The sequence below is a fragment of the Tympanuchus pallidicinctus genome, unplaced genomic scaffold (assembly GCF_026119805.1).
Source record: "Tympanuchus pallidicinctus isolate F22 unplaced genomic scaffold, pur_lepc_1.0 scaffold1, whole genome shotgun sequence".
NCBI classification, from domain to species: domain Eukaryota; kingdom Metazoa; phylum Chordata; class Aves; order Galliformes; family Phasianidae; genus Tympanuchus; species Tympanuchus pallidicinctus.
In genome coordinates this window covers 56465153-56537241 of record NW_026294618.1, presented here as the reverse complement: position 1 = coordinate 56537241, position 72089 = coordinate 56465153, and the positions used below count along the sequence as shown (strand labels likewise).

Below are 72089 nucleotides of genomic sequence, written 5' to 3'. Positions count from 1 at the left end.
AACTTCCTTTAACCTTACACTTTCAAAGTACACACCAAGTGTTCTAAGAATCAGTGTGGTAGATAAAGCCTGATCCATTAGTATTTATACCTAGTTTTGTATCAAATGCTATTAAGCTCAGTGGCAAATAAGTAGATTTACTCCTAAGCAGCAGGATAAAGCTGAGGGTGACTGCTGCAGAGGAAGCAGAAAAGGAAAGAGAAATGTGATTTCAAAGAGCATCTGTAGTCAGGAATTGAGCAACCAGATTTCTTAATGGAGTTTAAATCATCTTTCACTGTCATATATTCTCAAAGAGATACAACAGGAGGGTAAAGAGCCTATAAGTCTCTGCTGATATGTAGGGGAATTTAAGAAATAAAAATGTTAACAACAGTGGGCTGAGGAAACACCTTACTATGAATGGTAACATTCTTCTCATTTATTGGGAAGATTTCAGTCAGGCAAGAAAGATATATCATACTCAGACCAAAGAAAATCCCAAAGCGCTCAAATCCTAGATATTTAGATATGCAGAATCCAAGTCTAGCAGCCAGTAGAGATTACCAGAGCCACAGCAGTAAGCACTGACAGTACTGAGCCAATATGTAAAAGAAAGAGAAAAACCACATGCTGACTCACAAAATATGGATCACTGGATTTATTTTCAGAGAATAACTGAAAACATGTATCTTTCACTTACATTCCAATTTACACTTCATGCTCCTACATTTCCAAGCTATGTGCACATATCAGATTTTTATTTTACTTAACACCACTCTTCTGTGATTTTGAAGACTTCCTGCCTGATCTGTCATATTTCTTCAATCTAGATTGCTTACGCTGTGACTTTGGTCTGTCGTGAGCTTATGGGCTTGGCCATTTTGCAGAGAAACAAGAAAGTGTGCAGAAAGACAGAGACAAAAAAAAGAAGGTGGATCAGTTGCTCTGTACTGCTTAGTTTCAATCAAAACTAAGGCTTCCAGGTACAGAGAACAGCACAAAAGATGCATTCTAGTTCTCATGTAAAATGTATACTTCTCAAAGATATCTAGTTAAATTTTTGGAGAAAAGAACTTTTGATGTAACTGTAATTTTTCGACTTCATTTTCAGCTAAACATCGTGGAGTGTAAATCAAACATATCATTTAGATCAAAAGGATAATTTTCTTCTGAGAACTTAGTATTAATCTTCTTACCTGCTATATTTGAATTGCTTTTGTTCATGGTGATGGTAGTGGTGATAAGGTTTGAGGTTTGTTTGTTTAGGATTTTTGGTGTGAAAAGAATTGATATTAAAATAGGAGTTATTACACATTAACAGTACACATTTTTTCACAATATGTTTGTAAATCAACTTGCTGAATCAATGCGGGCTACAGTTTTCTTTTTCACTTCAGTATTGAAAGAAGCAGCATTAGCTTATGAGCTTGAAATCAATTCAGAATTGATATGAGGAATATCAACATAGTTGTTGAAATTAATAGTACCATTTTAAAGAATATGACCTGCTAACAAACCAACATATAAATAATCACTCTTGGTCTCGATATAAAAGTTCCATGGTTTTAAACATTAGTTTGAGGAAATCTTTATTCGCTTAGCAGGTCAGAGTTGTTAGATATGATTTATTGATTTGCAAATCAGTGAAAAATGGATTTGAAAATGCATTAATTTATCAAAAGCTCTAATTTAAACTCACAGAAAAACTTACCAAGGTAGTTAAAGATAAGATCTCTAGTATCTTATATATCTTATATATAACATCTAGATCTGTAAAGAAGGCCAAAATTTTTGCAAGTGCATTGTGCTTTTCTTCACTGATCTGCACTTCCTGCTCTGAACAAGACTTCATAAAGGGCTATATGAGAACCTACTGACAGATTTAGACAAGATTGATTCAAAAAATCTTTAAAGACAAGAGCAAAGGATTAAACTGTAGAAATCTGGTCAAACTAATGAGAAAAAATAAAAAGTTCAAGAAAAGCACACTTAAAGCATATATTTCAGAACAGTTCATCACCCCTCAAACTTAAAAAGATTTATATTTATTATTCTTCTCAAAATTCTTTTTTGTAATATCAGTTCTAGATCATAGCAAGGAGTTCCACTCCATTTATTACAAATGGATTTCCCATCGTGTTCACCTGCTCAGCAACCCATTTATTTCTGCCGCATATGTGGAAGTGAATTTCAAGTAAGAATATTCAATTCACCCATGCAAATATTCACCCTGGCAGAGAATCATAGAATCATAGAATCACAAGGTTGGAAATGACCTACAAGATCATCTAGTCCAACCGTCTCCTCATCACCATTGCCACCACAAGCACTAAACCATATCACACAGCACGTCATCCAGACGCCTCTTGAACACTGCCAGGGACGGCGACTCCACCACCTCCCTGGGCAGCCATTTCAGTGCCTGACCACTTTCTGAGAGAAAAAGTTCCTCCTTATGTCCAATCTAAACCTCCTCTGATACAATTTGCAGCCATTTCCCTGTGTCCTGCTCGTTGCCTGGGAGAAGAGGCCAAATCCCTCTTCACCACAACCTCCCTTCAGGAAGTTGTAGAATTCAATGAGGTCTCCCCTGAGCCTCCTCTTCTCCAGACTGAACAATCCCAGTTCCCTCAGCCGCCCCTCTTAAGACTTGTGCTCCAGACCACTCACCAATTTCATTGCCCTTCTCTGGACATGCTCCAGGACCTCAACATCTTTCCTGTAGTGAGGGGCCCAGAGTGGTCATTCAGTTCACAAATGAAAATGCCATCATGTGGGTTTCTGACCAGTTGCAACTAAGTAACACATTATAAACTTTGACATGGCATATCAGCTACTCAGAGGAAATGGGTTACGATTAATACCTTCAGGCAATAAATATTGAAAAACTGTAAATGGAGTCTACTCAAGGAAACAAGGAATCCTGACCTACCACTGCTATTTCAGGGAACACAGAAGAAAGAGCTATTTATATAAATGATTGACTTCAAATTATTTCTGCAAGGAAGACAACTTGCTTATATTTCAGATAAGGCAATTCCCAATACAAAATTAATTTTTACCATTATCCAAAAAATAAAACCAAGTTAGCTTTATCATCATTGACTGTTCATTTACTTATTAAACCATACATAAAAATTTTTTCCAGTACTTAACTGCAGCATAATAAGCTGACAGAAGCCACAGTGCATGTGTATCTGGAAATATGTAAGTTTTAAGTGTTATCCTTTCTGTAAGATATCTTTGACCATTCTTTTGCATTTAATCAACAGTGATTTTTTGCATATATAGATAATCTATTGTGAGATGACAATCATATGCATTTTTTTTTCTTTCAATATTAAAATAAAAAGAAAAGTGTAGCCCATGTTGATTTAAAGAAGATTGTCTTTACTGCCTATCAGGAAGTCAGACAATACAGATACTATCAGCAGGTTATTTTCTGCTGTTTGACAGTAGCAACCACATTGTGGGATTTTATTTTTTTCTCTTTTTATTCAGGCATTTGGATTGTTTGTTTCTGTTGGTAATGACTCAGTGTTCCTAACTCATAAGTGCTTGAAATTTTCCTGTTTCAGAAAAAAATGACAGAATAACATGAAAGATGCTTTCACTTGCTGTATTTTTCTGCAACCTCTGTGACATATCTCAAGTAAAGTAAAGAAACAGAACATTTACTTTTCCTCCATCACTCTGAATAGAGACTGCATTTGATTCAAACAGTTTTAACACTTTGGTATCTGCAGGTGGAAGGGAGCAAACATTCAAAGGCTACAAAAAGAAATATGGGAGGATGAGTCAGCCAAGCAGGAAGAACAAATGAGAGACCCGCTACCCTTTCTTTGACTGTAAGGGAGATGGACTTAATAAAGTTGTGCAGGCTGTCTGCAAAGGATGCTCTGTTAGACCCAGACCACACCATCGTGCTCTGCAAACACAGCAGGGCAGCTCACTAAACTGATTACACTGGATTTCCTTTTCAGCAAATAAAATCCTGGAAAAAATGCCTCTCTCTCAGTACTAAGCCAAAGAGAAGTGTTTTAGCTGCTCTATGAGCCCCAGCTACAGGACCGCAGACCTTCAGCTTAGTTGCTTATTACCAAAACACTCCTTCAATGAATATAAAACCAGTTTAACAAGCTTCAAGTCGACAAAACTGGGACCACAATAGCTAATACTGACTGTTTCATCTCAGGAGTGAGTGGCACAATGGCAGAGATCTTACGTGATTGACTGAGCATGAATGTTATTTTCCCCAGTGTGGACTAATACGCCCTGTCAGACTTGCAGGGGGTAAACTAACATCAGTGGGAAACCTTCAGTTAAATCCCTGAGAACCCTTCTTTAAATATCTCCCCATGTCACATTTTAGAAAGGCATTAGTGCTGCATGCAACACTCTCTGGGGCTCTGGCATCTTATTGCCAGAGGAGGAAGATTGTTTCAAAATGCCAGGACATGTAAGAAAGATACAGCCCATCCTTGTTAAGAAAATCCCCCTTAAATTGCACAAGGTACAGATATGGAATTCTACTGATAAAAAGGACACGCTAACAGCAAGAAAGCATACCTTGTTTGTGGCATTGTAGCTGCTGCTTAAGCTATTAATACTGACCTCTGCACTCAGAAAAGGTGTCTAGATTTGGCCCACATACTGAGGAAGACAGTATCTGAGAATTTGAGGACCAGGTCTTCACATAGACAGGACTAGTGGACTTTTGGCTCCATTTACTTCTGGAGTTTTATTCCCTTTTTCCTTAGAAATTCCCTTCATGACCACACGTGTCACGCCTACTATCCTAATCAGTTACAGCAATCATAACTACTGCCAGCTCTGATTCTTTCCTTCAAATCACATTGTGTTATGAATGTACTGAATGTACTTCAGAGTAACAAAATCTTAATCCAGATATCATTTCTCCTTTTAGCTGCCAACATATGTGGTAAACTAGATGTTGATAGCAGCATATACCTCTGTTTTCTGTCCACTGTTGTGTTCTCTAACCTTCAAAGGGAGTCCAGGCTTTGGGTCTGCAAAATCAACTGTTCTGCCTTCTATATTATTTACTTCTTGTCTAATTTTTTGCTAACTATTTTGCTCACTAGCTATTATGGCTTTACAGCTGTTTTGCAACAGAGAAAACTTCAGAAGGCAGAATTCATTTCTTCCTCTTTTTTAGAGCTTGATTATGCCAATAGTGACAAGTCTTTGCACTTCCCATATGTAGATTTGTGTTCAAAGATATTTAATACCACATTTTTAAAGGGACATGGAAAAATAAAAACTTCTTTCTCCACTACAACTTTTTGTATGCTCCAATTCTCCCTATTTCTTTATACAAATTGATGTAAATTTTAATCAATTCTCTTTCAAGACAGACTAAGAAGATGCAAAGTAAATTAAGTTTAGGCAATTTTATTATTTTTTTTTTTGGTTCCCCACCTACTTGTGACATGTTTTTCAACGGCTTTTCTTGAAACTTCCCCATTAACTTCTCCCATTCCAGGCTGCACACGCTATTTTCTTTATAAACAATCTTTGAATGCAGACTTTAATTAGTAAAGAGTATTCACTGAGGGAGGATTTCATGGAAAACCCTCCCAGGCCCTCCAGATCTCTTCAACTTTAAGTGAAGTTGAAAAGTACTGATGGAAAGAAAGTGGGAGGCTAAATTTCTTGAAGTGTCTCAAATCACATTATTTACAACAGAGGAGTATATGTATTAGGTCCAAGTAGAGTGGCGTGCAGAACATCTCAGTTGTTATAGCACTTATTCACTAGTATGGGACTCGTCAAGTTCAGCCCCTCTGGACATCTTGTGATATGAAAAGTGTAAAAGTAATTTTACTTGAAAATGTGAAGCACAGTATACCAAAACTTGGATACACTCATTACTTTTGGCATAAATGGCACAGTATGTGAAAAAGTAAAGGAATTAAGATTCCCTGCTGGGGACCATTCACTGGCCTGAAACTTTAGCTCACCGTGCTATGTTTACTCACATTATAATGAAGTATTCCCCAGTATGCTATTTGGAGTTTCAATTCATTTGCTTTAGTACTAAGTATTGTCTTGTACTTTGTGTTTCATGTATTGCATTTGCATTTGCATTGTACAGATCCAGTGCAATCCTCCTCAGAATGTAAAAGAAAACATGGCACGTGGAAATAAGGACTATACATGAGCTTCCCAGTGAAAGAAAAAAAAAAAGAAAAAAAAGAAAAGAAAAGCTTATCCTTAGCACAGTGCACAGTGGATTTAGGAAAGACAACATATTGAATTATTGCATCATCAGTTTCCCTCAGTTTCTCTTATGCCAAATGAAAAGTCCAAACTTGAAGACTGACAGCCATGTAGCCATTATCTATACTGCTTTGTGATCATAGAATCATAGAATGGTCTGGGTTGAGAAGGACCATAATGATCATCTAGTTTCAACCCCCCTGCCATGGGCAGGGTTGCCAACCACTAGACCAGGCTGCCCAGAGGCACATCCAGCCTGGCCTTGAATGCCTCCAGGGATGGGACATCCACAACCTCCTTGGGTTCCAGTGCTTCACCACCTTCTGTGTGAAATACTTCCTCCTAATATCTAACCCAAACCTTTCCCCTTGTCCTATCACTATCCATCCTTGTAAACAGCTGTTCCCCCTACTGTTTATATACTCCCTTCAAGTATTGGAAGGCCACAATGAGATCTCCCCAGAGACTTCTCTTCCTCCTAAACAAGCCCAGTTCCCTCAACCTTTCCTTGTAGGAGAGGTGCTCCAGCCCTCTGATCATCTTAGTTGTCCTTCTCTGGACTCATTCCAATAGCTCTGCATCTTTCTTGTTCTGGGGGCCCCAGACCTAGATGCAATGCTCCAGTTGAGGCCTCACAAGAGCTGAGTAGAGGGGGACAATCACCTGCCTCTCTCTGATGGCCACTCTGTTCTTAATGCAGCCCAGAATATAGTCGGCCTTCTTGGTTGCAAGTGCATGCTGCTGGCTCATGTCCAGTTTCTCGTCCACCAGAACCTCCAAGTTCTTTTTCACAGGGCTACTCTCAAGGAGTTCTTTACCCAGTCTGTATAAACACCTGGGATTATCCTGGCCCAAGTGCAACACCTTGTGCTTGGCCTTACTGAACCTGATCAGGTTTTCATGGGCCCATTTCTCCAGCCTGTCCAGGCCCCTCTGGATGGCTTCCCTTCCCTCCAATGTATCGACTCCTCCACTCAGCTTGGTGCGATCTGCAAACTTGCTGAGGGTGCACTTGATGCCACTCTCTATGTCATTGATAAAGATGTTCAAGAGCACCCGTCCCAAGACTGACCCCTGAGGGACACCGCTTGTGACAGGCCTCCACCCTGACATAGAACCATTGATCATAGCCCTTTGGCTGCATCCAGCCAACCAATTCTTAATTCATTGAACAGTCCATCCTGGTGCTTATTGCCTGCATAGTTTCTGAGGAGAAATGAACAAATGTATTGAGGTAAATAACAGAGGTAATACAGGTAATCAAATCTTTATCTTTCCATTCACCTGCAGACATTTGCCCTTTTTATTCTCCCTCTGTAATGTTACAGCTTTTCAGAGTGGAAACACTGCTAGTAGGTGAGAACAACCCACTTTCTTCAAACATCAAAGAAATGTAATTATTACATTCATCTTTCAGGCTGGGAGCCACTCTTTGTTTTAGTACCCCCAACACCTTCTGACGTCACAACTAAGATACATTTTTCTGTGCAAAAAATATCTACCCTCCGTGCCAGCACAGAATTTCTTATATAGACAACTCTATACATACTAATGAAGATGCCTACCTAGAAGTAAGGTTATAAAACTCAGAATCTCCCATAGCTGCTCTCCGCTTCCCCTCCCTCTCACCCCCCCACACACAGAAAAAGAAAAAAGAAAAAAAAAGAAAAAACATCAGATCAGAACATATTCCTTGGGCAGCAAGAACGGTTTATATTACCAAAGAAAGCAACATGAATGCCCTGTGCATTATTTCACAGAGAAAGCTAATTTGTTAAAAGTGATGGATACAAAATAAAGTCTAAAACAATGCAGAACCTGTTTTAGTATTTTCAGATGTAGTTTGCATTGAAGTACAGCACAGTGTTATTCTCTTACTAAGGGATTAATTTATGTGTGACATTAATTATGCCTTACAATAATTTTTGTCCAGCCCAGCTCTTGCTTTTATGTCTCAGACTATCTTGTGAGGTCTTTCAATGAGGCTGGACACTTGGTAAAAATGGATGAAAAACACCACAATGTTGACTTAGGCAAACAAATGGTGAGCTTAGTGATGGAATAACTGCTAGAACTCAAGAGCATCTAAGTTACATTTGTGTTCTATTTCAATGTTCTTATCGCAAACATTGCCAGCACCAGGAAGCTGACAGAGAACTACATCAGAAGACTTCCCCCTGACAGCAGGTAGCCAGCTTTTTTTTCTTTTATTCTTTTTCATGGATGATTTTATTAAAGTGAATGTTTGAATTGGGAACTTTTAAGTATTCATAAGTTAAGGTTGTTTCTTTGAAGCAAGGAAGATCTTCTCCCTGGTACTACTCATGACTGAATAGCGTGGCAAGATAAGCAGCAGATCTTTCATTTCTATACTCTTTGCCGTAGTGATTCTCAAATGAAAAGTCAAGTTAGTTGAGAGAAAATACAGTTTGTCTTTTGTAAAAGCAATGTACGTCAGGAAACAGAAAGGAAGATGGTGGTGGGAGCTGTTTTTGAGACATATATAAACCAAATGCCCAGTCAAACTTAATCCTCATCTCTAACCTCTGTCCCCTTCAATAAAATAAAATGTAATTCTAATTATAATAACGAATAAATAAAGATGTAAAGATAACCAAGAAAAAATCTCATTGTATTTTTTGTAATACCAGATGAATATAATCCTATATAAAACATAAAAAATAAAATATGAAACATAATAAATAAAAAATAAAAAGTGCATTACAATTGGAATATCTTGTATTGCTATACAATTATTCTGTTGTATCTTTTACTGTTTCTTAATGTTATTTTAACACTGAAAATAAAAACACTGGCTTCTTTTTCTTTTAAGAATTTAAGAATAATATTGTAAAGTTCTGTAAGAAAACTCATTCTAGATACAGTTCCCCCATCAATTCACTAGTTAGAAGTTTTCTTGCAAAAATTCCTATGAGAGGAATGGGTTCATTGTAACCAGATAGCAAACCCTCCTATCACATCAGCTTAGCTTTTGTTCCTATTCATGGATGCAAGGAGAGAGCTCAAGGAGTCTGGCTGGCTAGATGCCCTGGAGAGATGGTACTGCTCAGCACTGAGTTTTTAAAGGTAATTTGTGGATGAGAGGTGAATCAGAGAGAAACATCATCACAGAACAGAGTAACACACAAAAAAGTCCTTGTATTATATGCATTTAGATCTCAAAAGACAGCTGAGCACAGTACATGAGAAGAGCTTATGTGCTTAAACATCTCTGCTTTTTCAACTTCATGGGTTGTTCTAATAGAAAATAGTTCCTCTCCTGCAAACCTGGCTGGTGAACAGAAGACTACTTTCACTGAATCAGCAAAAACAGAGAAGGCAAAATAAAGGAAAAAAAAAACTTCAGCAAACATACTGCAAAGGCTTTTGTCAGATTAGTAGATTGCCTAGTTTAGTTTAGATTCCAGCATACACAGATTAATTTCCTTGTTCCTGTAAAGACAAAGGAAAGGATTGATTTCACTGTCAATCAATAGCCTCATTTTCTTTTTGGAGACCAGGATACAACAATTTCTTGAAGGCAGTTTCAATCACGGTGCAAAATAAGTTTATCAGAAGAAAGAAATATTCTAGTATTTCTGTCATTATGGAGGGTCTTTTTGTAAAGTATGGACAACTAAGTTATCATTTAGATTTATTCTACTAGTCTGAAACTTAGATGACACTTAAATCATTATTTTTGCTTGCCAACTCACTTGAAATATTGTCTTTGGTTTCTTATGGGTCTGTTCTTCAAGAGAACAAAGCAGATTTTGAAAATCTGGTCATATTTTACTTGGAGGCAGAAAGATACTTATTGTATAAGGGAAAGCATTTGCTTTTTTTCTTTTTTGTTGATACCAAACATTAATTATCACTAGGCAATGTAGCTAGAACCTTTGGCATCAAATCATTAAGGAATATCAAGATGACTTCTGACTTTATGTAGAAGTAGTCACTTGGGAGGAACAACTTGTAAATAATGATCACCTATTTGGTATTTACGTGAACTTAAAATTCCTAAAATCTAGATAACCTGCTCTTTCGACAGCCAAAACTGAGAACAGTGTGCACAGACAAGTGGGTCACAGCCAACTTTCCTTTCTGAAAATCACAGTCAACACTCTGAAAATACCAGTTGAGATTCCAATTCCTTTAGGATCCTCGGATTGGACTTCCTACATCATTTGGTATCTCTACTTGCTTTAGAAAACCTTGTCCTCAATCAGTATGAAGTGCTTCTTATCCACTCCACCTTTCTTTAGCTTTCATGCAGAGATAGTGTAGATCCCTGCTTAGATTCCTACATGTTTTCATTTTGGAACACAGCATAATGTCTTTCCATTTCACAAGAACTATTCTTTTTCATCACAGCTGTACTCCCCAGTATAGGATAGAGAAAATCTGTTTTAGAATCAACAAGAAACATCACAGCCTCAGAAACCAGCTACTCTCAAATGAAGACACTGTCCTGCATCATCAGGTAACAGCTGCCTTGTGAGTGGACCGCTGAACTATCTAGGCTGACCTTGGAGTGATATTAAGAAACAGAGTGGCAGTGATATTAAGAAACAGAGAGGACAACAGTTTCTGGATAATATAGCATCATGTTGCAGTAACGAACAGTCTGTTCCTCCAAAAAATCAGTTTCCAGCTGAGGGTAATATTAGTACTGTGAGATAGAAACTGAAATAGAGAATAAATATGCTTTAGTTATATGTTCCCATGTGTTGGAAAGAAACCAGTTTTCCTGAAAGTACAGGATTTCATTCAGCTCTATCTTTCAGAGACTCCTAAGCATTCAAAATTCGTATGATATGATACCTTTCTGATTAAAAGCAGAATGAACATAGCTCTCCTTCAGTACTGCAAGGCCAAGAAAACTTATTTAAACATGGAAGTTACCATTCATTGATTAGACAAGGAAGTACTGGATGATTCAGTGTGAAATGAAAGAAGAAATGAAATAGGGCTTCATAAATATTGACCAAATAGCATGCCTCTATATATGCCTCCAGGAAAAAAAAAAAAAAGAAAGAAAGACAAAGAAAAATGAAAAAAAAAAAAAAAAATTGAAAAAAAAAAAAAAAAAAAAAAAAAAAGGAAGGTTTTACACTTGAACATCTTTATTGCAACAGATTTGCCAGAATGCAGAATGGACTTGTATGGGGTACCTGTTCAGCCTTACAGAAATTAATAGGTAAGGGCAATATCGATTGCAGAGTAAGAGAGTCTGCTGATAGCATCCAAATTACCTAAAACTAAAGTAGAATAATTACCATTTGCATAGAAAACGCGGCAGAGCATGAAAATTTACCTTCATTTTGTAGGAAAATATGCCACTATCCAGCTTCACAAAAACAAACTGTCAGTAGGGTTTGCCAATCACAGAGAAAGTCTTGGATTGATGCGCTACTCTGCAACAGCAAAAATAACCTCCTCATAAAATTCCACTTCATGTTAAACACTAGGACCCTGGAAGTCCTATATTGACTTAAATGCTGCTATCTCCACGTTCTTCTTGAGAAACATTTGCTGCTCAAGAATTATTTATTGAAAAAACATGGAGAATGACACACATTTTCATGGGAATGCAATATATCCCCTTCCCCATCATAATTTCTCAAGGTCAGTTACCATTCTTGACATAAAATATGCATGTTATCATCACAATAGTCTGAAAATAAATGCTAACCCATGGAAATTCAGTAAATCATTTCTTAAAGAAATAATATAGCATATTGTTCATATGGTACAAATCTTTTAATAGAATTCTAACCTCGTCCATATGTATTTTAGCATAGTATTTGTGTTATTCCGTAATCCTAAGTGTGACATTCTGTATCGTGTTTACTTTTTGACTTACTGGGTTCTCAATCTAATATCAAACACCTTTTGGGTCCAATTATCCTCTAAAATAAAACAATGTTATTTGCTAGAGGAAAGCATTCCATATTTGCAGGAGGATCTTAACAGCTTCATGGCTTAAACCCAAAATCAAAATGAACAAAGAAAATATCTTTTTTTTTCAGTGATCATTTTATTTCTAAGGGGACTAGCATTGTAGGGGACAGTTTCTAGTATAGAAAACAAACACATTGTACAGAGTTACCCACAAAATCCCAGGCACATGATTCACAGTTCTTTACAGAATGCAAGAGACTGACTAAATCCCTGATTTGACATCTAAATCATCAATTTCCCCAGATCATCTTGGCAACAAGAAACTATGATTACAAAAAATTTCAAAGTTCTCAAGGAACAGTCTGATACCTCCACCCCAGCTTCTGCCACATCCAAAAAATATTTGAAAATCATTTCAATGAACAAGCAGAAAATTTCTATAAATTAATAAAAATCTTTCCCTACGATTTTTTTTTTCCATATCTCAGACATGGCAGACAGGCTCGGACTGCATCTGCAGACATAGGGGAAGCAGAACACATTTCTGTACAAAAGTGCTTGTTTTAATATGGCTATGAAAGTAGCAGAGCACATTCATATAAACATTACTGAAAGACGGGCATAATTGATTATTTGGTCTTGCAAAGCACTTAAAAAAGCATGACTAATGATTTTGAAGATCTCTTGAATGAACCTGCAACTTCAATGAACACTCAAGATGTGACAAAAGAAATCTGTGGTTTGCTGTCCTTTCCAGCTTTTGGCAGCTTGTCTGTTTCTGCCTGCCTTGAATACAACATAACAGGCAAAGACAAATATTTTGAGAAGTGCTCATAGTAATCTGGCTTGCATGATTACAGTGACTGGATACTTCTTTTCATCTCTTGGTCACAAAGAAGAGGATAACACCTTCCATTAGAAGTACAATATGTTAGGTAAAAGGTACATCCAGCCAAGTGTCTTGTGCCACAAAGCAGCACATCTACTTTCTTGATACTTCCCATTCCAATATCTTTATAAACCCACTCATGTTTCCTCCTTTCCTCCCAGAGGATCCTCAGACAGTTTAGAGGAGCCATTTCATGCCTTTAATCATCTTAGGCTGCCATGTTCTTATCACTTTTATTACTATATATTTCTTGAGATGATGAGAACTGTACAGCTCATGTGAGATGCTGTCACATTTTAAACTTTATCATAGTAGTGTCTTTGATTATATTTTTCATTATCGCCTTTTTTATCTATTTTTTTTTTTATTACTGTGTGAAGAATTGAAGTTTCCAAGGAAGTTTTATTGGAGTGATAAAGGCTATATTGATATCTACAAATCTCATTTGTGTAACTTTACATTCATTTAGATGTGCTTATTTGAGTTGTTTGGTTTTTTTTAATTTTTAACTTCATCTCCTTCTTTGTTCATTTCCTTTCCTTATTTTGTCTTTCTGAAAACTTTTTTTGCGAAGAATTCCATATCATCGAAAAATGTCACCATGGTGTAAGATTGGCCTTTCTAGATTTTTGACGCGGTTATTTGTCCATAATCCCACACATGGATTCTTGTAACTTGCAATGAAAATGTGTTTATTATGCAATGAAAAAAGTGTTTATTATTTTATTTTATATATTTTAATTTTTAGTCCATAACAAGGTATTGGTTTTTTTGAGGACCCTTCCTCTTACAACATGTTTACCTTCTTAGAGAGCTTTTGGTGAGAGGTATTCCCCTTTTGGAAACTCAGCCAAATTATATCAGCTGGATGTTATTTTGTCTTCATGCTGGTTGATTCCTGCGGTATCAGATAGCTAAATCTTTTGTTCTCATGTTTGTTAATTCCTTCTAAGAATTGTATTGTACTGTACTGGCTTTGTGAAGAATGGCCTCTATTCACACTAACAATGTTGATTGTTCCCTGGTAAAACTGTATTTATCAATTTGCCTAGTAATTCTATCCTTTAGTATGCTTTTTATCACTCTCATATATCATTCTAATGTCTGAACATCAGGCTTAAGATAATTTTAAGCATCTTGTTACACAGTACATTACTTATTCATTTATTTCTTTCTAGCACACATGGATAAATAACACCAGATCCTGATGACATTGAACAGTTTATTTTGTCTATCTTGCTCTGCAGTGTCTTCTGCTAGCTCTGTTTTGAGACAGAGCAGCAAATATGTCTCCTATAAAGACTGCAAATATGAACACACAGGAAAAAAGAAGAATCATAATAAAAAATTAGCCTTTCTGATACAGCCTCATCTCCTATAAGTATTTTATTATTCTAATAGACAATGTCCTACAGATTCCTTAGGAGGCTTCCTGCCGATGATGATGCATTTGAACTGAGATTTATTTTTAATTTCTGTGCATTTTTTCAAGTGCTTCCTGAAAGTGTTGTCTATTTTGTATTGTCTCTGTATTTATTTATTTTTTACATACCTAAGACTACATTGTTTTTATTTCCTTTGCTTGCTCTTTTTTTTTTTTCATTTGAACTCAATTTGGCCTTCTTGAAGTCATTTTCTTACTTATGGTAGCGTGCTGTATATTTTTCTTATGCTTCTCCCTCAAGTTTTGTACGAAGCTGCTTACCCTGTAAGGCATCAGTGTTATATGTTCAAAATTTCACCATCATCTCTTCCTTATTACTGTTCCTTGCAACTTACTTCCAGTATGACTTCTCATTTTCAAGTTTTCTTTTTTTGTTTGTTTTCATAGCTAAGTATTGTGGTAATTAATTTTTTGGTTACATGTGTGCTATATCTGTGGATATATGATGTTAATGCTATGTTACATACGTGGTATGTATCTATAGCACGTATAATGTGTCATGTAATCATTAAACGGACTTTCAGCTTTTATTTTATAATGTTATATTGAGCTTACTACTTAGTGGAAAAAAAAACTACACTACAGACAACTCAGAGATATAAAAGCCTGTCTTACCAGAAGGTGAAAATCAGTATGTTACTTCATTACTACCACATGGAACATGAGCAGCTGCGACCAAATCTTGACACAAAGTAGTCTGTGCTTCAAGGATTGGGCTGTCTCTGCATACATTCTTAGTTGTATAGTTATTAGGAGAAGATACTTTAAGACTTGGGAAATGAAATAAGTACTGAGGTTCAGAAATGAGATCTGGGGAAATGGCTATTTTCAAAGAAGAGAAGGCAGGGAGTTGCAAAGCTAGTGCAACTCCCTGAAATCTGAAACAAAGAGAAAGGGTGGTGTATAGAAAGATCTGTAAACAAGTTTGGAAATGGATATTCTGTAAATCAAATTACCAGAAAATGTTTTTGGTAAAGGAACTAGGACTCATATGCGCAAAGGTCACGGAAGACAATACAGTGGTAAACCTGAGAAGTGGGTACACATGTCTGTGGGAAGCCCCTAGGGCTTGGAAGACTGCAGAGGAAAAACAAAAGAAATATCTATTCTGTTTTGGGAGATGAGGATTGCTCAAGGATCCACCCATAAGGAAATGGCATGAGTGCTTCATACATATAGATCGATAGCTTGACATATGTTTTTTATATATAACGTACGGTATGTGTGTGGACTGTAATTAAAGGAAACCACTCTTATGAGCCAATATATGATCTCACATAAGTTCAATATGTAAAACATATGCTATTTAGGTATATATAACACTTGCATATAACTTACATTTTTGTGGTGCATCATGGGCAAGCATAACAGGAGCCATTTGGATGATTGTGGATGCAAGGGGAAGGGATTTTTAAAGCAAGAGAAGACAATATTCTGTTGGGATACACATCAACAGTGATGAAAATGGCAGAAGAAAAATCAGTGAAAAAGATCAGTCATAATAAAACCATGGAGTAAGAGAAGAAGGAGGAGGTTTAGGGGGTACCGCTGTTTCTTAGCTTGGAGAACAAAAGCCTATAGTGAGAAAAAAGACATCATATAGAAAAATTTTCTATGACAGTTGGAGGAAAAGTAGCATAGAGCAAATACAAGAAAATATGCGCAAAATAAAAGAATTTTATAAAAAGTAGAAAAAAATGTAAAAAATGAAAGTAAAAGAAATTTTGAAAATGGAAAAAAAAAAACCAAAAATAATAAATAAGGAATATAGAAAAAAAAAACAAAAGACATTTGATTATTTTATTGATGGCAATTGAATACATCAATACAGCCTGAAAAATATGGCATCATTTTCTATGTAGTAACAAAGTAATACTAGACTTTTTTTCCTCAGCTTTTGTCACATTGAGCCTCCTCCGGATGTTGAGATTATACATCATTAGGATCCATTTGGATGAAAGGCACTATGTAAATTTAAACTTATTAGCACAGTAATTGTGACATTTTCTCAAATGCATCAAGATTCAGTCTAATTTATTTGTTATTTGAAATGATTTGCCAACTAATTTCTGTAATTCTTGGTCTGCAGCTCATTTATATTTTATTGTGTAGAACTGAAATTCATAATCCATGCTATTTTGGCTAAAGAAATAATCACATATGATTTTCAGCTTTCTCACTGGAAAACTGTGACTCTTAGAATATACATTTTGTTCCATATATTTTCTTGATTATCAACTTAAAATTTGTTTGTAACTAGTAGTCTATAGTTTAAAAATAAAACTAGAAAATATTTTACAAATAAATCTAGAAAATATTCTTAGCAGGAAAATCTGTAAGAGTAGATACTAATGGAAAGTGAATAAAATCGATATACATACAGTGTAAAAAAACATCATTTGAAATTGCAAATGAGCATTCACAGTACGTTTCTTCAAGCATTTTTTAGTTCTGGAAACAATCATGGCCTAAGTCACTCCCAGAAACATGTGTGTGCATTCTATTTAAGCTAGATCTAAAATTCTTACCAATTTATGGGTGAAAAATGGAGTTGCTAACACTCCTAATGAGCTTGTTTTACAAAAAAATAGCAACACCTTATTGTTCTTCTAAAGAGAACAAATGAATAGGTCCTAAAACACTACAACAAATGAACTTGGGTTAGTGATTACATGCAATTTTTGAAACTGTTTATTTGTTTGGATAAATTCTGATATGAGAGATGACTCATATATCTAAGTTCTCAGCATTCCCAAAATAATGTCTTTATTCTTACTGAAATGTTTTGTCAAATGCTGGGATAAAACATTGCTCATTATTTCATCTAGCCTCAAAATATTGTGTATATTTAAATTTCTATTGAATATAGAATTTGAGCATATAATATTGGCTAATCTCTAGTTCATATGGTACTGCCACATCAACTCATGTTTCACCTGGAGGGAGATGAATCACAGAGTGGATACAGAAAATCCATCCAGATGCAGATTCAGTTGGGATTTTCAATGATATTCATGTAATGAATTATTGGTACTGTACATCACATGTCAAATTTTTGGTCCCTGTACTTATGCTCTAATGTTCATTTGAAGATGCAAATCGTTTTAACATACTTTATAGCTTTTATCAATGAGTATAGTTTTTTTTAGGGAATTTTTGTAGAGTCAAAGATCTGAGATAGTCACATATTGCTGAGAATTTGAAATTAGACAAGCTGCCTGTGTTAACAGTTACTTATTTAAGTGAAATATATGCACTACTTGTATGTTTGCTGTCGTTCTCCTTCAGAAACCCTATGAATGTGTCAGGCCTTCTTGAAAGTAGAACCTTGTGTTTTGCAGAGGTGTGGCAGGATGTAGCTAATTCTGCTCTGAGAATAATGAAGATCGAAAATTTTCTAATTCCATGATTTCTTTTCCTGTTTACTTGGTACTTGCAAAAAGTGATAGAATAATTGTTTAGTTTTCATCAGCAGTAAATTTGGAGCAGCAGAATGTTTCTAACATTTTGTCTGAAAAATACCTCCGTCTTCATTTTGAAGAATAACAATAAAACTCATTTGTCCAGTTGTATATTTCTGTTGAATTCATAACACTGACTGTCATGATTTTATGTAGGTAATAGACTATGGGTTTATATACACAGCCAGTCGATCTAGATGGGTAAGATAGTGTTCAGATTATGAAAGTTCTGAAAGAAGTTCTAGATTATTATATAGGATAAGTGCTACATATTTCTGTATTCCTGTATTCTGTAGCAAATGGAAACATTTTTCTACCATCTTCTGCCCATTAGATTACATTCCAGTGGAAAGGTAATCAATTAAGTGAGCATGAAAATTCATGCAACGTACACTGTATACTGGAAGCTCAATAACAAAATGATTAAAACTAGAAAGAGCTAAGGTTGTGAATGTAATTATGCTCTGCCTAAATCAATGTTATTAATTCTTACTGGAAATTGAAGTTATAATAAGGCATCTTAAACAAAACTGCTTAATTTGAGATGAGAGTATGTCTGGACTCCAAGATATATAAAAAGTATTTTTTTCCCCAGTTATTATCTCTAATAATGTATAATCTTCTAGGGGAATAAGCTAAGTGGTTTGAAATACTTGATATTCTGAGGGATATTCTGAACATGATATTTTGAGGGAAAAGGCAGAAGAAACAGTTGTAGTTTACTACTACAAAAGCTTTTTTCATTGTTTGTCTTTCAAAGCTATCTATCACTTGCTCTAAGACTTAATTGGCTAGATATATATATTAAAAAAACGTTGAACATCTATTATAGAACTCAACATGGCACTTAAGCTTATATATTTAGATCTTCGCATCTGTTCCTAAGCCCCCACACATTCTTAGATGCAAAGAGAATTTAAAATCTGGTGGAAAGCTTTGAGTGTCAGCTCATGTGACTAATTCAAAACATGTTCAAAATAGAAAAAGAGTAGGCAGAAATAAGACTCTAAATACACAAAAGAGTACAAAGAAAATATGTGGGCTTATTCTCCCCGTGGTGGATTCTGAAAGGTTATGCTTAATATACAGAAAATTACTTAATAAATTAAAAAATACGCTCATATCTCTTATGTAGAAAATGTAAAATGCAACATTAAGAATGTGCCATCTTACAGAGATGACAATTGCATACAAAACATGGTTATTACTACCCTTTGAACGAGGAGTATACCTCTTTGTGGGCCATGTGCATTTTATTAAAGGACGTATTATACAAAATGTACTTATTAAAGAAATAGATAATATATTTTCTCAGTATAAAAGCGTGATACCACTAACAATCTATTCCAACAGAAGAAAAGAATTATGCATACAACTTAAATTATTCAAGTGGGTGGTAATCGTTTTTCCCTCTTCTGTCACCTGAAATTCTTTTCTTTGCCACTAGAGCGGGGAAATCCTTTTTGAAAGATCAACATCATAACATATCCCTGTTCTTTTTTCAGCTGCAGCGTTCCTGAAACTCTGATTATACATGCTTAGCACTCAGCTGGGGTAGTTTTCATTATGAGATTTGGTAGTAGTTCAGGTGAGTATCATCTCAGCCACACAATAAGAGGCAACAAATAGTTCAGTATTTGTGCAAGGCACTCTATGCACAAAATCATAGCATTGAGAGTATTAGCCACTTGAATGAACAGACCGGCTGAACATTGCTAAGTGCTCTTCAGTAAGTGTTCTCTTTATTTCTTCCAGTGTAAAAGGCTTGGCTACAAATCTAACAGGCTTTGTAGGTAGGAGCTGGCAATTAAGGTCTTTTTCACAAATGCAAACACCTCTTAACAGAATAGTTCTTCAGTGGGGCATTTTGTCTATTGAATTTTACTTTAGTTGTTTTGGACTTTAACTCTGGTGTTAAATTGTTTTCTTCTGCTATTTATTGATGAGATTTATATGCAGAACTCCCACACACATCTAATACAATATACCTCACAATGCACTGTGATTTTCTGTTCAGTTACAATTTTTATTCACTTTTATGGCTAGAAATCAAGATTCCATACAATTATTGGGCTCCTGAAAGCTAGTTAACTACAGAAATGGGAAGAACATTTCCACTTGGAGGCAGTACATATGCACCATTCTATCACAGAATCATTATAGAATATTTTGAGTTGGAAGGTACATTTAAAGGCCACCTAGTCCATCCCCCTACAATGAACAAGGATATCTACAGATAGATCAAGTTGCTTAGAGCCCATCTAGCCTGTCCTTGAATGTCTCCAAAGATGGGACATTCACCACCTCTCTGGGCAACCCATTCCTGTGCCTCATCACACTTATAGTTAAAAAAATAAAACAAAACAAACAACAGAAAAAACCCCACCTTATTCCTTATATCCAATCTAAATCTCCTCTCTTTTAGTTTGAAACCATTTCCCTTTGCCCTAACACAACAAATCCTGCCAAAAAACCTGTCCCCTTCATTCTTGTAGCCCCCCTTTAGATACTGAAAGACCACTGTCACATCTGCATGGAGCATTTTCTTCTCCAGGCTGAACAGTCCCAGCATCCCAGCACTCTCAGCCACTTATCATAAGGGGGGTGTTCCATCCTTTGGATCATTTTTGTTGCTCTCTGATGGATGCACTCTAACAGTTCCACATTTCTCCTGTACTGAGAACTAGAGACTAAGTCTCTCTGAATAGCATGTAGTCCCTCAGTTGTGTCATCCTCAAATTTGCTGAGAGTGCACTCAATCCCACTGTTGATGCCACTGATGAAGCAAAAGGGGCATTGCTCCCACAGTTGCCACCTTCTGAACCACTCACAATGACGGATGTGTGTAGAGCAGTTGCTAGTGAAGACTGAGGCAACTAAGTTGTTAATACTAACCCTTCTCCTTATTGGTTTTTACTGGCCTGCCTGTATTGATCACTAGGGAGACTATGCCCTCCTGGACTTTCCTTTTCTGATTAATATGTCTATAGAAATTTAGTGGGCTCATCACTGCATCTTTCACATTAGCCTGCAACATTTTCAGATGAGGCCTATATCTCCACAGGTTTTCCCAAATATGGGTAATTTGTTCACTGCTCCTGAACCCAGCAAATATCTACCAGGAGTGAAAAGAGTTTACAAACAGAATTCAGTTGATCAACTCTCAACTCAGGTGCAAAACTCTTCTACTTCAATTTAGGGAGCTATCATGAAAATATATATGCCTGAGATAGTCATGTTGGCTTGTCTTTACAACTAATTGAGAGAATAAAGTAACTTTAAGATTCATCAGATCCATCTGAAGTGTTCACAGTATGATAACTTAAAGCAGAAAGTGCCAACTAGACATATAAGAGAAAGAAGTTCAAGTAGCATGGAAGAAATATTGGGAAAGTTTTTCTGGAGGAGGGGGAGTTTTCAGTTGTCAACATATGAGAAAGCAGAAGCTTTCTCTGGATTTTTTGTCCAGCTAATTAAAATCCAGTTTTCTTGGCAGAACTGGTAGGCCTGACTGTTTTCACAACCAAATGTCACAGAAACTGTGAGGCAGAGCTGTGAGAGGGTGAATCTTATGGCAGTTTTCTTGGGAACTTTTAGATAGTAGCTAGTCTTGGGAGAGCTATAGCTTTGCATTCCCATTTCAATAAACCAGAAAGCAGAACTTGCCTATAAAATGTGACGAAGTTCCTAGAATTTTCTCAGAAGATAAAAACTCATGAATCCAGAAATAAATGTTCAAATCCTGTTCTAGAACTTCAGAGCACTCAGCTGAAGTGCTTGGCCTGCATGTACTTCACAGTGTGCTGATCTGATGCCAAATTAGCCCTCATCATGTTACAAGCACTCCTTCACAAATTTCATTTTGTAGAAAAGGATTTAGAATATGGTGGTAGTGCACTTAAAATACAAAACAACTTGATTTGATTACCAAACATTCCCATTCCTAGCAGCATCATAGTGTTTCTCTTCATCAAAACATTAATCTTAATTTTTGCTGGTCAGACCTCAAATGTAGTCACCAGATCATTCAATGGGAAATAACTGTTGATTGAATAAGAAACTAAAAAGAACTCTGTGCATGAAGGAAATAGTTTGTAATTGTGAGCATAAATAATATCTGGAATTAAGAGTTGGGGTTTTTTAATTATGGAACAAATGCTTACACCTCCACTTGCATAAAATATCAACATATTTCTTATGCAGCACTTCAACTCTTCGCTGCAAAAATATTCGAAGTCGGTCATAATTTGGTTCTGAAGTTCTAACAGCTTTGTTACAAACTCTAATAGTTATTGACTTCTCAGCCTGTAATGAATTGGAATGTATGCTCTTTACACTCTGCAGCTTCACGACTACACATATATGTATGTAGTCAGAATAAATGATTCTGAGTATTTGCAGTGCAATGTAGTGAATAAAAACAAAAAAAAAAAAAAAGGAGAATATTTTACCTCTATAACAATAATATAATAATTTACCTTTCAGATACTGAGTTTGTGTTGGTAAGTACATTTGATCTTTTCCTAATTGTCATGGAGTTGACCAGATCAATCTATGTCCGTGACAGGGGCGACAGGCCTCTGCCCTCCCCCCCCCACCCTAGTCCCACAAAAAATGGGAAGGAAGGAAGGGAGGAAAAAAACAGCGGCAACAATCCATGGAGAAAAACTTATTTTACTATAATATCAGAATACAAAATAACACAATATATACAATTTAGTTGAAATTGAGATTAATAAATCAGACAAGATAAGAGAGAGAGAGTTCCCGGGACCGATTCAAACCTGGAAAGCTTGGAACGGCTAGGAAAGCACCTCCATCACCCACTGCCAGGCAGTAAGAGAGCGCCCCCCCACCTGGAAGGGCCAGATCCCGTGACTTCTGTAATGTACAGGGATAGGTAGCTGGGATTGGGGCAGTGACACTTTAATGCCCCGTACACTACATGATGTTTTGATGTGGAATACTGAAACCATAAAAAAAACAAAAAACAAAAACATAGAACCATGACACTAACGCTCAAGGTTACCAAACAACAAAATAGAACCTAGTCAAAAATCTGAGCAAGCGTGTAATTTTGACAAAGCAAGTTAAACATGTTTAATAGAATAACAACTTCAGAGGAATTTAACCAAAATATATGATTAAATATTAAAGAATATGCGTGAAGAAAAATTCTTTTTCCATGTAAATTGCTCTATAAAGTTACAGGGCTTGAGATAAGGAAAAGAGGAGGAGCATAAAAGCCTTGAGATGCATTTAACACCAAAGTGGAAAAATTGCTTAAAAGGCAAGGAAATAACCTTTATATAATTCTATAATTCAATAGATATCAATGTTTAATTTAATTTTTTTAAGAAAGTTCTTAGCATTCCCTTGTCTGAACATACTAATCGCAAATGTAGTTATCAGCTGATCATGAAGACTGGAAATTTGTTAACAATTTCTCAAGGATTAGTTACATTCCCCCCACTTCTGGCCGTTGCCCTTGACTAGAAGAGAAATAGCTATTTTAGGGACATTTGACCATTAGAAACTATTTCTGATCTTCTAGGTTCAACAAGTTCCCTGGCTCTGAGCTGTTTTGATCAACCAAAGCTTACTCTTCCGAAAAGGTGTGGTACACACCAAACCGTTAAGAAGAACCATTAATAATGCATCCTTTGCATGTTCTGATCTCTTTTTTTTTAAATGAAAATATTTAAATATCACATTGATTTTCAATAGTGGAAAAACTGCAGAGTACATTTTTATATTGTAGATGTCGGTCATATTGCTTAAAGCAGATACAGAAAGTGCTTATTTAATACCAAAGTGGCAGCATAACTTGATTAAGGCAACTTATTTGGGTGTGATTAACTAGACCCATATGTCAGATTGGCTCCATGATGATCGCCTACCCATATTACATTTACTACATGGCTAGTATGGGAACTCTGTATCAAGGCTGGAACAGCACATAACACAAATGCCATATGTTCAGAGATTAGTTTCCCTTTTTATTCTTTTGTTCAAGTCAATCACAACTAGAAGGGAGTTCTGACAATATGTCAGGCTAAATGGGTAATGTGGGGACTGATATATCTAGTTTTCATTAGCTCAACTTCATTGCTGCTTGCCCAATTTAGCTTCAAACTTGTTTAAAGAAATTGATCCTTTTTGCCTCCCTGCATAGATTTCTGGTTGAATACAACATGCAGGAGCTATATCATGGGTTAAGGGAGTACTACATTGTGGATAAAAGAGGGTGAATATTCTCTTTCTTTTCTTTCTTATGGTATGGCTTAGTTTCCATGCAAGGACATCTGTGTCTGAGCAGGAAGGAAGACATAGTATACTTCATTTGTACATTAGATAACATGGGGAGCAGAATTCAAAAGACACTGCGTATAAACACACAGGATAAACACACCTGACCCATGACTTTGCAAATTGATTAAATTAATCTAATAAGTAGAATACATTAATCTTAAAGGAAAGTAGTGTGGATGCAGTATTGCACTGAAAAATCCTGCAGTTGATTCACAGCAGTTTGTGTATATGTTCTGCTCTTCATCTTTTAAAACGTAGTTTCCTTGGTCGTAATGGAGAGGTACACAGTATTCATGCAAGTGCATACAACTTAAGCTGTGCTGAAATTGACCTATTACAGATGATCACTAGAGGCATTGGCACAAGCTGCCCAAAGAATATGTGAATGCCCCAAGGTGCTCAAGGCCAGATTGGATGGGGCCCCAGGCAGGCTTATTTGGTGAATAGCAACCCTGCCCATAGAGGGGAGGTTTGGAACTGGGTGGGCTTTAAGCCAAGCCATTCAATTATTCTGTTATCAGGGTGAAAATAAAAAAGTACGTTTGATTATCTTCTCTCCATATCACACTTAGCTTCTTGCTCAAATACATTAAAAAACAAGAGCTGTCACTTTAATCAAAGAATCCATACTTCCTTTAAAAAAAAAAAAAAAAAAAAAAAAAAAAAACAGTGGAACATCATGGCTTAAAATAGGATGTAACACAAAAAGTTCAGTCTTTCGAAGTTAAGATATTATGTTTCCCTTAAAATGCAGAGTTCATAAAATTTGAAAGTTCCTCCCTCACCTAAGAGCCTACTTTCCAACTGAGGAAGTCTTTTCCTAGGAGGTCTTTTGAGTTGGATGTCTGTTCTGAACTATATAAAGAGATAACATCCTTCTGTGATACTTAAAAACACACATGGAAATCAGCTGAAACAGCTGTTTCATACTTTAAAACCAGGCTACTAAAACGTAAAATGTCCATCAGCATTTAAGCATTCAAATCTTTTATAAATCTGTATCTTCAGAGTTTTAAAATCCAAGCAAAAATAAATATTCTGTAGCAGGGGGCATTATTTCTTTAAACCATATTTTGCCACAGCCTTACACATCTGCACAGGGAAATTGCCTATTGCACTTCAGTAGAACACACTTTTCCTGTAAACTACTCGAACACCTATACACTGGATGTTGCATCGCAGAATAAGATGTTGCATCAAGATAACAACTCCACTGAGATTTATTTTGTCATTGGTAAGCTGAAAATTTTCTTCTAATTTTTTCTGTTTCAATTGGAACATCTACTTGGACATTTTAATCATGTATTTCAAACAGAAAAAAAAAAAAAAGACCAAATACTGCCTATGTTGTCACTGCATTTCTGTTAAAACAAAGGTTATTTATTTGTTCAAATAAGATCCTATTTGTGTGATATTATAAATTATTTCTATAGTGACAGAGATCTTGCAATTTAACCATCGGTTACTGCACATCTGTAGATGTGTATATACTACATATATTGTATATCTGTAGAAAATCTTGCAGACAGATTTGTTTAAGGGATTTTGCTCTCAACATTGCTATGTTTTCAAAGTAAGAGAGATTACCTTTTAGTTTTCTCTTCAATAAAAAGGTCAACCATATTTGTGCAAATAAGAGGAAGTCTGTAGATTGATACAGTCAAATATTACATTTATTTCACTTTTGAAGGTATATTTTCTTCAGCAACTACATATTGGAATTCACTAAATAATGTTCTTACATTTAAAAAAAATATATGAATTCTTTCTGAAGACTAAAAATATGTGAATAAATATTTCACACTTATTCTAGAACTGCTAAAATTTGAAGGGAGTTCAAGTTTTGGGTCACATCATACTTTTAGTTTTACATCCAGACCATGATACCCTGCCTGACAACAGTGTAAGTTACAAGAAGAATCTTGCCTTTACTCTATTTTTCCTGCATTTGGTCAACTTAATATCAAATGCTTATCATAATTCAAGTTATGTGATGCAATCATGTGAGGCTCGTAAATACCTATAACTGAAACTTTCCATGTATCTATACTACAAAGCTTATGCAGCATAAGTTTAAACATTTGGTGAGTTTTTGTCTTCCACTGTCTACCACTTCTTTTATTGTCATCTATCAGATGTGCTCACACAATGAAAATCAGACCCATGTTAAGTGATGACTTAAGTCCAAAATACACAAAAAGAGAAGAAAGAAAATTTCTCAGGAAAGTCCAGCCTCCATAGTCCCCATTTCTAATCTCCATATTAGAAAAGCAAATCAAAGAGACTTTGATTACACGTATGTACAAATCCTTCTTATGTAACCTGGTGATAACATATACAAGCTTTGTCATGTATTTCTACCCTAAACCCATCCACAAAATGTGGATTAATCAGTCCAAAAACTGATTTTTATTCCCACTGAAAATATTAGAGGGACACACCCTATCCCTATAACAGGGGCAAAGGTTGGGTAAGAAAGAGATTGAGATATAACAACCCTATTTTAGAGATAAGTAACATTGTTATCATATTCGACCTAAATATGTCTTTTTAATATATATTTGTGGGCATAAGTAGTACTGAAAATATATACAGAAGCTCAATCCTGGTCTACTGTGAAGGCTCAGTCTCCCCTTGCTGTCCATAGCCTCTTTATAAACACAGGAGCTTGAGACTTCTTTTCAGTAAGTAAGGAAGTCAAGTCACTTCCAAGCAGTTGGTAGAAGCACAGTTTAGATGACAGATCTGACATTTCAGCTTTTTTGTTTTTGGGGAAATAGAACCACAAGTTGTAAAATGATCAGTGGGAATCGTTAAACCATGATATCAGCTGGTACACAATGCAAATCAAGTGGAGGTACCGAACTCAGTGTTAACTCCCAAAAAAAGGAATCAGAATTGCCTTATCATCATGAAGTTGTAAGGTGAACATTTTTAGGACTGATGTTAGAAGATATTTAAGGAAACTGTAACTAATGTATCTTCTTGAAGTAAATTTTTGTGTTTGTATAGGATCTAAATATTTATCAGACCACTGACAGCATAAGAGACTGACATTGTACCCTGTATTAGTACTTAGGTAGGACACAGAAAGCCAGTTTCCAGGCTTTAAGCTACTGCTAAGATATTTTAGTGAAAGAGTTTCAGAGTGTCTCTCTTGTAATATGAAAAATTGAATACCAGAACTGTGAAAAGAGAGAGCATTTATCATGTGAACTTTGACACAGAAAAGCAATAAAACAGGTATATTTTAACTCCTTGCCACTAAAATTTTGGAAGTTATTCTGATGTCTTTTAACAGAAACTTGTATATATGCAGTTTAAAGCACCTATGAAAAGGTAGAAAGCAGAGGAAAGAAGGATGAACACTGCTAGCATTTAAATGTCAGCTTAGGTTGCCTGAAGAGGTATTTATGAATCTAAACTCTCCTTGTGAATCTAGGTCTTTAATGTTTAATGTGCATGTTACTGATTGCTAGAGTGAGATGAATAATTCACAATTAGCAATGTATTCATCCAGTCTAGCTTATTCTGCTTGCAGAATGTGGAAGAGTATATCTAGATTTCCTGAATTTATTTGCTTTATTCCTTTAGATGTATTGCAAACAGCTTCTATCAGGGATTTGTCCTTCTCAGTAGAATTCTGATCTTCATGAATTAAAGTGGAAGAGTTCAGATTTCCAGATTTTTTTTTTCTGGTTTCTGGTAGGTTTTTAACCTCTTGACTCATTGCAGTAGATAAAAATATTAAGGACTTTCAAAGCACTTTAATTCTTGTCCTTCCTAGCTGTATAATTTCTCAATGATTCATAGCCTTTGAAATTAGCTTGTTACGAAATATCTTTCCCAAAAACAGAATTAATTTTTCATACAATATTTTGTAATATCTTTGCATTTAGGATTCCTTTGACCTTGTAGAGAGGAAGAATATATACATAAAAAAAGCAAAAACAAACAAACAAACAAAAAAAAAACAGAAAAAAAACCAAACCAAGTCTGATATATGGCTTTTAATTACCTATGCTTTATCACTTATTACCTCTACATTCTCGTGGACTATCAATTTTCCTCATCCTCACAGCCACTGCAACACTGAAAAACTCTGAATTCACTGGTAAGGATCAGTACATGTGTTCTTACCTCGTTGTTTGGAGAAGTCACCCATTTTCAGGGAGAAGCTTGGATGCAGCTGTTGTCCATTTCTAGAAGTGATGTGAATCTCTTAACCTGCTCTTGTATCTCAAGGCATCAAACTGTAACCACAGCAGGTAGCGTTAATCCATTTGAAGAGACTGCAGTCTCTTGAGTGTTTACACTAAACCCTTAATAACACAAAAGCTATTTTTTTGAATCAGATTTGTACTTAGGTGTGATATTTCTGTATTTCCTTTGTACAGGAATAAATGTCACCTATTCTGAAAAATGATGCCAAAAAAGCCTGCTTGCTCGAGCCTTTGTGGAAAATACATGCAAAACAGACAGGAAATGAATACTGAACTCAATCAAAATTGCACAAAAATATTTTACAGTGTTTGTCTAGCTCTTAATGGCTGAAAAACAAACATGCTAAACAGTTGCCATGCAGAATACGTTCATTTGTCTGGCAGTTTAAGGCACCTAATTTACTTCAGAGCAAAATACTGATCTTTAATTAACCTATCAGGATTTTTATGTGTGGTTAATTAAATTTTTAAAATATGTTCTGGGATAAATATTTTGATAAAACTCCAGTATTTGCCACCTCTTTCCAGCTTTGTACTCTTCAACAATAATTCACTAAAACTAGCTGCACTGTAGCAGCAGGGATACACTAAACGTCCATCTTGGATTTAAAATAATAATAATTTTACTTTAATTTCTTCTTTGGACAGCTTCATTAAGCTAATACCTTTTTCCTGCAGGGTGGGGATGTCCATACTGCTGGTGGCTTCAAACAAGAAACATAATAGGTTTATTTACAATCAGAAATAAAATCTTTGTTCTTTTGCTTGAAATACTTAACATGCTATTGACCTCATCTTCTGTACTGATTCAGTGTGGCTGTCACATCAGACTAAATGTCTGTGCAAAGACCCTCTTCAATCTAGGAAGTTTAGAGAAGTCCTGAAACATTAGATAATATTTCTTGTATACATATTTTGTATTTATTATAGAAATATATTTTGATTTTATGCCACTGGAGAATAAGATAGAAGACAGAATCATGTAATAAACGATCCAAAGTACATAGTGCCTAAATTGCTGCCTCAGCAAGCTGAAACAGAATGAATGTTCAAATCTCTTTTGATGTTCAGCTGCTAATAGCACTTACATTTTATTTATTATCCAGCTTGCATAAAATATCAAATTTAAATTTTTGTTTTGTTTTAGATTTAATTTTTAAAATTTTCAGATTTTTGTAGAATTATATGCCTAGTTCTTTAATATTAAACTTTTCTCCAGCCAAAAATAATGCTTAAAAATATCTAAAATATTTCCATATATTATGGTAAACAACAATAAAAAAATCTTCCTTATGTTTATTTGCAGGCAATGCTTAAACTTTCTGTACGAATTTTAACTCAGGAGGATAAACTAAATTATACTCTCATCATTGGCAACATCATTGCACTGAAAATGTGTCTCAGGAGGGCACATTCAAGGGAATTCCACAGTCAGTTGTGATTTTCTTTATTTCTGTTTATAGGAATACTCTCATATAAAGCTTGTAGAAAGTAGTTATGCTTTTAATCCAATTTATAGTGTAATGTAAATATAAGATATTTATGTTTTTGAGTTTGCAATCTTTGGAAGAACTTGGTTGCTATGACAGGTAAATAACCAAGCATAAGAAAAATAATCTCTCCTCAGAAATTCAAGCAAATCTTGGTTTCCCCAGAGTTACGGCAATTAGTACAGATAAAAAGTGTTTAAAGATTTTGAATGTTTTTGACACACAAAAAATAGTATCAAGTTCAAATCAGTTTATATGAGACAAATGAAAAATGGTGCTCTAGAGATAGCTACCTCACCTCTAACCCAATCCCCTCAAAAAACAATCTGATAACAAACTCAAATGTTTTATTTTTTTGCAATTTGCAAAAATTTCACCAAAGATGTGGTGTATCAGTAACATCATGTAACAGCAGACACTGTTTTATTGCTGTGAGCTACAGAACCTTATCTTCACAATGTCTTTCTAAAAGGACAGGCTTTAATTTGTAATGTTCATTGCTGCTAGGTGATATGTGCCAATAGTTTTAGACTTCCTTCCAATAATAAATCAAGTGATAGATCCTGGTTGTTTGCCTCCTAATTCTAAAAAAGCATGATAAGTCTCATAAATCAAGATGAAATTTCTATCCACTTCAATTTACTCAGTTGCAACATCTCATGAGAGAATCTAGTTACCTTGGGGTATTCTCTGTTTTGGATGGTGAGATCAGATGCATTGCTATAAAATCAGTTTGTTTCCAAGGAAAAAATTGGAAAGAATCACTCTTTTCCAACATTGTTTTCAATTCTTGGCCTGGATATATCGTTAATGAGAATTAGACTATTTGTGTATTTCACCCTTCTTGCTTCATATAAGCTTTCATGACTTACTTATGTCTCTACTGAATGTAGTCTCAAATCATTAAACATTCAGTATCTACGAAAATACGCTTGTTTGCTTTAAATGTAGGAATTCTGTGGTAGTGGTAGCCTTGCCATCCAGGGTTAAATGAACAGGGCTTTCTGCATGGTCTTCATGCTATTCACCTACCTGCAGATTTACATTCCTGACCTTAGCTCCTGAAAATAATTAAGGAATACCACCAGCAGGTCAAAGGAGGTAGTTCTGTCCCTCTATTCTGCTCCACCTGGAATACTGCATTGAGTTCTGAAGCCCCAAGCAAAAAAAGGACATGAAGTTGCTGGAGTGGGTCCAGAGGAGAGCCACGAAGATGATCAGAGGGTGGATTACCGCACCTAAGAGGACAGGTTGAGAGAAACAGGGCTTTTCAGACTGGAGAGGAGAAAGCTCTCCTTGCAGCCTTCCAGTACCTGAAGAGCACCTACAGGAAAGCTGGGGAGGGACTTTTTACAAGGGAGTGTAGTGACAGGATGAGAGGAAATGATTTTAAGCTGGAAGAGAGCAGATTTAGGTTGGATATTAGGAAGAGATTCTTTACTATGAGTGTGGTGAGACACTGGAAGAAGTTGCCAAGTGAGGCTGTGGATGCCCCTCCCTGAAGGCATTCAAAGCCAGGCTGGATGGGGCTTTGAGCAAGCTGGTCTAGAGGGAGATGTCCCTGCCTACAGTATGGGATTGGAACAACATGATCTTAAATGTCCCTTCCAACCCAAACCATTCTATGATTCTATGATCCTCTAAAGGTTTAAAGATTTTCCATCTAGTTGTCCTCCTTTTAATGGTGTTTATATAGAGCTGACATTGGTGAATTAATGCAGAAAGAACTCTAGAAAAGCACTGAATTGAAATATTTAGTTCCCAGGGGCTGATCTCCTTTGGAAGTGGGTCTCCAAGGAACTGGCTGAGGCAAAGGACGGTATCTTGTGATGACACTCTAGACACTCAAGGCTGCTTTCTGAAACTGTACGCTTCCAAAGGAATTTCATACGGGCACTTGAAAATCTTCGCTATACTAATTGCATTTAATATCTTTGCCTTTCTGCTGAGCATCCTTGGAGCTGGTCTTGTGGACATGTACTGTGACAAAACTCACATCATTCCACCATGCCTGCTGGCTCTTGCGACATTGCTTCTTTAAGCATGCAATCCAAGAGTGAAAGACTGCCAAATCAGTCCAAAATGGAGGCAGGTATAAGAAACAATCAAGAATAATGATAATAAGGAAAATAAGAATAGGATCTGCTCTTACTGCTTCATGAGTAACAATATATGCTTTGAGTCCATTTGAATGTTTTCTAGGAAGACTGACATATAAATTCTGGACATTTTCTGCTTTTATTTGCCTAAGAAAAGTATCCAGTGTTTCAAGCATCAGTTTGATTTCGTAAGCTATTTTAAACACTGTGTACATCTGCAAATGTTTGTGCCATATAAGCAGAATAATACACAACACAGACATTAATTTCATTTCGCGCAGACAATATACTACAATAATTAAATACATTTTTATCATAAATAAAAATAGAAAGCTCCAGACAAAATTAGAATGTTCTATTGTCTGTATTAATTAAACTTATGTGCATTTTATTTTAATTGCTCTTCATTCTCCAGAAATCAATTGAATTAAACTCACACTGTATGGAGAACTTACAGAACCTCAAAGGTTTCAATATGTTCATCCATGTAGATGATAATCTGTGTAAGACTTCTACTCTTTTTCAGAAGAGTTAGCATTTAAACTTAATATCCTTAATTTCTATTGAAGTGCTATAGCTGTATATCAAGAAAGAATCAGACTGTTTATTGTTAGTATATTTCCCCCCTAAATAATAACCTTTTAGTGCCAATAGTTAATGTTTAGTTAATAGTTAATGTTAAAAGCCTGAATAGAAGTATGAATTGTCAAATTACAGAGATGTTTGTAAGACTAACTAAATTTGGCATGAGTCTTAGGATCACTTTAGAAGTGGATTTTTCCCATGGGCTAATGAAGATAACAATTATGCTTAATTACTGTGCCAATAAGATGCCATCACAAATTTCTCAGAATATGTTTTCACAGAAGACAGGGGTTACTTCTGTGCTAATTTCCGAAGTTGTTTTATACATAAACTACCACTGGGTGGAATTAATTTGTCATTTGTTAATTTCAGAGGAGAGACAAGTACTATGTGGAGCAGGTATTTTAGCCTTTATTTACGCTAAAAATTGTCATTATTTCAACATGCCTCTGCTGCCAATTCCGAAATGCAGGAAGGCAAGGATACTTGCAAAATAAAGATGGTGTATGGAGGGTAGGAAGATACAGAGTTAATATACAGGAAAGGTTTATTCTTTCAATATTTTATTATTATTATTATTTTTAACTTAATGTTCTGTGGGTGTAATGGAAGAAAATGAATGTCAACAGCCTCTCTGTGGAATGTACTGGAGGCTCATAGACATGAAGGAGAGAATGCTTTAAAGAGGCAACTCCTTAGCAGTTGGGCCTATTTAAAAGCATCTGCAGGATTAAGCCCACAAGGCTTAGCATACTTGAAAAAAAGTTGCCATGAATAAAGTGCATTGAGTGGGATGTAAACTTTCCTCAAATTTATTTGAAGTTACTGTTTCCATCATGAGCTGGCAAGCTATCAAATGTAGTTGTTTAGATGTAAGAGAGACACAGAGCTATGCAGATGTTGAGCAATAACTGATAAAGATCAGGTTAGTTTGGAGGGAAAAATCCCAGTAGCCTAGCACAGTATCGCCATAACACAAAGCTAATTTTAACCTAGCAAGTTAAACATTTCCAGGGAAGACAAACAGTACAGAGAAACAAAACGAGGTCAGGAGATTAAAATAACAATGCCAAATATAAGTGCATGAAAGCCAGGACTTCAATGAATGCTTTGCTTCTGATTTTTTTTAATAATAGAAGAGTAGCTACAAGCATTTTCAGATTCACTTTATTCTTACAGCTACTATATCCTGTTTACATTTATGATCAGCTGAATTACATTCAGCAATACTCACCACAGCATTATATCTCACAATATTTGTATGAGTCTCATCGGTTTTGGCCCATACCACTGCACTCTCATATTCGCTCTGCTTGTCTCCCAAAACTATATAGGGAGAGCAGGCAGACAGACACACTACCCTTATCTCTAATACATCTCTGGTACATTATGTCTACTAAGGAAAAGGACCTTGTGTAGAAAGGCAGTACAAATAGATAGCCAGCCTACTCACTTGCCTGTATTGCTTCAGGTCAGAAGTCATGTGCTGTTCTGGCTTATTCAGGTGGAAAAGGTTAATAAAGAAAAGCCCTGTGCTGCCAGAATGCACAAGAGAAAAAACAGAGGGATAGAGAGAAATGAGACACCAGCTCATCACTGATGGAGTACCAACGCTTTAGCAGTCAAAGGTAGAGGAAAAAAGTGTCCAGTTGTGGCACAGAAAATGTTCTTGGAGGATTTGCTGTTAATTGACAATGGGAATAGGAAGGTAAATCTGAAGTTTCACTCAACCAAGAAACAGAATTTCAGTTACACTGCTTTGCATATCTTCAGTTTGTTCTGCACAGGAATGAAAGTGCTGCAGGGGAATCCCTGTAATATTTCCTAAAGATTCCAACAGACTGAAATTTACTCTGCATTTTTCCTTTGAAGAGGAAAGAGAAAAAAAACATGCAGGTTTTTTATATAATGCATTTAAGATAGTAAATGCTCACAAGCACCTGGAAAGGGACTATGATTGCTCAGAAGGGCTTATAACCTAGCAGTAAAATCTCAACAGTATGTTTGCATAGACCTGGACACTTTTCATTCTCTCAGCTTGACACTATCAATTTCTTTCCTTCAAAAATCCACTTGCCCAAATCTGCATCCGGAGAAGCTGGTTGTTAAGTAGTTGTCAGTCAGTTGCCATACTGATACATATTGCAGCCAAGCAATTAGCCAGATGAAAACTTCATCTAGTTCCTTGAATGAAGGTTGAAGAATAGGCTCTTGCCTTTAATGAATGAATAAAGATTTCATTTAGTCTGTTTTATTCTTAAATCAAGTTCTGTTTTCCTGAAAATTATTTTAACTGTATGCCATTGCTGAATGTCATAAATAGAAGTAATTAAAAGATACGGCATGTTATTTCCCCCAAAGTGAAATCACATCTTACTGTGTTCATAAGCTTTTTAGACAATAGCTTTATAACCAAACAGCTGTTGCTGTTGCTAATTTTATCCTCAGATTCTCAGAAGGTGATTTCTTTTAAAAATAATGATATTATCTTTTGAAATACTAAATAACCTACAAATAGATACATGATATAGATGTACAGTTAAAACAAAAGGGCAATGCTGCACAAACACAAATGGATACAGACTGAGAATAAGTTTAGGCTGGAAATAACAAGGTTTCTAACAATCTAGGGGTTGTGGCTCAGAAGCAGCCTTACAAGAAAAAAAGACATTCAACTTTGTACTGGGGGCAAAGAAGAATTTAATTTCTGGAAAAAAAAATCCTGCTGTCTCAGCAAATGTTGCTGTTGAGAAAAAAAGTCTTCAGTGTTCTTGCTCAGCATGAGAGGGTGTTAGAATAAACTTTTCTCCTTTTCTTCCACTATTACTTTGTCTTTGGCTTTATAGATTTATAAGGATAGCCTCCTTTAACAACATTTGAAGACTTCTGGATCTTCAACATTTCTTTTTTTTTTCTTTTTTTTTAAAACATGATATGAAGGAAACAAAGATAGGCTTGCTCTCAGAGCTCTCACTCTTGGATGCTTGGTCTAGATTATTCCCAGCATTTCTTATATATTTTCTTCCCAGTAGAAGCTCCCATTTTTATGAGTAGAAATTTTGTTCCTGAGCAAATTCAATTAATCTTTGACTTTTCTCTCCATGTGAACTACTCTAGCCCAAGTGAAAAACATTGAAGGTTATTTCCAAGTTATTTTGTTAGCTAGTCTTTCAGATGAGCAAGCCTTCTCTTCAGTCCATTGTTTCTCCCATGCTAGCCTTTATCTGAAAGCATTTCAATTTATAACGTTTTCCTGTTTGCTGTAATAACTGAAAGAGACTGTATTCATGCCACAAGTCATATCATTGACATTCCTCCTTATTCTTTTTTTTCTTTTTTTCTTTTTTTAATATTTTTCCTTTCCTTTTATGTATTTATTTGTACTCTATGTCTTCTTCAAGGACTGCAGCATTTTTTCCTGGCTGTTATTCTGCATAAGTGTCAGGTCTTTGAATGCATATCTTAGTTATCTTACTTTGCTGTACCAAAAAGATATTTGATTTTTTATGAAGTCTTAGAACAACACATTCATGAAAAATGACTGGACTCTTTTCCTACTCAATTTCTATCTTTTGGAGTGCACATTCTTAGAAAATTTATCAGACTTTTCTGATCATAGGTCAGTCTCTGCCTGTTGCCTCTACTGCACAGAAAGAAAATCATACATCTCACACAATCATACATCTTACTGGGAGAGGCCATAACCTCCATTTTTAGGAGGACTCAGACCTACTGAAGATGCCGTAATACCTAAAAATGAAAAATTTTCTTTGAAGCCATTCACTTCATTCTTCTCTGCAAAGGCTTGAAAACATTGTAAGTATTTGAATTCTGCATTTTTCCTTCATTTTACACTTTACAAAAGACCTACCTCAACCTGCTCCCACACAGACAGATATGAATGCACATATAAGATCTCAAGCAAAAGCTACAGGTGCATCTGTGTTTTACTACAGCTTGCCAGTTTGCCTGCTTGGAGTTCATTATTTCAGGAATAATACAATAATGTGAAAAAGAATTTCAAACATTAAATTACAGATTAATAGTGATGATATGAAAGCAACAGCAAAGTTTATTTTTCCTTCATATTCTGCTACAGACTTTATTGTGATCCTCAATAACCCAGTGTTTCAGTTCTCCCCAAGAAGAGATCCTTCACAAATGCACGAGAAGCATAAATTCCCCACTGATTGGGTGATGTTTATATGTTAAACTTACAGGGAAGCACAAACCCAGCAGTATTATGCATTTCTCTGCAAGTTCTGCTGATTCTTTTCCTTGATGTATTTCCTTGATCGTGTTTAGAAAACCAGCAGTGTGTTTCAGTCACCAACTTAAAATTGTTTGAATGTTTCATTTTTCCAGTCTCAATTGTTAGTATTGTGCATAAAATAAGATTTTCAATTTATTTTTTTTTATATGTGTATATAAAAATCTGTAAATAGAGCCTTTTAAAAATACTGCCTCAATAGTCATTTTGAATCCAAACTTCCTGAAGTCCATGGCATGAAATGCTAGTTATCTAACAGTAGAAGTTTGAACATATTTGGCTAATATTTACAGAGTTGTTGGCAGGCTTTGTCCTTCATTTAAACAAAAACAACTTAATTTGTAAATAGAGACATTTATAGATCTCTAGGTTTTCTGAAACAACAAAATGTAACAGTTACATATTTTACAAAAAAAAAATCATTCTTCACTCACAACAGAAAATATTTTACTACAAAAGATAATGCTGGATTCATTAGAAAGCTATTGCAACACCAGCATTCAAAGAGATTCTAGATGCTACCACAGTGTTCATGCTTCAGTGTTATCTGAGCACCACCAGCTATAATGCATAATAATCTTATAATGCATTGACAGCTTACACCCTAATGGTTCTGATGGAGCTGTTATGATGTATTGTGTCATATCCTAACAGAGATGTAATGCTAAAAACAGCTGTATCTTGACAAGCTCCACACAAATCAGGTCGGAAGGATCTATCACTCTGTATGCTGACAGCGTAAATAAGCTAAAAAGTTTGTATAAAATGAAAAATTAAGTGCTCGGGAGAGGTCCTCTTTAGTAATAATAATAATACATGTTCTTATCTAGATTCTTCTGTCTAAAGATCTTGAAAGATTTTGATTAACTGAGCGTCACCAAAATCTCTGTGGGCTAGGAAATATTTTAATTTCCTCCATCTCACACTGAGGTACAGATACGTTCTATGATTTGTCAAGGTCACCCTGCAAAGCTATGGGTGGAAAGTCAGCGCTCCTTGCTTCAGCCCTGAGCTTTAGGCAAAAAACAATGCTATTGTTTAGAAATATTAACAAATTGAATTGCACCCAGTTATCATGTCATTCAAAGACCATTTAGTAATGCAAATTCATACTAATTCTAGTGCTAATTCTTCAGTACAAGCAGAGGACAAAACTTATGTCTTTGCCCTTGCTGTTCTTTGATTCCATTCATTAAACTGAGAGTGGAGATATTATTTGCATATAATTTTTGGAATTTAATTTTGAGTCAGGGTGAGAGCAAAAGAAAGATTTTGTATTCTCCTGCCTGTTGGTTCAGAGGTGTCGCAAGACTGTGCCTTTACATAATTTAATGCAGTCAGCCTGACTGTAGAAAGAACTGCAGCATCATAAAATAGAAAACTAGATAGAAAGTGCAGGTGCAAAGCAAAATGAGATTCTTGTATTAGTACAGTCTTTAGCTTTCCCGTGGGGAACTGAAGTTTTGAGACTTTGAGATTTAGGAGAAAAAAAAATGTTTTAAATCAAATGAATATTAAAATTGGTTGAAATCTTCTGATCTAAGACACTTGAGAAAAACTGGAAAACAAGGAGATAGATGCACTGTAGTTGCTGCTCTGCTAGTGCTATTATAAAGAGGAAGGGTACAAACAGCAAAATATTTTCAGAATAATTGGTGGAGAATGCAGCTGAAATATCTGTGTAATAGGTATAACATCCACCTTACCGTGCTACCTCTCATGCTATCTATCAGCAAATCCTTTGCTGCAATAACTTAAATAGACAACATTCCAACATTCTTCAGAACCATGCCTGAACATGTAGCATCATCTTAATTTCCCCTCTCAAAGCACAAGCCACAAAGTATTGCCTTCTACCAGTGCAAGTCAGCTGGAGCAAAAGGATTCCCTGTGGCTTCTTCCAGCACTCAAAGCAGGCAGCCTTGCTTTGTCCTTAATCATATTTAGTTATGACATGAAGAAGAGTTTAAAACGGACACCTGAGAGATGACAGATAATGTTTTAAAAGACTTTGACACACGTTTGAAGAACCAATAGTTTATCCCTTTCACATCATTATACTAAAACATAATTGCTGCTGTAGCTCATATGAGGCTTATGAAGTCATGTAATATCAAAACCTAATGAGCAGTTTAATACATGTGCTCTATAAGGTATAAATACAATAATTTCCAGATCACATCCACAAGAGCTGCTTAATGGTCAGTAAACTAGCAGGAAAAAATCCACGGCCTAAGGGGATGAGAGACTTAATGTCAGTTAATAACATTTCATGCAGCATATACATGTACGCTTCCCCAAGAGAAATGCAAGAGGATAAAAGGATGAAGAGATAATAGATATTCCAATGGCTATTTTCTACTGGCTTGTCTGCTTATTAGAGAAGAGGAAATAATTCAAAAAATAATTTATTCAACAATTTTTTCTAATCAGCAATAAAATTTTCTTTATTTTTTTAGTATTTGAAATGACTTAGGAAATGTTTTCTGCACACAAATACTGGGTCTGAAATAACTTCAGAGATTTGCTGTGTAAGTATTCAAATCTAATCAATTACAGAGGGAGGGAGAGAGAGATTGAGGCTTCAATTAATGTCAATTTAAAAATCAGATATTTGCTTTAAATTTAGCAGTACTTTCAGCTACACTGAAGTTTAATATTGCTACTAATACATTTAAGAGTGTGAGACGACAGTTAATTTACTTGCATATTACTATTAACACAGTGTTTTGTTTCTATAAACCTAATTGATGCAATGAGCTTCATGTGATCATCATTTTCCATCAAATCTAAACAAATGCACAATAGTTTTTAAGAAAGCAATTATTTTTCTAGAATTGTTTTTCAGTATTTTTTTAGGAATATACAGGGCAACACTTTAATATGTTCTTAATTTTATTGCTGTTTGGTTGTCATTAAAATATGGCTTTCAAAGGCAACAGGAGGCTTTCTAAGGCTGGATATTCAGGAAATTCACAAGGTGTGAATGATGCTTCAAGACCGTTCAAAATGAAGGAGAGATTATTATACTTAACAGGTGGAAGTGGTTCAAACATACCTTTTCTCTTTGATATCTGTTTATTATTTTCCCTATAATCTCTTTGAAGCAAGGATTTTAAGGTTTCCTGCACCCTTCTATTAATTCTCTAATTCATTTATATAAGTATTTCTTATTCTGGAAAGAAGCACCAAAACATTTTACAATATGTAACCTCGTGCCATAATCAAATGGCTATTGCTTTCAGAGTCCTGCATAAACATAAGTTGGTAAATATGTGCATGACATAAGATGTGATATTGGATTCCATTTCTTCTACTGTGTTTGTTATTATTGTACACCCAGAAGTCTGCTGACACTTTGCTTTCTCCTTAATTTGCTGTGTATAGCTACCAGTGATGTTAGTTCATAACTGTTATTTATTTCACTGTCTGCAGAAACAAAACAGTGTAAGTTTCTTTCTCCATTCAATCAAGATATTACTATTTCCACTATTTTGAACAAATTGTACAGAATTCTTAGCACTGACTGAATTTTTCAGGACATATCACCTAAAAGTTTCTTGATCAGACAGCAGAACCTGTATGCTGTTTTGTTTTCTTCGTAGGAATCATTCAATCTTAATTCTTCCACACTGGATGAGGTAGCCTGAGTATTGCAAAGGAATGTGCAGTCCTCGTTCACAAAGACACAAAAATGTCAGTGTTGTTTAAAGAGCAGTTTGGACATAGTCTGAAGGATACCACATGCAAAACTCCTTGGTTGGATAAAATTGAGGATACTTAATAAATTTCCTTCAGGGAAAAGAGAGTGCTCATGCAACATTCGTTAGTGGACATCAAAGAGAGCACATAACTTGGCCACTTTCTGCAGTCCAATCCCCTTATACACATCCTCAGGTTTTATGAAGATTGTACACCTCTGCCCAGCCTTAAAAAGGCTAAGGGCTTATTTGTGAGAGCTTTACCCATTCATAAACCTTCCAGCACTGACTACTTCCATCTTCTCCAATGTCTGTGTAAAGAACTTTTTTTCACCAGCTTTAAACAAAACCTCAACTGATTTCAAGTTCCCACAGGCCTATTATTGTGGTATTTTGTGAACAACCAATGTGTATTCAGTTTATGACTTATCTGCATTCAGTCATATTTTCCCAAAGTCTTCTCTGCTTCTAAATGAAGTCTCCCAGCCTTTTAGTGTCGCTACAGAAGGTAGCATCTGCACTACTTCAATTTACTTGTTTTTCTCCACACTTCTTTCAACTCTGCTACGCCCTTCTTAGATGTCTAGACCAAAGTACATATAAGACTCTCTGTCCCTAGAGAGGTTCAAGGCCAGATCGGTTGGGGCCCCAGGCAGCCTGGGCTGGTATTAAATGGGGAGGGTGGTGGCCCTGCATGTGGACGGGGGGTTGGAGATTCATGACCCTTGAGGTTCCTTCCAACCCTGGCCATTCTGTGATTCTGTGATTCAGGATATGGGCACACCAATTATTAGAGTGTTTCTCTCTGTTTGGGTGCTCTTTGTTTGTAAGAGTAATCTCACCAAGTTTTCTAAACATGCCCAAAATTTTGGTGACTTATTGTCCACAACTTGACTAGGCAAGTCCAGTCTGTCTAATCTTCCTAACTGAGCCAATACTTTTGATGTACTTACTTCAAATTGACCTACATATTCTAGTCTATCTACTACAGAAATGCATCAGGTGTTGGAGCCTCAGTGCTCCAGTGCCAGTAGAAAAATTTCACCAAGCTTCTCTGGTATGTTTTTGTCATCCTCACATGCCCCTGCTGCATATTTGCTATGAAGCAGCAAAGTATGAGATGATCTGAAACACAGATATTCTAGAGTACATACATATAGAGCTGTTTGGTACCATCTTCACAAACTGCATAACCTGTGAGTGTTTAAATATATTTACTTCCTTCAGAAAAGCATGATGCACCAGTTGAGTTGACAAAGTGCAAATCATGCAGAGAACTGAAGCTTTACTCAGAAGAATCGAAGGGCAAGTGTGTAATGGGATATTGTCATACCGCTTCAGTCTGCAGCAGCTTCTTTCCCCTCTTAAGGACTTTAGAAATACTAGGTCCTTATTTTTTTGAAGTAGGCTTTCAAAAGGATAGAGCCATAATGACACTGAATTTTGTGTGTGCCTATATGTATGCTGCTCCTATGAAGAAAATATTTCAATTTTTGTACTTTACACAGGCTTTCAGAAAAAGAATGAGATGCACAGAAGTATAAATCAAAAGCTCTCTCTATCCAAAGAAGAGAGAGAGATTATCAATTGCTTTTTGTAATTAAAATGAATAGGGAAAATCTGCTATTTTACTTGAACTACTTAAGCTACAAAAAGAAGGTTTAGCTCTTGCACAATGCATTATATTTTAAAGCATTTACAAACACAAAGCAATAGCAAAACTGAATGATTTCTAACCCTTACAGAGAATCATACAAGTTTATATGCCTCCTAGTCTCTAACTTAGCCTATATTTCAAAAACATAAGAGTGTTTGGAGAGTAAAAAGTGAGCATCGCAAATTCTTTACCTCAAAGAATGCCTAAATTTGAATTTGGAATCCCTAACTCCCACAGATATTCTCCAATTGTAACAACCTTTAATAAGCTTGGCTCAGAAAACTGTAGATGTGTCATTTCATTCAGGAAAGGCAAAAAGATTTCTCTACAGGATTGAGCATTTTTTTTGTATATCAGAAAAGTTATTATCAATTTATACATCACAAAGGGCAAATCAGTCATTAGACATTAAGGCAGCTACTTTTTTTTTTTAAAGAGAAATGCCAATTAAATGCCTAAAACTGATACAAATGTCCAGAAGGAAAGATTCACGGCTTCATGACACCCAGTGAAACTAAGATCATTCCCTAGAATCTTGACATAGAAAGAAAATAGAACTCTAGTGGCAGACATCAAAATTTTCTTCTGCAAAAATATTTTGGTATAACTTCAGCTAGAGCAGTATGCATAAACATATGCTTATAAGTAAGCAATTATATTTCTCTAAACATCTATGATAGCAATTCTAGTAGTATCAACATTTCCAGCCATTCTGATTTCCGCATTCTGATGTGAGCAGTTCTAACAGATTCAGATAATGTCTGAGCAAGAACAAGCATGCTTCTTCTTCGCAGAGAATAAAGTTTCCTCTTTCCTAATAATTTTAAGAAGTTTATTCTTAAAAGTTATGCAATGATTTTTAAGTAGTACACTAGTATTTCTTAATAGTAAAGCACTATAAGAAATCTTGGCCATTATCACTCTTTAACTGAAAAGACAGAAATAACACTACCTTTATAACAGTTCATTAATTCACATCTGCACAAATAACTGGTTGGGAAGGAACACTGAAGTAGTATTTTGTACAGATCTATTAAACTCTCTTCTCAAAACTTGGGTTAATTGTTTGCTTGAGCAGAGAACCTTTGTCTTTTCTGAACCATTAACTAAGCTTTGTGCAGAAATTGAAACTCCAGAATCATGTACAAAATACACTTCTCACTCCGAGGTATAATTTCTTTATTAAAAAAACTAATAATATTAAAAGAACTCTAAATAATATCCAAAATATTGACAGAGAACTTGAACAAATATATTAAATACTAAATATACTAATGATTCCTTTACAGTTTTGACATTGGTATACATATATTTCCATGTGAGATTTTAACATAACACTTTCACATTTAGTATTTGGCAAACATATCACTGCGTTCTCCTTTGAAATCTATTCAAAGCCAATTAAACATTCTTTGTAGTCCACCTAGAGCTTTAAAAGATTTGGAAAAACTGCAGCAATGGTTCTTTTAGAATCATAGAATCACCACAGTAAGAAAAGACCTCCAAAATCATCCAGTTCAAGTATCCACCTACTACCAGTGTTTCCCCACTAAACCATGCCCCAACATTTAAAAATGTCTTGAACATCTCTAGGGATAGTGACTCAATCACCTTTCTGGGCAGCCCATTCCAGTACCTGACCACTCTTTCAGAGAATAAATTTTTTCTAGTATCCAACCTGTATCTGCCCTGGCGTAACTTGAGCCCATTCCCTCTCATACTATCAGTGGTCATGCAGCAGAAGAGGCCAAAACTCACTTTGTCACAACCTCCCTTCTGGTAGCTGTACATGGAGATAAAGCCTCCCCTGAAGCTCCTCTTCTCCGGACTACACAATCCCAGTTCCCTTACCAACTCTTTGTAAGACTTGTTCTCCAGATCCTTCACCAGCTGGTGAAGGATCATCACTCTTCTCTGGACAAGTTGCAGGGTCTCAGTGTCTTTCTTGTAGTTAGGGGCCCAAAACTGAACACAATACTCAAGATGCAAGAAGTTTAGAATTAGAGGCTCAGAAGAGCTAGATATGATCTCTGCAAACAAAGAAAACTTCAGATCTTTGCCTCTAACAGTTGTTCAATATACACATCACATCCCAACAGATTATAGGCTAATTTTTAGCCAGATATGAATATATTCGCCTTTATTCAAAATGGTACAGACATAGTTTCAACATACAAAATATCCATTCCTAGAGTTCTGTAAGACTGTCACTCTGCATGTCTGTCATTTTTCCCTGTTAGTCTTCCTAAATTAAAAAAGACCATAAGCTTAAGGTCTCCGTATCTAAGACCGAACGACAGCTTGAAGTTAATTTGTAGGTGTTAAGTTCTGTTGTTGTATGTGTTAGGTGTTAAGTTCTGGTTGTAGTGAATGTTTCCCCCTTGATCTGACATCTGAGTCCATGGAATATACTGAGAAAATTTTCCCTAGTAAAGTTGAACACACAAATATGGGAAACAATTGTTGAAGAACTCATTATATATGCAACTGAGCACCATTTATCCAGACTGCTTTGACCTCAACTCCAACATCTGAGCCAGTGCAATCTAAAACTCTTGCAATTTGATTTGTCAGATTATAATAATTATAATGTGAGGAATTTGCCAATATTCTGTTTATGAATTGTGGCAATAAGATATGTAGTTCTATGTAGGTTGCTCCCAAAGTAATGCCTTCCATTTATTTCCATGGAAACCTACAACAGACAAAAAGAGCACAATAACAGTATTTGTTAAAGCAAATTCTCAGCTACAAAGCATTATTTTTCAATGTTATCACCATTATTTCAAATATATTTTGACCAGTAATAAAAAAGAGCCTGCATGCCATAGTCATAAAAGTTTGCATGGCTTGCCATGGCTTGTCTTTCATAACACTGCCACCTCTGCTGAAACACACCACCTATCACTTCACTGTGCTACAGCCACTGTTTTGTTGCCATCAGTGTTCAGAAATCATCAGTGAATTCAGTGACACACCTTTGCTTCGTCTGCATTTACAAGTCAGACACCAAATTATTAGTCTGCCCCTCAGCTGCCATCTCTCACATGGCAACAAAATGTAATGGAATATTAGTAGGAAGTTCCAGCCTCTACTGCCAACATTCCCCTCTGACACTGCATGCCAACATAATAATTTAAGAGGCATTTCTTTTGGAGCTGCCCTTGTACATGGAGTGAATTGTATGATGTATCAGCAACCAGATGTGTTGGGAGGATGTTTAAAGAGATGAATCCCACTTGAATGTAAGGACTCTGGAATAATATTATATCACTACTAGAACAAAATCAATTTTTGTTTACTTTGTCTGAGGATGAAAGGAAAGATGTAGCATTATGAAAATAACTTCTGTGGCTTAACCTGGCTAAATACTACAGAGCCATTCACTTACTCTCCTCCACCTCACAGTGAAATGGGAGAGAAAATTGAAAAGTGAAAGAACTTCTGAGTTGGGATAAGGAAAATTTCATAAGAGGGAAAGGAAAGGGAAAGGAAAAAGGGAAAAGGAAAAGGGAAAAGGAAAAGGAAAAGGAAAAAGGAAAAAGGGAAAGGGAAAAGGGAAAAGGGAAAAGGGAAAAGGGAAAAAGAAAAGGGAAAGGAAAACAATAACACAAAGAATAAGCCAAGCAAGTCACGCAGAAAGCAATTGCTCACCATCATTTTACTGATGCCCAGCCAGTTCCCAAACATCAACGGCTTCCCTCTCCAGCTCCCCTTAGTTTCATTGTTCCACATGACATTGTATAATATGGAATATCTCTTTCACCAGTTTAGATCAGTTACCCTTGCTGTGTTCAGTACTAGCTTCTTGTGAGCCTCCAGGCTCTGTGTTAGCAAGGTCATATTGAAAGCTGAGAAATCCTTGACTCAGTGTAAACACCGCTCCTCAACAACTCGGTGTGTTATTAACATTAGTTCTCACCCTAAATTCAAAACACAACACCATACCAGCTATTAGGAAGAAAATTAACTCTATCCCAGTCAAAACAAGGCCAACAGCAAGTGCAGAGACAAAAATAAAATGAGTTGTATTAGGAAAACACAGTGGAAGGAAATGAGATATGCTTTTTGCCCTAAGAATACTACTGAAAAAGAATGTGATTTCACAAGGTGCAAAAAGAGTACCTTCAATACAGAGGAGGCATCAGAGTGCTAGGGAACATCTTCAAATATATAGTGGGTATTTTGGTACAAATTAAGCACCCTTCCAACACAAACCTTATCAGCAACAATGACCATAAACTGATACAAAAAGAAGTAGGACAACAAGGTGGGTTATTTTCAGCTCAGGTGATATCCTGATTAATGGCATTCAATACTTCATTATTCCCATTACTTGTCCACACTATCACAAGATATGTAAATTTGCTGCATTCCAAACACTTTTGGGAAAGGAATTCCAAAGCATTTTTTCTTTCATTTGGTTTGATTCTCCTCCCCACCAGCTTAATTTTATGTTTCACTTTTTGGATTGGAAGATGGAGATGGAGAAGGTGAGGGACCATAAAATTAAACATCTATTCTCCTTTTTTCACAAAATTAAGAATTGAATGTTGCTATAGAAAGTGTACGTGTTAAACATGGAGTTGAAAATTCAGCACAACACAATTATTTCTCTTATAGAATGGCAAAGCACATTGCCAGATTTGTACTCAGTTGTACAAGTATCATATGTCCTCTAAAACTCTAACAGCATGGCTATAAACCTAAATACTGATGCATTTACAGCACCAGCTAACTAAATGGCAGCCTATAGAGGCCAGTACTTCTCACCAACACAGCCAGTAAACAGTAATATAGAAACAGGTGTCAGATGATCATCTTCAACATTTTTCTGTGACAGTCTGAAATTAGTTTATGAATTAGTACCATTTTAAACTTAAAAGATAGGAAGAAATTACCTGAGCCAGGAAGATAATGATATTTGCTCAGTATAAGTAAGACAGGCAGAGAATGGAGACATGATATTTACCATTATCGTCATCATCGTTACTATTATTATACCACCCCACCCATAACTCAATCTGAAATTGTCCTTGATAAAGCAGAAATGGCCTGAAGGATAAACAAAAGTACAAGTAGTTACCACCAGGGAAAGAAGGAACTCGACAAACAGAGACTCATGATTTGCTATCAAGGTTGTCTTGTTGTCAGAAGGTTGTCAGATGACCTCCCATTTTCTGAATTCCCTGTGGTAAAGGTTATTTGCAAATGCTTAGTAAATATAACTTCTTAACATTCTCTCTGTGACTTGTCATTGTAACTTGAAACAAATAAATAAACCTTTGATCTGATTGGTTTATTTAATCTTTTTCCAGATTTCATGGTGATATCACAAAATCTTGACACTACTCTTGAACTCTTCACCTTTGAATCTGACTTGATGTATTTCATATATACCACTGGGATTCATGTCCTCTAGTTAAACTTCAGCATACAAGAAAGGTAAATAGTATGAGTTTTTCAGCTAAGAAGCCATTCTGAAGGCAAATCATGGTTTCTGTCTTTCTTTATATGCACTAAAATTCTTGTAGTTCATTCCAATTTCAATATTCACAATTCTATTGATACGATCACACTCTACACAATTCCCTATCTGACGTTTTGCAAAAACTCAGTACAATTACAAGCATTTGGTAACAGTTACAATTCATTTATTATAAATGTGAGCAACATTGCTGTGAATCATAATTTACATAGTACCAAAAAAAAGAACAGATGAGTAAATCTGAAAAACGTTCTATGATGAAGCAGCAGTCCATACCAGAGAGAGGACAAGGATGACCCTAACAGAGCAGGAGGAAGAAGCTTTTTGGATAGAAAACTTCAGACAGAAAGAATTCAGTAAATAGCATGTCTAAAAAAAATACATAAAGAATGGAAATGTCAAAAAAAGAAAAAAAAGCTATTTGTAATCATAGAATTGTAGAATACTCTGAATTATAACTTGGGTTGAAAGGGATTCACATGGATCACCGAATCCAACTCCACACAGGACAACTCAAAACCCAAACCCAATGTCTGAGAGCATTGTCTAAAAGCTCCCTGAACTCTGGCAGCCAAAGGCTGTAACCACTGCCCTGGGGAGCCTGTTCAAGGTCCCAGCCACTCTATGGTGAACAACCTTTTCCTAACACCCACCTGACCTTCCTCTGGCACAGCTCCATGATATTCCCTTAAGTCCTGTCAATATCACCAGAGAGCAGAAATCAGAGCTGCCCTTCTATTCATTTCGTGAGAAGCTGCAGGCCACCATGAGGACTCCCCTCAGCCTCCTCTTCCCTGTGCTGAACAAACCTACGAGCCTAAGCTGTTCCTCTCACACCTTGCCCTCCAGACTCTTTGCCATCTTATAGCCCTTCTTTGGATGCTCTCTAATAGTTTAATGTCATTCTTATATTGTGGCGCTCAAATCGACACTCAATGCTTGAAGTAAAGCCAGGACAGACCATTCCTTGCCCAACTGGCAATGCTGGGCCTGACGCACCCTAGGATATGGTTGACCCTTTTGGCTGCCAAGGTACATTCCTCACTCAAGTTCAACTTGTCATCAATAAGTTCTGTTTAAAACAACATCAGTGAATATTTTCTTTATGTATTTCCTATTTCCATTACTTTCATCCTGCTTTTTGTGTTGTTCATGTAGGAGAAATCCCCGACATGTACAGACTGGAAAAAGAACTGATGAAGAGCAGCCCCATAGAGAAGGACTTGGGGATTGTGATGGAAGAAAAGTTGGACATGAGCCAGCAGTGTGCTCTTGCAATCCAGAAGGCTAACTGCATCTTGGGTGACATCAGAAGTGAGGTATCCAACAAGCAGACTGAGGGAATTTTCCCCTTCTTCTCTGTCCTTATGAGGCCACATCTGGAGTACTGCATGTAGACTTGGGGCTCCAAGCAAAAGAAAAACGTAGAGCTGTTTCAGTGAGTTCGGAAGAGGACATGAAGATAATCAGAGGGATGGAGTACCTCTCTTATGAAGAAAGGCTAGGGGACTAGCTCAGGGCTAGCTGAACTCTGCTCAGCCCAGAAAAGAAAAGTTTTGGGGGAAAGCTCTGTAAGACCTTCCAGTACGTAAAGGGAGCTTATAAAATACACAGAGACCAACTTTTTACACAGGCTGACAGTGATGAGGGGGAATATTTCTAAACTAAAAGAAGAGAGAATTATGTTGGATGTTAGGAGGACATTCTTTATTCAGGGAGTGGTGGAGCACTGGCACAGGCTGGCCAGAGAAGCCATGGATGCTCCATCCCTCAAGGCTTTCAAGGACAGGTTAGATGGGACCCTACGCAGCCTGATCTAGAGGGTAGCAGCGTTGCCCACTGCATGGGGGTTGGAACTGGATCATTTTAAGGTTCATTTCAACCCCAACCATTTTATGATTTTATGATATGATTATATGATAATTGCTAATAAAATAAAGGAAAATGGAGATAAATAAAAACTATAGATCTTTACATCTTAGATGTACTACATGAATAATTGCATTTACTGGACATCATTTAAAAAGTTCAGTGTTTATAATTACCCATATTTCCATCATCTGTTCCACTGTACAATTTCCTTTCTCAGACATGAACTGAATGTTTTGTTTGCGCTACATCATTTGCACATTTGATCAAGGAATATAAGGCTCTATCAAATCTCAAAGAGTTTTAGATAATACAGGAGTTTATTTTTCTAGGTATGATTTGCATTATAACCATCTGCAGTTCTTCCTAGTCTGGGAGAATTTTATTTGTGAGGAAAAGAAAGAAACACACTTATCTTTAATATATGATCATTAAATAAATATCTTTAATGCAGAAGATTTGTTATATTAAGCAGTATTAAAAATTTATCAGTCTCCTCCTTTATTTTGAAAGGCTGTGTACAAGTGGGGAAGTAGAATGATACTAATGTAGAAAGGTATAAATAGTAATCAAATGTTATCACTCTTTACAAATAAAAGCTTCATTATTTTATTTGTTACCCTGCCCATTCTCACAAAAGATAAATTAATTCTGATTCCTTGTTTATTTTGAGTGAGATTTTTTTTAGTTGTCTTCTGTAGGCATACAACTCCATCTAGCTTTCCGTGAGATCAGAGTGCCAACTCATCTTTTCAACTCTACTTCTTTAGAGAGCCCTAAAACTCCAATTTGTCCAATGATGCTCACACTGCTAATGAAGGGATAACATACAACTGAGCTTATCCAACTTCTAGTAACAACCAGATGTATGGAACAGATTTGTTAGCAAACAAATATGCGGTACAATGAGAAATGTAGAAGTTGGCTTTGAGGCCAACAATGCTTACATTTTGAAGGAAAAAAGAAGTCTAAGAAAATGAACTGTAATAAGATAATATGTTAAATGAGTGGTGGATCATGAAGATTTAGGTCTATTAATCTGAAAGAAATACTAATTAGCAGTACTCTCAAATAAACCTACACCAAATCCTGTCCTAGTTATTCTTGATCAGTCTCCCATCACAGTTAGAAATGGGAAAACAATAGTAATCTAGGATGATTTGTTATATCAGCAAAGAAAGGTGGAAAGGGACTTCTGTATAAAATTTTCCCCAAAAACTAACAAGAATCCATGGCAGTCATACAAAGAAACAAACTCAGAAAAGAAAGTAGCAATTTAATTAGTCTCAAAGTGAAAGAATGGAAAAGATCAGTTCAAGATCCCCAGACTAGATCCATGTACGTCACTCCAAAAGTAATGTTTTCCCATTTATTTACATGGAAAGTACAACAGGTATAAAGAGCTCAATACCACTATTTGATAGAACAAGTTCTCAGCTACAAAATTTTACCACCATTAGCAATGTGTTTTCTCCAGCAATGATCATGTTGCACTCACAAAAATCTGCACCAGTGGTTTTTAGCACAGTTAGGTGGTGGGTGGTGTGTTGCAGCAGTGGCAACAGTGTTCAGCTCTGCTGGCTTGGTCTCCATTTACATTTAGCAAGCATTGATGAGGGTCAATGGGTGTGATTTTTTTCTACACGAAGGAATTCAACAACACACCTTTGCTTCATATGTACTTCCATATCAGACATCATTTTATCAGACTGCCTCTCTGCTGCCATCGTCTCATGGCAATACAATGTATTGGAATAATTGTGGGAAGTTCCAGTCTCTACTGCCACACCACCAATATCTACCTCTGATATCAAGGGCCGTCATAATAAAATAGAAAGCATTATTTTTGGAGCAGTCCTCTTAAAACAAATTAGTATGTATTTCTTAAAAACAAACAAACAAACAAACAGAAGTATGTGTTCCTAAGGCTCTTGATCGTTGTCAGCTGACCATTTGTACTACATCAACATTTGCTGAAATTGTATTTAAAAAGCCCTGCCTTAGATCCAATGCCGAGAAATTTCTGAGGAGGCAGTGTTCATCTGTATTCAAAGGACTGTGTTAATGGTGAAATGGTTTTCTGATGCTCGCATAATGTTCCTCAGAAAAAAAACTGAAATCAGGTGAGCAGCATGAAATCTTTTGTACATAATTCTCACAGATTTGTTAAACGAAAACAAGCAAGTTTTCGTTTGAATCCCACTCCTGTGTAAAATTCATTTTCATGCAGTTGCTCTCTTCTCACCAGTTTTGTTACATAGAAGCCATGGGCTCTACTGGTATTAATCAAGCAATACTGGATTATCTAAACTGATAAACAGCTCTATAAATCTCAGATGCTCTGCTGCCAACAGGTGGTAAGCTGCTACTAATCACTGCAAACAATTTTGCAGCAGGGGCATCAAGATGCTACAGATACGGATGGTGCAAAACAAATGGACTTCAGAAGTTCCTGGGACCACACACTAGGTTCATTCAGGCCATGTAGCAGCCATCAGATAGCAACTATTTTGTCACCAGTAGTACAGAACATAATGGAATACATGTCCTGGAGCTCAAAAGCTCCATATCTCATTAACTATCCCCTGAGTCATGCTTGTCACCACTAGCTTTAAGTTTTAATTTCCTTGTTTCCATTTGTTGTCAAGGCTATTTGACTGTATCTCTTTTGTATTTAATCAGTAGTACCAATGCATTTGATGAGATTATGTTGCTAACCTGGTTCTCCAGGAAGTCACACACACAGAACTGTTTATACAAGAACAAATTAAGTACAGCTCTTTACTTTGAGATAGAAAAATAACTAGTCCTACAAAACATAGCATCTTTAGCAAAAGCGCTTTGTAGAGCTAGATTATCAAATGTAACAGTTCAGTGGTTCAATTCATACCTGATGGGCTTCAAAGAATATATATGCAAATTGATCTCCCAGCTGCAAGGGTAATTAACATGGCCTGCTGCAGGGGGCTGTTCTTCCACCCATTCTGTTTCATTATTATTTTAGTGACTTTACATTTTTCTCAATCCACTGTCTTTTGGTATGGAAATAGATTTAACTTCCTGCTTTATGTAAACTTCATTACACTACAATCAGCAGGGAATCTAGCCTGTTGGAAGTGCTAATGTTTGAAAGCCACTACTGCCTGACATAGACCTTGGCACTGTACAAGCACTGTTTTTATTTTCCTGAGTTTGCCCAAAACAGTACTTATAATATTTTAAGGTACACGATAAGCCTTTTTATTCTCTCATGTTTAAACCAGTTTAACAGTATTGAACAGTAGTTGTTCAGTATTGAACAAACAGTATTGAAAGCTAGCAAAGGACCAGAGAAGACAAAGAGTCTTGGAATGTGTTGTTTAACCCATTATTCACTAGGGTATTCAAATCAAGCTTACATTCAAACCAATGGACTTACTTTAACAAAGCAGAAGGGGTACAGCTCTAAGTTTATAGCATTTCAGGCAGTACCAGACCCACTGACAGTATACTAGGTCATGAACTGTGGTTCTGTTTTCATAGAGAGATATTCCATGTGTAATACATACTCTAAAATGTTCCCCATATGGTTATGAGGGAATACCAATATTATTTTCCCATTATATAGTAAGAGAAAAAATGTACAGGGAAGCAATCACATTACACATGCCTGGAAAAGCTATAGTCATAAAAAGATTAATGTGTTGGGATACCTTTCATAACGAGAAACTTCTGTAAGAAGCCATTTCGACAAATTATAAAGCAAAATCATATGTTAAATCATTTTAAGCAAATATTTACAAGAAGACATAAAGTAACAGTTATATCTATAATTCATAAGTGGCTCAAATTTCCTTTGCAGAAGGTCACAGAAGTCAATTGATTTAGTACAGGGATAAATGTAATCCAGGCCACTGCATGTTTCCATGTTACATGCTATACATTTTTATATCAAAGTTAGGTATTGCTGGGTTTGGGGTTTTGTTTTGTTTTTTTTGGTTTGATTTGGTTTTGTACTTTTTTTTTTTTTTTGACAAAAGCATTTACAAGCGTCAAACAAAATGTAATTCAGCATAGGTCAGACTGAGTGGGACTCCGAGAGCTCTGATGTAGCTGTAGGTGACCCTCTTCATTGCAAAGGAGTTGGATAAGATGACCTTTTAGGATCCTGTCCAACTCAAATAATTCTGTGATTGCATGATTCTATGTACATGTAAGTGTACATGAACACGACCACACAATCATGTGAAATCATGTTGGGAAAATCAGTGTGTGATTTTTTTGTTAATAATTCAGGCAATTTCCTCATCAAATCAGTGTCAACTACAAATATATAAAAAAAATCCAGTCTGTATGTTACCAATTTTATGCCAGGTCCTTGAGGGTCATGTCATGCCCTGTATTTATCCTCATCTGATGTCAGAATGCAAAACAACTGAAAGAGGTCTTCTATTGCCTACACACTGTACACAGTATACACAGTACTTAACAGAGGTTAATTGAATATATGCTTAAAGGACACTGGAGAGAGTGGGAACAAAATCTGTACTGTACAGGTGGATAAGGACAGTCCTGACCTTAGATATCATCTCTAGATCATTCCAGAAATTAAGTAAATGGATCATGAGAGAGAAAAAGACAAATATGCAAGAGAGAATGGGAGAAAGAGAGAGAGAGAGATAACCAGCTGTTTGAAATAATTTTATATTGATGAAGATATATTATTTTCAACACTAATAGATGGGAATTTTCAGTTGCATCTTATAGAATTAGGTATCTATTTCCCTTTGAGTTTTATTGCTGGTTGAGAGTTTATCTTTCTTAAACTCCATAGAATAAACCAATCTGCATTTTGGTCTGCGAAGGAGACTTCATAAATCACATGTTGCTGGTATGGCAAATTGCACATTTATGAGGCAGTTTCTGGCAAATTAGCTGGTGTGTATCACCACATCTTCAAATTCAAGTGATTTGGACATGGCCCATAATGAATAAGACATTCCAGCAACAGAACACCGATTTTGCATTATTATAAACCAGGGGTTGACAGCAGAATACCGATTTTGCGTTATTATAAACTGGGGACTGAATGTTACTGCTTCTGGAAAGTGTTCAACAATAATTTGCTGGCAGTTGCAGCTGAAAAGCCAAGGACTGGGGAAGCAGGGAGGCTAAACGTGTCTTTCAAAGAGAAAGGACAATGCTGAGAAATGCTTCCATGTCTGTGCAGGGGCTGAGTAAAGCTTGTTACTCATGCATCATGAAAGAAGAAAGGTTGAACCTTCAGTGTGAACAAACCTCCAAGTTTCATATCCCACAGAATTCATCCTTTAAAATAATTATAAAGAAAGCAGAAGACCTGTAACATGAGTCCAAAATGCTGACAGGATAAGAAAACAGCCACAAGCAGGGACAGATTTTTCACCTATTTCCAGTTCTGCTGTAGAGATTAAAAAACTGAAGTGATCAACGAAAATCCTACTTCTGTAATTTTCCACTGTCTCTGCAAAACAGCTCTTCAAATGCTTGACCTTGAATGCAAAAATAATCTGTCCTTTATCAGTCATGTTTTTTCATGGCCTGGCTAATGGCGTCAAATTTACATTCTGCTTTATTGTGGAGCTTCTTGTGATAATAAATTCAACCAAAAAGCAAGTACCTGTGCTCCAGGAATGCACTCCTCTTCATTCAAAGGGGGGGTATCAAAGGGGAATGTGGATGCCTTTTGTCTATCGCTTGGCATTTGACTCTGACCTACAGGCACCAACCACCACCATATATCTGTTCTGGATGACATTCCCTCCCTCCCACTCGGGACATTTTGCTGGAATGCATTTATCAGTCTTTTGAAAACTAAAGACCCCAAACCACACTTCTGTAATAACAAACATTTCTTCTTTGTCACCCTGCCTGTCTTTTTAATCATCTTGTCTTTCAACTATTATTCTATCTTACTGAAACTAATTAGATATCTCATGTAAAAAAATAATACTCACCTGAATAAGAGCTAGCAGTGCCAAACATTTAGTTTATACAGCTGTAGATTCAGCTTAGTACAGAATACTGCACAGTGCCTCATGCTGGTTCAGGTGTTGGATGATGGCAAGACTGGGATATGTGGTAGAGGATGCCTTCTTCTGCAAGGCCACAAGGCAGACAGTGAAGTGGGACATGGCATATACACACTTCAAGGAGTTTAAAGAGGATCCACTAAAAGACAGTCTTTACAGACAATCTTAACAATACCAGTTCAAAACCTAGCTAATAGAAAAAATCCAGATAAAATCCACATATCACTCTCACATGGCTTGCACCAGCTTTGCTCTCCATATCCTCCAAAAGAACAGCCCATGGGCCAGAGTTTCTAACCAGAAAGCACATTCACTAGCATACTGCACACTGTATTGTGCAGCCCAAAACTACATAGCAGTTTAGTATATATGATATTATAATGTTTTCAAAACTGAGTTTAAAACTGCCTCCCAGCTCTTTCTGTTTTCCTTTTTGCATCAGACATATTACACTGACCACTGATAGCATGCAAGTTTTCTTAGCTGAAGAAAATCACATTCACCATCTTAGGTACTACAAAACCCACATCAAGAGGCTGTGTGGTTTGGACATAGGACCAGATTCTGCCCTCCTTCCTTCCAGGGGAGAGCTTCAAGCATTAACTTTCACTTAGCTGTTTGACCCATTTCTTCCTGCAGTGGTTTGTCCTTTTGAGTATGGTATATCAGCTCTATTTTATTTGATCCAAATCTTCACTTCTTATGTAAAGAGAAAGATGCTGGTTTATGCAGTCTTTCACAAAAACTATTTAGAAAAGATTGGTTAATGAAAAACAAAAGGTAGTGCAGGGTAAGATCATAACATACAGAGATGTCTGCTTGCTGCCTGCTTAGCACGAAGGAGCAGGAGATAGACACATAGAAGTAAAAATTTAACTGAGAGAATGTAAATCTCCTTTGCCCTTCTCACCCATCCTGTTTAGAATTTCACACAGGACTATGTGTTTTCTGGGCAGAGGCAGCAGGTGTGTGCTTGAGAGTGGCTGGCACCTGCTGGGCCTGTTTCTGGTTCCTTTGGAGCATGCCCTGAGACAAGCTGCAGCAAGAGGAAAATTTGAAAATGAATACGGTAATGTGGATAAATGACAGTTCTTCACAGACTGGATAATGTACAGCTAAATTATGATGCATTCAGTTAAAAATGCAAGTACAAGAAGCTTACACTCCTGGCCATTTCCACTTAATTCAACACATTGATTATATAGCCTAGAATAAATACATTTATATGATGATAACTAACTCAGGGATCTGCAGGACTCTTGATTCAATATTCTGCTAAATTAGGGAAAGTATGCAGCTGTAGGGAAAAAAATCCACTGCTCCCTCTACATCCTCACAAGCAGTAGTTCAAATTAAAATGACCCAACAAACTTGAGGCTTCTGTGATTCTTTTGTCCTTTTTCAATAGGCCTTCCAAGTACCATGCAGGGTGCACTGTCTCTCTCTGTTGAATGATAAGTGTGCAAAATTGATAGCAGGTGTCCTGTTCCACATTGGCAGCATTCTTTTTGTCAAGCTATGAAGGCAGGAGGAACAAATGTCCTTGACATCTATGAGGGGCCATCTGACTGCAGACCTGAAGATAAACTTCTGATTATATGCCCTCCAGCTCATGCTGGATCAGTGTCAGTAGCAAGAGCAGCAAGCTGTGCTGTGTTTGATGTGTAGAAAGGAGACAAATTTATTGCAGAAATTGCAAGTTATTAAAGGGAAGAAAAAAAAAATGAATGTACTCTGTTCTCTTATTCTGACTCATAGTCTTAGGAGCTGGCAAAGATATTAAGATGATAGAATCAAAGAATCACAGAATCACAGAATGGCCAGGGTTGGAAAGGACCTCAAGGATCACGAATCTCCAACACCCCTGCCACATGCAGGGCCACCAACCTCCACATTTAATGCTAAACCAGGCTGTCCAGGGCCCCATCCAACCTGGCCTTGAACACCTCCAAGGACCGGGCATCCACAACCTCTCTGGGCAGCCTGTTCCAGCACCTCACCACTCTCTGGGTAAAGAATTTCCCCCTGATGTCCGACCTAAATTTCCCCTCCCTCAAAAACATTTCCCCTCGTCCTACACATATCAACCCTTTAAAAGAGTTGATTCCCCTCCCCTCTGTAGGCTCCCTTTAGGTATTGAAAGGCTGCAATGAGGTCACCCCACAGCCTTCTTTTCTCCCTAATTGTGCTTTTGAACTGACTACTGGAGGGAATTCTTCCAAAGTAAGGAGGCTATAGCCAGAGTTCTCCCAACTTGACTGTGTGTCAACCATTAAACTACATGTTTCTTTCTACAAAGGCTTCTGGTAGAGAAAAATGAATTTTCTCGGAAGGATTGAAATGTTATTCTGCCTTCTCCCCATCCCCATTTGTTGACATCCTCTTCAAGAAGCAAGTTATTCCTCTCTTGTTGATGTCAACCTTATATGCAGGTATTCAGATTCTTCTCACTGGCAGTTTACCAGTTTTCAGCTGTTGAATATCAGTTTTCCACTGACTCATTCCACATCTTGAATATAAAAGTTCTCAGCATGAGATTGTTGTGGCTCAACTTCCAGCATTCACACAACCAAGCATAACACAGCTCCGCACTCACATCCCTTCTCACTGGGATGGAGGGTAGAATGAGAAAGATAAAAGTGAGAAACATAGTGGGACGAGATAAAAACAGCATAATAGATAAAGAAAAGCTGTGTATGAAGTAAAGCAAGACTAGGATTTCATTTGCTACTTCTCAGCAGCAGGCATTCAGCCATTTCCAGGAAAGCAGAGCTTCTAGAAGGTAAAAGTTCCATGGGAAGGCAGATGACATCACTTTGAATCTTCATCTTTGATCCATGTCTCCCACCAGCTTTTATTGCTGGGCATGATATCACATGGTAAGGAATATCCCCTTGGTCAGCCAAAGTCAGCCTTCCTAGCTTGTCCCCTCCCAGCTTCTAGTTCACCTCCAGTCTTCTCACAAGCAGGATGGTATGAGAAGCAGGAAATATCTTATTGCTGTGTAACAACTAAATAGCAGCAACTAATATCACAGAATCAGAGAATCACAGAATTGTAGGGTCTATAAGGGTCCTCTAGAGATATTGAGCCCAATTCCCCTGCAAAGGAGGCCCCCTACAGCAGCCAAATATTTTAGTGTGTTATCACCACCATTTACACCACAACTCCAAAATACAGCACCGTGCAAGCCTCTATGAAGAAAATCAGCTCTGTTCCAGACAGACAAAACTAGGACAACCACCCAGCACCTCAACCCTTACAGATTAGTCTGTCTGCCAGGTGCCTTAAAATAACATTATCAAGCTGTCAAGTGGGGTAAAAAAAAAAAAAAAAGAGCATTTGATGTGCCCACACAATCACTGTATTAATTTTGTGTAAATTAAAAAGAAACAGCTGTCTGATTCAGAAATGTGTTGGGCATTTAATTAGTTTCATTAATTAGAGGAACCTTCCCCTAGAAAGCAATGCAGAATGATGCTTCTGAATCAGGATGGTCTGAACATGGGACAAAGTGCCACGGAAACCTACAGTTGATCTGGACGCTCAGTATTTCTTTCAGATACCTCATAAACTCCTGCATTATTGGTAGGATGCTACTGGTCTTGCCCACCAGTTCAGTACCAACAAAGGAGCCAAGCAGGGATTTCACAGGTAATGGTGTTACCACAGGGGTGTTTGGTAATTCTACATAGAGGTGAACTGCTTCAAAAATCTGACAGCTCCTCACCTGAATGTTTGCAAGGGCTGGTATAAGAAATGAGAGGCAGCATTAAAAATGCTATAGCCTTTCAGCACATGTTCATATTTACTGAGAATAGTAAGTGAGGCAGTTTGCAGTTGACATCAGTGTGATGTCGGCAGGTTCAAAAACTTCGCAGTGCTCACACCCTTTCCCAGTGAAGGTCCTTTTCAAAAAATGGCTCATATTGACATTTTGCACAGTCCAACTTTCTTTTTGATCCACATTTCTCTTTCCCACACCAGGTTTCCTATCTTGACATCGTATCTCTTTGGCTCTCTTTGCTCCCTTAGAGAAGTCTAGGATCAGTAGTTTAAGCACAGTGCTCTTGCCAAAATCCAGGTGACTTTTTGCTGCATGAACAAGTTCAAGAAGACTGAGATAGTCTAACAGCCTCTCTGGCAGCACCTCACTTCCCAAGTTAATAACCTTTAATTTGCTGCTCAAGCTTACAGTTTTTATTGTTTCAGACAAACTGAGACATGTTACTTTAGACACAAATATTAGTTCTTTGATAAGTTCTCTATTTTTGACTGAGGCAAATGAATTCAGATGGCAGATCAAGGAGTAGGCTCTTCAGAAAGAGGAAAGATCTAGATTTAATAATTTCTTGATACAACACAACCAGGTTAGGTCATGATACATGAAATTATCACTGATAACTTTGGTGAGAAAAATAAAAAAGTCTATCCACTCCTGGAAACCTACATTTTACCTAAGTGCTTTAACAGTAGCTAAGTGCTCATAGATCTAAGCATATTTTTAGAAATGCCTGTTTAAGTGGCAATATTGTGAGAAATGAAAATCAAAACAATTATTATGTGCATCTGCATTTTCTATATAAGTCAACTCTTCGGTTCAGTTCTGTCTTTTTGGTTTTTTGTTTTTTTAAAATTTTCACTATGTACATGCATATTTACATATTTAAAGATAATTGAATGTTAATACTGACAGTCCTTTTTTCTGCTTGAAGAGGAAAATTTTTACACTTTTTAACCTCAAGACTCTCATTAAAATAATGGGAAAGATGAAAATAGAAAACTATTTTTTCCCAACTTTTCCAGCAAGGTATAAGTAACTTTTTCAGCATGTTTTTTAAAAAATTACTGGTACCTCTAGAATTCACAGGCAATCATTAGTGGCTTCTGTCATGGGTAAATTTTGTCATCAATCTCTACTATTTAGCAGAAACATGAGGTGGTGAGCTTAATGTTAATTATTCTTTGGGTTTCAAAAACAGATATTTTTTCTACAATTCCTTTAAATACATATGAAGTTGTGCCTTACCATGTCCTACCAAACTCATGGTGTAGTACAATAGATTCTTCCCACGTTTAATCCACCCCTACAGATTCTGTACTGGGAGGATCTTCTCTATATCTCTGAGTTTCTTGTCCTAGAAAGTGGTATCTGCCTCTAAACAGAAGTAGACTGTGCATGAGTCTAGACCCTAAGAGCCTAGATTCAAAATTTTGATTTAATTAGGATATCTAGATTTAGAAACAGCACCAACTTAACACAGATGCCCAAGAGCCATGTGCATAGATGATATCTGACAATACAGTGGGCTAATAGGTGAGAGAGGAGGAAGAGTTTCAGTATCTTCAGTTTAACAAATACCAACTCCTAGTAGTGTTTATCAGTTAACCAAAAGAGGGGGCTAGCTCATTCTTTTCTCATGTTTTTCAAATATACATTTCCTGACCATAGTCCTTGGGTTTTTGAATATCCCTAATGGAAAATGAGGTAGTCTCCTCTTCTGAGTCACCTTTATTCCTAGCAAACTGATGCACAGTGAGGCTTCTTGCTTTCAATATTGTTGGCAACATCTCCATCTGCATGATTATGCTTTGTATTAAAAGGCACCCAAATAGCCACAGTACCTTGTAACTTTAGCAAGAAAAGAAAGCATGTTAGGGTGTTCTCAGCTACACAAATATACATTGAACTGTTCTTTTGATATAGCCCAGCAGAGATTTAAGAAAGGAAAAATTGTTACACAAGTTTCAATTTTAAGTATCTTTGACTTATTGCTGTGATTATTCTAATTGCTTGTCTTCCTAGTGGGAGGTTGCAGGAAGCTGTTTTGAAGTAATCAAGCTGAGATGTGGCCTTCTATTTATAAGATGTCTAGAAATCTTACTTTCCCCAAAAAAATATCTAGTTGAATCTCTAAAGCGTATCAGCTACAATCTCTCTCTCCTCCCTCAGAATCTCACCCAAGAGTTTATGATTCAGTTCCTTCTCACTGTCTGTGAACTTCAGATGATGCAGCCAGGGAGTGCCTCAGATAGCCATTGTTCTTCAATTTGCTCCTGCCTCTGAACACACAGCAAAATATCTGTAGCCCTATATTAATTGCTGCCTTGTGAATGTACATACATATTACCCAACATGTAGGCAGCTTAAATACAAAAATAGCAGTTGATCAAATTCACATGAAAGATACCAAAGTACCAAATCAGTTTAATGTTGTGATATATACTTACAGTACCTTCGGAAAAAAGTAAATAATATCTGCCATGCAGTTGTGGTACCACAGAAACTACACTTCACCTGTGTAGTATATATAAAATAGGTGTAATTTAGATCAAGAACACTTTGATCTATGCTGATTGCAATAAGGACCACTGAACATTTTTTCTCTGTACAGACCTTTTAATGTTAAAAAGAAGGCCAAAAATCAGTATATTTGCCTGAGCCAAATGATGACAAAATCAAGCACTACTAGGATTTAAATCAGTACTTCTAAATAATCTACTGAGAGATTTTGTGTCATAAAGGCAAAGTAACCTTATCCAGAGAAACAAGATCTTTCTGCTGAGAAGAGGTTAAATTTCATCATAGATCACTGGCAGGGTTTTGCTGTTGTTGATGTTCTTCTGCTTTTTTTCTAGTTTATGACTACAGTTTCTTGGTAAAACTGGGCACGTATTCTTAATAAGTTGTTCCAGGAATGCCAAAATGACTGGATAGCAAAGGTTATATTTTGCCCAACACTATCAACCAAAGAAAAAGAAAATGGAAATTCTAAGTGAACTGTTCTGACATTTCTGAAACATTTCATTTACAGTCACATACAATAAACAAAGAAAATAAAGAGCTAAATCCACACAGGTACTAAAGGAAACAGCAAAAGTGACATTTTCTCACAGTAGACTTGTTACTAGAGATTTTATGGAGACTGAACAAAACTCAGGTTAAAATCCCTCTTGAGCACAAGGGGATTTGTATTTCATCTCCCACAGAAATGTCTTGCCCACTGACTGTTCTGTAAGTTATCCTGAGGTAGAATGGATGTATGAAAGATAGGATATTTCTTCAGGCTATATTCACTTTGCAAATGGATATGAATATGAATTTTTAGGAATGGTCTTAAATATGGATTAGGCTGACAACTGATATAAGTACTTATCCTTTAAACACTAAGAGCTTTGTTACCTGAAAGCTGGTGTTCCTGAATGTAGTTCCATCTCAGTTAATAAGTCTCACAGAGGGTATATAATAGAATCGTAAAATCATAGGATCACCACAGTTGGAAAAGTCTTCCAGGATCATCCAGTTCCAACCATCCACCTACCACCAATATTGCCCCACTAAGCAATGCTCCTTAGAACAATCCCTAAATGCTTCTTGAACATCTTCTGAGATGGTGTCACAACCACCTCTCTGGGCAGGCCATTCCAGCACCTAACCACTCTCTCAGAGAAGTTTTATCCTAGTATCCAACCTGAATCTCCCCTGGTACAACTTGAGATCTTGCCCTCTCATGTTATTGCTAGTTACATGGGAGAAGAGGCCGACATCCATCTTCCCACAAACCTCCCTTCAGATAGTTGTAGAGAGCGATATGCTATGCCGTGAGCCTCTTCTCCAGACTGAACAATCTCAGTTCCTTATGCCACTTGTCATAAGACCTGTGCTCCAGGCACGTCACCAGCTTTGTTGTCCTTCTCTGGTCACACTCAAGGGTCTCAATGTGCCTCTTGTAGAAAGGGGCCCAAAACTGAACATGATATTCAACCAGTGCTGAATACACAGGGATGATCAGTTTCCTGCTTCTGCTGGCATCATTATTTTGGCATCACAAGCCAGAATGCCACCATACACCTGGGCATACTGCTGACTTGTTCAGCCGAGGATGAACCAAACCCCCAGGATTGTTTCAGTGTATATAATAACTGTAATGTTTATACAAACATTTAAACTGTACAATGGAAGAAAACATCCCAGGATAGCATGTGTGTACAGGCACTTTCCTGATAAATTAGATATCATTTCAAAATACTTTTGGAAATACGATCTCAACTGGAATGTCCTACACAGTATAGAAATTCTCCAAAACTGAACTTTTCAGAGATTGATGACTGTGTAACATCTATTTTCAGATAGTTTGCATCCACACATATCTGAAGCTGAGACACAAGAAAAGAGAGTTTAAGAACATAGAACTGACCACGGGAATCTGGAAGATTTAAGGAGTTCTGTATATGTTCTTCCAAAAAAGAATGCCTCCTATTTATTTCTGTGGAATATATAGCATGTACAAATAGCGCAATGACAGTAGTTGAAAGTGCAAACTCTCAGCTACAAAACATTATTTTTCAACATTGTCACCATGTTAACTATATAAATTCACCAGCAATGAGAAAAAGCCTGTATGCCACACCGGTAAAAATCTGCATGGATGTATGGAACATGGCTTGTCTTTCATGTCACTGATGCCACTACTGATACATACCATCCACATCACTATGCTAGCATCTATTGTTTGATCACCATAAAGCAATGGTAGATGGCTGCATTTTTTTTCTGTGTGGACAAATTCAGTGACATACCTTTGCTTCATCAGCACTTCTATGTCAGACACCATTTTGTCAGACTGTCGCTCTGCTGCCATCTGTCACATGGCAACAAAATGTAGTGGAATACTGGTGAGAAGGTTTACCTTCTGCTGTCATATCACCAACATACCCCTTTGATGTAATGGGCTAACATAATAAAATAGGAGGCATTATTTTTGGAGCAGCCTTTGTATTTAAATGTTTTATTAGAGAGACTTATGGGAATCAGAGGTCAGACACGAAAGATTGCTCTTGAAATGGGAATTGAAAACAATCAGAAACAAACAGCAGGGTATCTGTTACAGAAATTGAGATTCAGAGGAGAAGAACTAGGAGAAAAAGGTTCAAAATTAAAAGCCCTCATCTCCCTCTATACATCATTGCAAATCAATACAAACCAAATAATTCACAGAGCAAGGCAATTCTGCGTGTTTGTTTGCAAGCCCTGATGGATCTATTGACTGGCATGCCTGTTGTTCCTATCCTTGATGTGACATACACAGCACAGGTATCATGATGTATATAAGCCATGAAAAACTCCAGTGTGTTTCATTATCATGAGAAATGCAGGAGCTGGCTGCTTTTGACAGCCAGTGATGCTATTAGCTAGCCTTTTGCGTTGGTAGCTGAAGAAAATCCAGTCAACATATTTTAACCTTCAGAGCAATTTGAGCACATTGTGATCTTACCAAAGCAGCTGATAACAACTGAAGTACAAGCTCTGCGTCAAACAAACAGCAGCTGGGGGAAGGGAGCTCTGCTCTCTTTCCTCCCCCACACCAGCCCAGTGTGCAGACAGGCTCGTCATCCCTTGCAAGGCAAGAGACATTGACAACATTTTTCTCCCTCAAATAACAGAGAAAAAAAATATCTTGCCGCCACACTGATGTTTTACAGAGCAGAGAAAAAAACACAAAAGCACTCAATAGCTCTGAGAAGGACAAGGAAGACAGTTAATACTTACCTGATGCAGGGACTCCACCATAATCTTGGATTATAAACTGGATTAGGCTCTGGGCCAAGAAAAATCGTGAACTCTAATAACTTAATTTCAACTACATTCTGCAGTCTTTCAATAGGAGATGTAAATTTTCCTTCTGAGCCTTTTTAAAGTAAGGAAACCCGAGTGGTCTCCAATTTCAATTGTGTACTATGAAGAAAGTAGTCTGGTTGGGGAGGTAAACTGATTGGTCCTTTGAGTTCAGTCTGGGTCTCACATATGTAGGAGTGCAGGAATCCCACAGTTTCACATTTGGAAGTGGGCCCAGGCTGGAAAGTAAAAATAGAAAAGTGTGTATGTGATTCTGAGAAACTCAGCTGCAAGGAAGGGGGAGAAAAGTTTCCTTTAGACCTTGATTCAGTTTTTTCAGAAGTTTCAAGGACAAAGACAGCAGCTCCAGGGCTCTATTTCATTTTGAAAACTCATAATTCATTATTCTGCACAGTGGAAAAGTATTCCTAGCAAAATGAAATTTTTTTTTTTAATCTTATTTTCTAGTTTGTTTAAAAAAAAAACACTCTTAGGTAAAACATCCTTATACAGTCTCCATGGTTTTGTATCAGGACCACATTTTAACCATTATTTTCTAAAACTAAACAAATGGAGGCACTGGTAAATGGAAAGAATTAACAGTAAGTAAAACTATTCCTTTAAGCTTCAGCCTTAGTAGTGAGCAGCTGTCTGATTTCCCACAGGGAACACAGTTCTTCTTCCCTGCTCAAACATCCTCAGAATGAGTGAAACAGGTTTGCATGGGTTCATGTAACAAAGACTACTGAGATTAGAGTGCAGTGCCCAAATTTCCTATAAAGTAAACCTCACGCTAATTTCTTATATAGTCCAGAGTGCAAGGTGCATATTGTCCACTTTGAGAAGGTAAGTGCAGAGCAAACTGAGGAGTAACTAATATGGAGTTAAAGCAGCCATTTCTTGATCCTGTCTGCTGGGAGATGGTCTGCACTGGACTCTCCAGCAATACCTTGCTCTATACCCATGCACGTGTGTGCACATGCACCTATATACATACACAAAGCAGTATGAGTACACTCTCTATTTTTACTGCAGAAGGAAGTACAATCCAGAAAACTGAAAGTCACAAGGAAGGGTTAGAAAGCCCCAGGAAAAGCACTGCTGCTCTATCCCTTGCCATTTCCACATGAAGCCTGCTGTCCGTGCTGCTCCTCATTCTCTGGCTGAGTCCTTCTTTCTCCTGTGACAGGAAACTCTTGCAAACCACTCTTGATGATGTAACTGATTTGCCTTTCATGAGGTAGCTCTGCAGTGAGACCCCAGTGGCCCTTGATGCCAGTCTCCAAAGACTGGGCTGTTTTATCCCTTTGGTTTCTGGGGACTCTCATTACCACACAATCTCCAGACTGGCACTGAGGGTCTCACAGCATGGGACCAGCGTGAGGACAAAGCAGCTATAAAGAGTTACAAGGGGCAGCAGAGCAATAGCCAGGCTCCTTCCCAGTATGGGCAAGATATACAGCATCCCTGAGTAGCTGAGAAACACCTGGCCTTTCCCTAAGAATTACTAGACCACGTTTACTGAGGTTACTTTCTGGAGCCTCTTCTTTCTAAATTTTGTTTTAAGCCAGCACTGAAAGAGGAGGAGATAAAACTGCTAATGCCTCGGAGGGAGGATGCATGTTTGCAAACATGTGTTTTCAGTTTTAAAATATTAACAACACCTTCCTCACTGGTGTCTTTTTTTATTTCTTCTTTTTTTCTTTTTTCTTTAAATTATAAAAAAATAATTTTATGTGAAATAAGGTCACTCAAAAGTCCAAATAGTTCAAGCGTGAAATCACAGAAAGATAGGAATAACTCTCAGCAGTTCTACTTGCAGAATCAGAGCAGATCATAGCTTAAACGAATAAATAAAAATACTAGTAAGTTAAAAATTTTATTGAATAATATTGTACTGTTCCAATTGTATCTCTCAGTATAAACAGTTCAGTGATTGACGTGTTTTTCATGAATTTGTGGATTGTATCTGTAATGAATATGCTCTGGAATGACCTTCTTACTGTAATTCAATACCGGAAAGAGACCTCTGCTAATCTGGTTTTCTGACTATTCTAAATCAGTTTTTAAATGCACAGAATTTCTACTAATAAAAAGAAAAAAATACCACAATTTATGAAGAATAATAACAGCTTTCACAGCACAGGTCATCTCAGCATCTTTGAATGTTTTTATGCAGTATTTCATGTCTTTCAGACTCTTGAGATAGCAGACAGACTGGAGACATTTTCCAGAGCAGTAGTTTCCAGCCTGTGTCCACCACAAATCCACAGGTTAAATGGGCTACGAAGAGAATGTATGAAAAAAAGCTAATCATTGATATCCTTATTTTTGGATATTATTGTCTCTGAACAGAAAAACATCAACTGTGAAACTGATCTTTCTACATACAGTGAGCAATAGGCTAAAGCAGTGTGCTCTTTTTTCCTTTTTCAATTTTCAGAAAAGTCCACATAGCCAAATCCTCTGATTTGAGGATATGGTTGAGTGCTGAATCCAGCCTTGCATTGCTCCCCCCATTAGGTACTGATGAGTGCTGTTAAAGTCATGCAGCTGCCGGAAGTGTCCCTGAAAGTCTCCATCATTGGGGCAGCAGTGTGTCAATGAGAATGTACTCCTTGGCTGTCATATTCTTAACAAATCCAAATAGAAACCCAGGGCAAGTTCTCCTCTAAGGCAATGGGAAAATTGCCAGTTATGCAGTCAAAGTTTTCTAATCATTCTGTCTTCATTTTATTAACTTGTAAGTCTCAGGCTGGCACTAATTAATTCACTTCATTCATATATGCTGCAACCAAAAAGGTGGGATTTACTTTTGTACCAAAATTCTGTGCTGTTGAGTCATAGTTAGTGAGTTCCACTTTGATTTTGCTGCTTTGAAGATTCTTTTCTTGTTTGGTATGAAATCAGTATCAATCTGCTATGAGTTTAAATGAGGCAGGGAGGCGTAAGTTTTGCTGATGAATTATCTTCAGTGTTTTGAAGGTAAAAAGGAACAAATAACTTAGGCTGCCAAAATGAATACATAGACTGTAAAGAGAAATCACTTAAATATAGGCAGGTGAAGGTCAAAGTCACAAGTATCACTGTGAAAGAGCTGCTAAAGTGGAGAAATATTTATGCTCTGCAAAACATTTGTGCTGCAGAGCAGATCTGACTCCTCCTGGGACAAAACCTCACAAATGGGTTTCTTTGCAGGCATTACAGCTGGCAAATAAACACTTTAGTGCCAAATAAAATGAAATATAAAAAAATATGAGCAGTGCACAAATGATGAAGTGAGAAATAAATATTCAATATTATCTCCTTCCAGGCCTCCTTTCTGAGAAAGGATGAATGACTGGGAAGAATACGTACAATCTCATTGCCCTAGATGATGGAATGTGGGGTTGCCAAACTAGTAGGAAACTACTAGAAACTAGTAGGAGAACTTACAGTCCCACTCATGCCCTTCTCTGACCCTTTTCACCCTTTTCCAAAACTATACTGCTTTACTATTTCTGGTACAAACCTGCTTCAATGACAGCCTACATGTGACAGAATGCATTGGTATTCTGTGTTTAGAGGTGTGACAATCCTCAACAGCAATGAATGTGGATAAAAAGAAGGAATGGTTCAAAAAATGGCTAAGCTAATCACATACTTAAGCACACAGGAAGACAAAGATATCCCATAAATTACACTAAAAACTGCATGCACCTTGTTGTTTATTTATTGAGTTCCAGTGGTACATTCCAGGATTTGACTGGGAATCTTCCAATAAAATTATTTAGGTCATTTCAAATTATAATATATCACTTATCTATGTCAATATTTACACAGAGACTTAAAGTCCTTATACAGTCTCCAGCTCTTTTAGACTGGGGGAAGTTCTAGCAGCAGGATATATATTCATCTTCAGTATATGTAGTTGAGTGTCCATGACACATCCCATGTATATATGGATTTCCTAGTTCATTTAAGTTTGTGCAGCCAAATTTTTCTACTTCAGTGTAGTTCAGAGACTTCCATTTCTCCACTGGTCTTATTCCCAAGATCACTGGGAAGTAAAGGAAAAGAACAAATAGAACAAATGCATTTCTGCTGTAAGCAGATGAAACCTTATAACCTTATTTTTCCTCTGTCCCCATTTTAGTACTTGTCAGTTGAGTAGCAGCTGTTTACACCAATTATGAATTTGGCCTAAGATATAGAAATAAAGAACAGGATTTTATTTCATTGAGAGCACATTAAAAATAAACAACTTGTGTGTGTGCAGCAGAACAGAGCCTTGAGTTTTTAATTATAGGAAACAGGAAATACTTTGGTTGCCCTCCTTCCCGCGATCAAAATTAGTTAATAATTGCACCACTTCTTAAAGGTTCCTTCTCCCTTTGGCTTTGGTGTCACTGGGGAGGGGGAGGGAAGGGTGGAGGAGGTGATAGGAAACCGGATCACCATAACAAATGTAGGTGGGAAAACGAGACACTATGTGTTCTAAGATAAGAGCAAGAAAAGCATCACTTGATAAAATTAGCCAGTCCTTCCCTTGTGCAGTGCAGGTCATCCAGGAGCATTCAGAATTCTTTTGCTTCATTATCTAGGAAGCTGTGGAGCACTATCAAAAGGAATTCAGGAGCTGGGGTGGGGGTTAGTCTTTGCAAAGATTTCAACCATTTTTCAACTGACTGGCAATTTTCTGTGCTGAGATCCAGCTGGAAGTGGAGACAGGAAGACAAGTTTTTCTTATATGAATAACCTGGCATCCTACTCTGCTTCAAGGCATTGTCTCCTCTATATTTGCATTTCTTTCTTTTTAAACTAAACAAATTCAAAATTAACAGCTCTTCAGATAATCTTAGCCAGATCCCAAAAACATTGCATGAGACTCAGTGGCAACATTAGTTCTGTTGCAAGCAGTCTGCACAGGCTCAAATCAAGGAAGGATCTTTTATTAACATTTTTTAGACAAGTATTATGACATACTTTATACAATAGCATAGGTGAAGACTGAAAATCCAGGCCTGCAGCTTCATTGTAGAAAGAAAATTCACATCCTGTCAATACTGGGCTTTTGGGCTTCAAATGAAGATGTAAAATGAGGTTCATGTTTAAAACATCTAAACTAATTTTGCTTTAGGAAAGACACAACACATTAAGAACAATGTGTGAATATCCACTGACAGCCCTGAGTGCAGAATATTGTTCTAGTAGTGCAGTTTGCTCATATGCATAAAATAAGAAGGATTCAGTCAGTTAATAATTTATCTTATGACTCCTTAATCTTGAACCAAAAATACCCTTGAATGCTTCCAGAGGAGATGATATCAGGCATCAACAGCAACAGTAAAATCTGCCACTCTTCTGCTTTATACTGGCTGACAGTTCACCGTAGCCTTGGCTCTGCAAAAAACTTACATATGTGATTAATTTCATGTGTAACAAGCATTACATTAACATTAGCATCACGAGCCTTACACCTTTCCAAAGTCAAGGGTCCAAACTCACTGGTGTTTGCCCAGTGCCCTGTGTATACAGAGAGTCCTTGGAAAGGGCTTGGTGAAAATATTAGTCTGTAGAAGGAGAGTAAAAAAGGATTGCTCTCCATGAAGTCACTCTCAATCAGAGATATTATATAGACAGGTCTGTCTGCAAGCCTTGCAGGACCATCTCTTGTCAGGTGCCTGCGGCAGAACAGCCACTTCTGGCTCTGCAGTACTGTTCTGAACACTTAGCCATCCAGTCAAGAGGGTTGGAGTTACCATCCATGAAAGTTTCCCAAATGGTGTAAACAGATAGCCAGTTATTTTTGCTACACTGGCAAAATAAACATGTTTTTCAGCCTTTTTTTCCTCTTCTTAAAGAGTCCTAGTCTTGTTTTCCTAACCAAAAGAAAGGCTCCAGGGCTGAAGCAGTGAGCATTCAACTGCTGCCAATTCTCCAGCAGATAGCATTAACCCTTTGGTGACATATTCCCCTCCAATGAAAAATGGGTGTCTGTGCTCACATTTATCTGCTACTTGGAATGTCCTTGAAAGTTCAAGGTTCAACAGCAGTCAAGCACTTAAGCAAGCACTTAACTGCAGTTTGGTGGTCAAATGGATAACAGCAATTACCTCCAAGGGCTGCCTGAGTGTTTTCAGCCTTTATGCCAACTTGGCTCTCCTGAAGAAATTCCCTCTCACTTTGCATCACGATGTGCATTAACACTGAATCTGTGAGACTCATTTAACTAGCTGGTCAAGGATTTGTTTCTCCTGAATAAGAGGCAGGAAAGTGAGTAGAAGTACCTACCGCTATAGCAAATTTCAAACTGTAGAACAATCAGCTTATATTGGAGTGCTGCTAAGCTGAACACTCACATTCATCTGCAGGAAGCATTTATACCTCATCTCTCCAGTCAGACAAGTGACAGTTTCTTATATCAACTTTCCAAAGAGTCCCTGGTTGAAACAAAACAAAGCAAAACACATTCACACAGTCTGGTAAAGCTCTCCTTAATCCATGTGCTTACAAATACAGTGAGCATAAGTATTTGGAAGTTAAATAGATTTGTAACACAATGCTGCAAGAAATAATATCACTCTTGGTGCTAAGTGGTAATTTCAGAATGCTGAGGAGAGGCTCTTAATGAGTTTACAGTTGGATACCATGGCGAAGATGATAGAACTGGGATGCCAGATGATTAAACGCTTAGAATTATTATTCCTTTCAGATTGTAGAACCTATAAAGACCAACTCTGAGAGTTGCTAGAGTCTAGCAACAGAGCTTTGATTTCCCAAGATTTATTTGTTGATTTTGTTTCTCTCTGTTTTAGAACATCCAA

The 72089-nt window shown here is 36.8% G+C and overlaps 1 long non-coding RNA gene across 2 annotated transcripts; it reads left to right on the top strand.

The window, feature by feature from the left end:
• Positions 1–34148: 34148 nt before the first annotated feature.
• Positions 34149–50237, top strand: LOC128076843 (uncharacterized). 2 transcript variants are annotated; one of them, XR_008204681.1, is made up of 5 exons: positions 34149–34260; positions 36252–36448; positions 39362–39433; positions 47579–47705; positions 48907–50237. It is a non-coding gene; the product is annotated as an uncharacterized LOC128076843 (long non-coding RNA). The 2 variants fall into 2 exon arrangements; XR_008204680.1 differs by having other exon boundaries at positions 34199–34340.
• Positions 50238–72089: the final 21852 nt, after the last annotated feature.